Source organism: Engystomops pustulosus, unplaced genomic scaffold (assembly GCF_040894005.1).
Source record: "Engystomops pustulosus unplaced genomic scaffold, aEngPut4.maternal MAT_SCAFFOLD_460, whole genome shotgun sequence".
NCBI lineage: Eukaryota > Metazoa > Chordata > Amphibia > Anura > Leptodactylidae > Engystomops > Engystomops pustulosus.
In genome coordinates, this window is record NW_027285339.1 from 10,001 (window position 1) to 62,553 (window position 52,553).

General features: G+C 45.5%; 3 protein-coding genes across 5 annotated transcripts; 2 read left to right on the top strand and 1 right to left on the bottom strand.

The window, feature by feature from the left end:
• Nucleotides 1-8,011: 8,011 nt before the first annotated feature.
• LOC140111444 (antigen peptide transporter 1-like) lies at nucleotides 8,012-18,050 on the top strand. Of its 3 annotated transcripts, none has more exons than XM_072132380.1 (12): nucleotides 8,021-8,141; nucleotides 9,805-10,310; nucleotides 11,680-11,794; nucleotides 11,959-12,089; nucleotides 12,157-12,362; nucleotides 14,339-14,536; nucleotides 14,636-14,764; nucleotides 15,065-15,253; nucleotides 15,335-15,508; nucleotides 16,041-16,200; nucleotides 16,289-16,425; nucleotides 16,504-18,050. In XM_072132380.1, exons 2-12 carry the CDS (start codon nucleotides 9,815-9,817, stop codon nucleotides 16,726-16,728), a joined length of 2,160 nt encoding a protein of 719 aa, XP_071988481.1. In that variant the 5' UTR covers nucleotides 8,021-8,141; nucleotides 9,805-9,814; the 3' UTR covers nucleotides 16,729-18,050. The 3 variants fall into 3 exon arrangements, with proteins under 3 accessions (XP_071988483.1, XP_071988481.1, XP_071988482.1); XM_072132381.1 differs by lacking the exon at nucleotides 8,021-8,141 and adding an exon at nucleotides 8,223-8,261; XM_072132382.1 differs by lacking the exons at nucleotides 15,065-15,253; nucleotides 15,335-15,508 and having other exon boundaries at nucleotides 8,012-8,141.
• Nucleotides 18,051-19,016: 966 nt separating this feature from the next.
• LOC140111441 (proteasome subunit beta type-8-like) lies at nucleotides 19,017-26,272 on the bottom strand. The gene is made up of 6 exons (XM_072132378.1): nucleotides 25,862-26,272; nucleotides 23,917-24,061; nucleotides 21,522-21,633; nucleotides 21,229-21,358; nucleotides 20,005-20,209; nucleotides 19,017-19,214 (listed from the first exon to the last, which is right to left on the bottom strand). Exons 1-6 carry the CDS (start codon nucleotides 25,991-25,993, stop codon nucleotides 19,123-19,125), a joined length of 816 nt encoding a protein of 271 aa, XP_071988479.1. The 5' UTR covers nucleotides 25,994-26,272; the 3' UTR covers nucleotides 19,017-19,122.
• A 10,691-nt stretch (nucleotides 26,273-36,963) lies between these two features.
• On the top strand, nucleotides 36,964-44,033 carry LOC140111442 (proteasome subunit beta type-9-like). Its single transcript, XM_072132379.1, has 6 exons — nucleotides 36,964-37,125; nucleotides 38,385-38,452; nucleotides 38,531-38,662; nucleotides 40,583-40,712; nucleotides 43,256-43,397; nucleotides 43,878-44,033. Exons 1-6 carry the CDS (start codon nucleotides 37,075-37,077, stop codon nucleotides 44,003-44,005), a joined length of 651 nt encoding a protein of 216 aa, XP_071988480.1. The 5' UTR covers nucleotides 36,964-37,074; the 3' UTR covers nucleotides 44,006-44,033.
• The last annotated feature ends 8,520 nt before the right edge of the window (nucleotides 44,034-52,553 follow it).

Below are 52,553 nucleotides of genomic sequence, written 5' to 3' on the forward strand. Positions count from 1 at the left end.
GTACAGTATATATATATATAGTATATTACGGTATAGTACAGTATATATATATATATATATATATATATATATAAGTATATTACGGTATAGTACAGTATATATATAGTATATTACGGTATAGTACAGTATATATATATATATAGTATATTACGGTATAGTACAGTATATATATATATATATATATATATATATAGTATATTACGGTATAGTACAGTATATATATATATATAGTATATTACGGTATAGTACGGTATATATATATAGTATATTACGGTATAGTACAGTGTATATATATAGTATATTATGGTATAGTACAGTATATATATATATATATATATATATATATAGTATATTACGGTATAGTACAGTATATATATATATATATATAGTATATTACGGTATAGTACAGTATATATATATAGTATATTACGGTATAGTACAGTGTATATATATAGTATATTATGGTATAGTACAGTATATATATATATATATATATATATATATATATATATATAGTATATTACGGTATAGTACAGTATATATATATAGTATATTACGGTATAGTACAGTGTATATATATATAGTATATTATGGTATAGTACAGTATATATATATATATATAGTATATTACGGTATAGTACAGTATATATATATATAGTATATTACGGTATAGTACAGTATATATATATATATATATATATATATATATATATATATATAGTATATTACGGTATAGTACAGTATATATATATAGTATATTATGGTATAGTACAGTATATATATAAAGTATATTACGGTATAGTACAGTATATATATATAGTATATTACGGTATAGTACAGTATATATATATATATATATATATATATATATATATATAGTATATTACGGTATAGTACAGTGTATATATATATATATATATAGTATATTACGGTATAGTACAGTATATATATATAGTATATTACGGTATAGTACAGTGTATATATATAGTATATTATGGTATAGTACAGTATATATATATAGTATATTACGGTATAGTACAGTATATATATATAGTATATTATGTTATAGTACAGTATATATATATATAGTATATTACGGTATAGTACAGTATATATATATATATATAGTATATTACGGTATAGTACAGTATATATATATAGTATATTACGGTATAGTACAGTATATATATATATAAAGTATATTACGGTATAGTACAGTATATATATATAGTATATTACGGTATAGTACAGTATATATATATATAGTATATTACGGTATAGTACAGTGTATATATATAGTATATTACGGTATAGTACAGTATATATATATAGTATATTATGGTATAGTACAGTATATATATATATATATATATATATGGTATAGTACAGTATATATATATAGTATATTATGGTATAGTACAGTATATATATATATATATATATATATATATATATAGTATATTACGGTATAGTACAGTATATATATAGTATATTACGGTATAGTACAGTATATATATATATAGTATATTATGGTATAGTACAGTATATATATATATATATATATATATATATATATATATATATATATATAGTATATTACGGTATAGTACAGTATATATATATATAGTATATTATGGTATAGTACAGTATATATATATATATAGTATATTACGGTATAGTACAGTATATATATATATAGTATATTACGGTATAGTACAGTATATATATATATATATATATATATATATATATATATATAGTATATTACGGTATAGTACAGTATATATATATATAGTATATTACGGTATAGTACAGTATATATATAAAGTATATTACGGTATAGTACAGTATATATATATAGTATATTACGGTATAGTACAGTATATATATATATATATATATAGTATATTAGGGTATAGTACAGTGTATATATATATATATATATAGTATATTATGGTATAGTACAGTATATATATATATAGTATATTACGGTATAGTACAGTGTATATATATAGTATATTATGGTATAGTACAGTATATATATATAGTATATTACGGTATAGTACAGTATATATATATATAGTATATTATGTTATAGTACAGTATATATATATATAGTATATTACGGTATAGTACAGTATATATATATATATATAGTATATTACGGTATAGTACAGTATATATATATAGTATATTATGGTATAGTACAGTATATATATATATATATATATATATATATATATATATATATATATATATATATATATAGTATATTACGGTATAGTACAGTATATATATATATAGTATATTATGGTATAGTACAGTATATATATATATATATATAGTATATTACGGTATAGTACAGTATATATATATATATATATATATATATATATATATAGTATATTACGGTATAGTACAGTATATATATATATATATATAAAGTATATTACGGTATAGTACAGTATATATATATAGTATATTACGGTATAGTACAGTATATATATATAGTATATTATGGTATAGTACAGTATATATATATATAGTATATTACGGTATAGTACAGTATATATATATAGTATATTATGGTATAGTACAGTATATATATATATATATATATATATATAGTATATTACGGTATAGTACAGTATATATATATAGTATATTATGGTATAGTACAGTATATATATATATAGTATATTACGGTATAGTACAGTATATATATATATAGTATATTACGGAATAGTACAGTATATATATATATATAGTATATTACGGTATAGTACAGTATATATATATATAGTATATTATGGTATAGTACAGTGTATATATATATATAGTATATTACGGTATAGTACAGTATATATATATATATAGTATATTATGGTATAGTACAGTATATATATATATAGTATATTACGGTATAGTACAGTATATATATATATATATATATATAAAGTATATTACGGTATAGTACAGTATATATATAGTATATTACGGTATAGTACAGTATATATATATATATATAGTATATTACGGTATAGTACAGTATATATATATATATATATATATATATATATAGTATATTACGGTATAGTACAGTATATATATATATATATATAGTATATTACGGTATAGTACAGTATATATATATAGTATATTACGGTATAGTACAGTGTATATATATAGTATATTATGGTATAGTACAGTATATATATATATATATATATATATATATATATATATATATATAGTATATTACGGTATAGTACAGTATATATATATAGTATATTACGGTATAGTACAGTATATATATATATATAGTATATTACGGTATAGTACAGTATATATATATAGTATATTACGGTATAGTACAGTGTATATATATAGTATATTATGGTATAGTACAGTATATATATATATATATATATATATATATATATATATATAGTATATTACGGTATAGTACAGTATATATATAGTATATTACGGTATAGTACAGTGTATATATATAGTATATTATGGTATAGTACAGTATATATATATATAGTATATTATGGTATAGTACAGTATATATATATATATAGTATATTACGGTATAGTACAGTATATATATATATAGTATATTATGGTATAGTACAGTATATATATAGTATATTACGGTATAGTACAGTATATATATATATATATATATATAGGATATTACGTTATAGTTCCCGTTATATATATAGTATATTACGGTATAGTACAGTATATATATATATATATATATATATATATATATATATATATAGTATATTATGGTATAGTACAGTATATATATATATATAGTATATTACGGTATAGTACAGTATATATATATATAGTATATTATGGTATAGTACAGTATATATATATAGTATATTACGGTATAGTACAGTATATATATATATATATATATATATATATATATATATATAGTATTTTACGGTATAGTACAGTATATATATATAGTATATTACGGTATAGTACAGTATATATATATATATAGTATATTACGGTATAGTACAGTATATATATATATAGTATATTATGGTATAGTACAGTATATATATATATATATAGTATATTACGGTATAGTACAGTATATATATATAGTATATTATGGTATAGTACAGTATATATATATATATATAGTATATTACGGTATAGTACAGTATATATATATAGTATATTATGGTATAGTACAGTATATATATATATAGTATATTACGGTATAGTACAGTATATATATATATATAGTATATTACGGAATAGTACAGTATATATATATATAGTATATTACGGTATAGTACAATATATATATATAGTATATTATGGCATAGTACAGTATATATATATATATATAGTATATTACGGTATAGTACAGTATATATATATATATATATATATATATATAGTATATTATGGTATAGTACAGTATATATATATATATAGTATATTATGGTATAGTACAGTATATATATATATATATATATATATATATATATAAAGTATATTACGGTATAGTACAGTATATATATAGTATATTACGGTATAGTACAGTATATATATATATATAGTATATTACGGTATAGTACAGTATATATATATATATATATATATATATATATATATAGTATATTACGGTATAGTACAGTATATATATATATAGTATATTACGGTATAGTACAGTATATATATATAGTATATTACGGTATAGTACAGTGTATATATATAGTATATTATGGTATAGTACAGTATATATATATATATATATATATAGTATATTACGGTATAGTACAGTATATATATATAGTATATTACGGTATAGTACAGTATATATATATATATAGTATATTACGGTATAGTACAGTATATATATATAGTATATTACGGTATAGTACAGTGTATATATATAGTATATTATGGTATAGTACAGTATATATATATATATATATATATATATATATATATATATATATAGTATATTACGGTATAGTACAGTATATATATATAGTATATTACGGTATAGTACAGTGTATATATATAGTATATTATGGTATAGTACAGTATATATATATATAGTATATTATGGTATAGTACAGTATATATATATATATATATATATATATATAGTATATTACGGTATAGTACAGTATATATATATATATAGTATATTATGGTATAGTACAGTATATATATAGTATATTACGGTATAGTACAGTATATATATATATATATATAGGATATTACGTTATAGTTCCCGTTATATATATAGTATATTACGGTATAGTACAGTATATATATATATATATATATATATATATAGTATATTATGGTATAGTACAGTATATATATATATATAGTATATTACGGTATAGTACAGTATATATATATAGTATATTACGGCATAGTACAGTATATATATATATAGTATATTACGGTATAGTACAGTATATATATATATATATATATATATAGTATATTACGGTATAGTACAGTATATATATATAGTATATTACGGTATAGTACAGTGTATATATATAGTATATTACGGTATAGTACAGTATATATATATAGTATATTACGGTATAGTACAATATATATATATAGTATATTATGGCATAGTACAGTATATATATATATATAGTATATTACGGTATAGTACAGTATATATATATATATATATATATATATATATATATATATATATATATATAGTATATTATGGTATAGTACAGTATATATATATATATATATATAGTATATTATGGTATAGTACAGTATATATATATATATAGTATATTACGGTATAGTACAGTATATATATATATATATATATATATAAAGTATATTACGGTATAGTACAGTATATATATAGTATATTACGGTATAGTACAGTATATACTATACTGATAAGGTGATGGACAGATAACAAAAAACAAAAGATGAAGCCGCAGCTCCAGTGTGAACACAGACTAATGCTCTAAACCCCCTCATAAGGACATGGCCGGAGCTTCAACCTGATAAATCCCAGCAAAGAATCTGCGGCCTCAGTGAGGAGGAGACAGAGGAGCCCGAGCACTTACCTCCCAGCGCGGGCACCTACCCAGGAGAGCGGGGGTGCTGAGCTCCGGCGGTCACACTGTACCTGCGGTATTACTGCGTTATCTCCGGCCTCAGTGAGGAGGAGACAGAGGAGCCCGAGCACTTACCTCCCAGCGCGGGCACCTACCCAGGAGAGCGGCGGGTGCTGAGCTCCGGCGGTCACACTGTACCTGCGGTATTAGTGCGTTATCTGCGGCCTCAGTGAGGAGGAGACAGGAGCCCGAGCACTTACCTCACAGCGCGGGCACCTACCCAGGAGAGCGGGGGTGCTGAGCTCCGGCGGTCACACTGTACCTGCGGTATTAGTGCGTTATGCGCGGCCGGGGCGTCTATTATCAGACATCTCCTTTCACTTTCACTTTCCTATAAATCTACGGATTCCCGGAATCGCAGTGATAGGAGGTCGGGCACAGTACACACACAGGCGGCAGGAGGACCGGGCACAGTACACACACAGGCGGCAGGGGGATCGGGCACAGTACACACACAGGCGGCAGGAGGATCGGGCACAGTACACACACAGGGGGCAGGAGGATCGGGCACAGTACACACACAGGCGGCAGGAGGATCGGGCACAGTACACACACAGGCGGCAGGAGGATCGGGCACAGTACACACACAGGGGGCAGGAGGATCGGGCACAGTACACACACAGGCGGCAGGGGGATCGGGCACAGTACACACACAGGCGGCAGGGGGACCGGGCACAGTACACACACAGGCGGCAGGAGGATCGGGCACAGTACACACACAGGCGGCAGGAGGATCGGGCACAGTACACACACAGGCGGCAGGGGGATCGGGCACAGTACACACACAGGCGGCAGGAGGACCGGGCACAGTACACACACAGGCGGCAGGAGGATCGGGCACAGTACACACACAGGCGGCAGGAGGATCGGGCACAGTACACACACAGGCGGCAGGAGGATCGGGCACAGTACACACACAGGCGGCAGGGGGATCGGGCACAGTACACACACAGGCGGCAGGAGGACCGGGCACAGTACACACACAGGCGGCAGGAGGATCGGGCACAGTACACACACAGGCGGCAGGAGGATCGGGCACAGTACACACACAGGCGGCAGGGGGATCGGGCACAGTACACACACAGGCGGCAGGGGGATCGGGCACAGTACACACACAGGCGGCAGGAGGACCGGGCACAGTACACACACAGGCGGCAGGAGGATCGGGCACAGTACACACACAGGCGGCAGGGGGATCGGGCACAGTACACACACAGGCGGCAGGAGGATCGGGCACAGTACACACACAGGCGGCAGGAGGATCGGGCACAGTACACACACAGGCGGCAGGAGGATCGGGCACAGTACACACACAGGCGGCAGGAGGATCGGGCACAGTACACACACAGGGGGCAGGGGGATCGGGCACAGTACACACACAGGCGGCAGGAGGATCGGGCACAGTACACACACAGGCGGCAGGGGGATCGGGCACAGTACACACACAGGCGGCAGGAGGATCGGGCACAGTACACACACAGGCGGCAGGAGGATCGGGCACAGTACACACACAGGCGGCAGGGGGATCGGGCACAGTACACACACAGGCGGCAGGAGGACCGGGCACAGTACACACACAGGCGGCAGGGGGATCGGGCACAGTACACACACAGGCGGCAGGAGGACCGGGCACAGTACACACACAGGCGGCAGGAGGATCGGGCACAGTACACACACAGGCGGCAGGAGGATCGGGCACAGTACACACACAGGCGGCAGGGGGATCGGGCACAGTACACACACAGGCGGCAGGAGGATCGGGCACAGTACACACACAGGCGGCAGGAGGACCGGGCACAGTACACACACAGGCGGCAGGAGGATCGGGCACAGTACACACACAGGCGGCAGGAGGATCGGGCACAGTACACACACAGGCGGCAGAGCTGCGGACCGCAGGTAAGTGACTTACCTCAAGAATAACCCAGCGGAGCACGTGTGGGGCAGTCACTACTTGTTCATCTTATAAGGTGGGAGCCGGTAAGTGGGCAGTCGGGGCGGATGATGAGGCCGTTATAGCTTATGACTGGGCACCGTGACCTGGCAGCTGGTGTGAACAGAGGGCAAAGAACCGGGCTCTGCCCTCTGCTATAGGAGCTGGTGAGCCCCTAATCAGGGACCAGGGTGGTGAACCCTCCATGCCATGGGATGTGGTGACCTAATAGTCAGGGACCTGGGTGCTGTGCCCCCTTTGCCATTGTAGCTGGTAGTCAGGGACCTGGGTGCTGTGCCCCCTTTGCCATTGTAGCTGGTAGTCAGGGACCTGGGTGCTGTGCCCCCTTTGCCATTGTAGCTGGTAGTCAGGGACCTGGGTGCTGTGCCCCCTGTGCCTTGTAGCTGGTAGTCAGGGACCTGGGTGCTGTGCCATTGTAGCTGGTAGTCAGGGACCTGGGCGCTGTGCCCTCTGTGCCATTGTAGCTGGTAGTCAGGGACCTGGGTGCTGTGCCCTCTGTGCCATTGTAGCTGGTAGTCAGGGACCTGGGTGCTGTGCCCTCTGTGCCATTGTAGCTGGTAGTCAGGGACCTGGGTGCTGTGCCCTCTGTGCCATTGTAGCTGGTAGTCAGGGACCTGGGCGCTGTGCCCTCTGTGCCTTGTAGCTGGTAGTCAGGGACCTGGGCGCTGTGCCCTCTGTGCCTTGTAGCTGGTAGTCAGGGACCTGGGCGCTGTGCCCTCTGTGCCATTGTAGTTGGTAGTCAGGGATCTGGGTGCTGTGCCCTCTGTGCCATTGTAGCTGGTAGTCAGGGACCTGGGTGCTGTGCCCTCTGTGCCATTGTAGCTGGTAGTCAGGGATCTGGGTGCTGTGCCCTCTGTGCCATTGTAGCTGGTAGTCAGGGACCTGGGTGCTGTGCCCTCTGTGCCTTGTAGCTGGTAGTCAGGGACCTGGGCGCTGTGCCCTCTGTGCCATTGTAGCTGGTAGTCAGGGACCTGGGTGCTGTGCCCTCTGTGCCATTGTAGCTGATAGTCAGGGACCTGGGTGCTGTGCGCTCTGTGCCATTGTAGCTAGTAGTCAGGGCCTGGGTACTGTGCCCTCTGTGCCATTGTAGCTAGTAGTCAGGGACCTGGGTGCTGTGCCCTCTGTGCCATTGTAGCTGGTAGTCAGGGATCTGGGTGCTGTGCCCTCTGTGCCATTGTAGCTGGTAGTCAGGGACCTGGGTGCTGTGCCCTCTGTGCCATTGTAGCTGGTAGTCAGGGATCTGGGTGCTGTGCCCTCTGTGCCATTGTAGCTGGTAGTCAGGGACCTGGGTGCTGTGCCCTCTGTGCCATTGTAGCTAGTAGTCAGGGCCTGGGTACTGTGCCCTCTGTGCCATTGTAGCTAGTAGTCAGGGACCTGGGTGCTGTGCCCTCTGTGCCATTGTAGCTGGTAGTCAGGGACCTGGGTGCTGTGCCCTCTGTGCCTTGTAGCTGGTAGTCAGGGACCAGGGCGCTGTGCCCTCTGTGCCATTGTAGCTGATAGTCAGGGATCTGGGTGCTGTGCCCTCTGTGCCATTGTAGCTGGTAGGCACGTGTCATGTTGATACCTGTAGATCTCTACTGATGCATCTGTAACTTTTAGAACAAGGTGGGCATAGGCCGGACACCTGTGCCAGGATTTGGATTCCTTGTTGGACCCCTGTCCATGTCTCTTCTCTTTCTCTTCTTACAGATTTCCCACGATGGTTTCCTTCTGGTCGCTGTGTTGCCTCATTGGCATGGACTTTGCCACCTTCCACATATTGCGGCACGTTCTGTCCCGATACTTCCCTCTCAGCCTGGCCCTGGCCTGGGGCATAGCCCTGGCACAGCTGCTCATCCTGGCGCTGGTTCTCCTTGCGGGGAAATCTATTTTCAGGGGCCGATCCTTTCTAAGAGAGGACAAGTTACTGGCATCCAGCATCGTCTCCAGCCTCCTGGTACCATCTTGTGCCACCTGGGCCGTAGTGTTCATGCCACGGACCGGCGCCGACCTGCTCCACAGATGGGGGCATCTGGACCTCTTCATCTGCTCCCACCTCATCACATTGACCTCGGCCCTGGTCTGGCACCAGCTGTTCCTCAGTGGTGAGGATGAGAAGGGGTCGTCGGCCTCTGTGTGGAGGTTACTCGCCCTCCTGAGACCTTACTCATGGAGGTTCCTGCTGGTGGCTGTGTTCCTGGTCCTGTCCTCATGGGGTAAGTTATCAGAAGACCACTTACAGTAGTGGGTCAGTACACACACGTTCTATATATAGTACAGTATGCGGCGCCTCTGAGGAACCTGGAGAATAATATAACTGCTAGGAAATCCGTTGGGTTCTTTTTAAAATTCCGAAATTCCTGAAAATGACATGAAGAACCTCATTGGTTGCTATGGACAACTATGTACAGTAACATGCAAATGAGCTGAAAAGAGTCACTTTGTTGCTAGAGAGAAGCGTCTAAAGGGGGGGCATCAATTCTGACTATGTAGAGCTCCATTGCACCCAGGGCCATTGTTCTGGTGTCATTTTAAATCCCAGCCCCTGATGGACTTTTTCCATTTTGCTTTTCCATTCCCCACCTTCATAAATCCCTAACTTTTCATTTTTCCATGTACAGAGCTGTGCGGGGGCTTGTGTTCTGTGTAACACATTGTGCTTCCCACTGGGGGGATTTTTTATTCCATGCCGTGTACTGGGAAGATGGAAAGAAATTCGAAATGTGGCGAAACTGCCGAAAAAATGCATTTACTCCATATTCTCAGGGTTTTGTTTTTACAGATTTCAATGACACCTCCTGGGGTGCTGATACAATCTCAGAGATAGCAAATGTATACAAGTTTTATCAGGTTTGAGTAGATTTTAAAAAATGAAAATCTTTTGGATATAAAAAAAAATGTCTTTGTTTCACATTCTTCGGTCTACAGAACTGTGTAAGGTGTCATTATATATATACACTATTTCTAGGCCCCACTAGGGTACTTGAACCCTAGGGGGTCTGATCACTTACACAATATACAGAAATACTACAGTATCATCATGGCAACTGTGGCATCAACCTCCGATGATGTCACAGGGTCGGATCCAAGATAACAACGCTGTATCTTTAGTGCTGCCATCACATTTGAAGCAGCTAACAACCACTATATATGGAGAGGGCTCCGCCTATGAGCCCCTTCCATACATCCTTACAGACATGCATAGAAATACAAAATCTCAGCTTCAAAAACGCAAACAAAAGATTCTGCTTTTGCCAGTTAAAGACGTATTTGTAAATTGGACGTTTATCTGTATCTTTCATTTCTAACCATGTATCTAACTGCTTACAGCCGAAAACAACTCTGATCCTGATGTGTTTTTAAAGCTGAGATTCGCTTCTTTAAAATTATACCAAGCTCAAGATATGGAGTCGTCCAAAGTGACCCTTCTCCATGAGCCTCTCAGCGTGATTTATCTCCTCAGATATCGGACACTGTGTATAATATACAGGATAGGGACTTTTATGTAGGGAAAGGAGGGATTTTTTAATATAAAATAAGATGCTGTTTGTTTATTGGTAAAACCTTCTATCTACCATACGACAGGTGAGATGGCTCTCCCAGCGTATACAGGTCGTATGGCAGACTGGATCCATAACAAGGAGGACCCCTCCATATTTTGGACCACCATTATAACCTTGGCGCTGATTACCATATCCAGGTGAGAGACTGATGTATATGACTTTGGGGTAGACCATGATTACAGCCCCTGTGCTATAGAGGCTTACATTACGAGTCCATTCTCACAGAACTCGTGTAGATGTTGATGTGTAACGTGGATTATTTGGTAGTCGCTGGTAACACTGATGCTTTGCTGACTTTCAGCGCTGTTACAGAATTCGTGTGTGACTGCATCTTCAACGTCACCATGAGCCTGGTCCACACCCAGAGCCAGGGGAAGCTCCTGTTCTCCATCTTGAAGCAGGACATCACGTTCTTCGACACCGTGCCTGCAGGTAATGAGAGCGAGCTCCTGGATCTACAATATCTACAAGTCTCCTGATGATGTCACTACTATTTCAGGTGACATCACATCGCGGGTGACTAGTGACATCACAGCAATGAGTGAAGCTCTCAGTCACACGCTCAGCCTGCTCATGTGGTACGCCATGCGCCTCGCCTTCCTCTTCATCTACATGGCCGGCTTGTCCCCGAAGCTGACGCTCTTCACCGTCCTCTGCCTCCTCATCATCACCATTGTACCTCGGCTATCGGGGACCTACAGCCAGGTAGGAGAAGCCTCATACACACTGACCTTACATGACCCTCAGTCACTGCAGATCCACCACCGACCACCATGACATAAAGACTAAATACACACGGACAGTGACCACACGAGGGGACACAGGATACAAAATATATAGAAAATTATTAGTTTTTATTTTTTGGATTCTGATCAAATATGAAAAAAAAATATTATATTCTGGGGTCCTGTTATGGCTCCAATGTCTGTTATTTCCATAGATATTTTTGGTGTGGATGTGGCCACTAGTAGATAGATGACAGATTGCACCAACATTATCACAGCGTCTGATGCTGAAAGGGATTCTGGGAATATGAACGTCTTATACAAAAACCTATAATGCTACAAATTAATGAATATAACAAAACCCAGTGTCATTAGTCACAAAATGGAGCTTTAGTAGTTTGATTTTATGAATCACAAAATTTTATGGCCTCTCTTAAGTAGGTGGAGTTATCACCAAGATGGCTGCCACTGGAAACTACAAGTCCCATGATCCCTCAGTTCTCAGTAACTCCTCCCCCTTCTTAGGCTCTGATGTAACAGACTGTCCTGCTCTGTCACCATAGTAATGATTTGTAACTGCCATCAGCATACACGGGCCATACTGGATGCACAGCAACCAACCGGCTACAGCCAAACCTAGTGGTGATCACATGACCTGCCCAGGCAGCTGCAGGACATGTTATGTGGACATGTGACCAGCGGCATCTTCTGTCCTGCGTCTGCTCCGTGCAGAGGAAATCACTGGACTGATTAAATGGCCGGGAGCATTATAAGTCTCCATTACAGTCTATGTCAAGGGGAGCAACATTTTAAATAACAACTAATTACATATCAGCTTCTATTTTACTGACTCATTTGTATATGAATTATGCTGATTCCTGGAACACCCCTTGTAGTATAAGTCATCCTATTGGTTGGCTTAGTTTACTCTGGAAAAATGCACCATTTGGAGAATTTTCAGAACGTGCCCCTTTCCTTACTAAACCACGCCCCTTTTCGAGGCCACGCCCCCATTTGTCACACTGGTTGCAAAGCGTTCAAAGTGCCTACAACCCTTGATAAAAGTCGCTCAGGGCATTTCATTAGTTTTGCATAAATGACGTTACAATTCATCATAAAAAGATTGATAACTCCGCCTCATTGTCTGTAGTGTAAGATTTGCGTAGATATTATTACAGATTAGTTCTAGACCAGTAAATGAAAAGCTTTGATTAAAGGGTTAATGAAAAGTTCTACATTTATTCAATATACTTTCCGTATCAATTCCTTGTGCTTTTCTAGGTCTCTGCCTCACATAGGGAGAGTAATCAGAGCTGTGTGTTATAACGAGCAGTGCACCTGTGTGACATCACATGACCAGGGATATAACGATCTGTGCACCTGTGTGACATTTCTTGACCAGGGATATAACGAGCCGTGCACCTGTGTGACTTCACATAACCAGGGATATAACGAGCCGTGCACCTGTGTGACATCACATGACCAGGGATATATAACGAGCCGTGCACCTGTGTGACATCACATGACCAGGGATATAACGAGCCGTGCACCTGTGTGACATCACATGACCAGGGATATAACGAGCCGTGCACCTGTGTGACATCACATGACCAGGGATATAACGAGCCGTGCACCTGTGTGACATCACATGACCAGGGATATAACGAGCCGGGCACCTGTGTGACATCACATAACCAGGGATGTAATGAGCAGTGCACCTGTGTGACATCACATGACCAGGGATATAACGAGCCGTGCACCTGTGTGACATCACATGACCAGGACTTGACCAAATTCACAGATGTTGGAGGAATTATTGATGGACTATAGAAGTGACAGAAGAGATTAGGGCACAGAAGGTTCACTTCTCACATTATCTCTGCTGCTCCTCAGTTTGGGGACTATCGTGGCCATGCTGCCGCTGGGTGACTTGTAGTTATATTCGTCTCCACATAGAATCTGGCTGTGAAGATCCAGGGATCCCTTTGTGAAGTCAACCAGGTGGCCATGGAGACCTTCTCCAACATGAAAACCGTCCGCAGCTTTGCCAATGAGGAGGGTGAGTGTCAGCGCTACGAAGGAAAACTGGACGCCACCTACCAACTCAACAAGACGGAGGCTTTGGCTTATGGCTGGACCCTGGTGGCCAACAGTGTAAGTAAGACATTGAGAGGATAATGGTCCATGGTATAATGACATAGAACCTTGAGTGCATCCTCGTGATACTGAACACGAGCGGCTCCATTCTTGCAGTTTTCGGGCCTCGCGCTGAAGGTGGGAATACTGTATTTTGGTGGACGCTTAGTGACCAATGAGGAGGTCAGCGGAGGAGAACTGGTTTCATTTGTCCTGTATGAACTTCAGTTTGCATCAGCTGTAGAGGTAAGAAGCCGGACCTTGTAGTCAGCACCATATATACAGATCAGAACCGGCTCCATTGGGCTCCATCCGATGCTGGTTATGTGATTCCCACTTCTCATAGAGGTGAATGGGAAAGACTTTGGGGGCTAAGGAATTAGTGTAACTCGTTGTTCCATATCTGGAGACACCACAGTGTGGCCAAGATTTGGCTATTCTCATCTTATACGCGATTGACTCCGATGGGAATATCCCTTTAAATCATGAATGAAATCTGGAGATTGTGTTATAACGACCTCATTGAGAACTTTATAATATCTTTAGACACTTTTAAGAACCTACCCAGAGGTGAGGAAAGCCGTGGGATCTTCTCAAAAAGTCTTCGAGTACATGGACAGAACTCCACAAAAGCCACCACCAGGCCACCTGGCTCCCAGCATCCTCCAGGGGCATATTCAATTCCAAAATGTCACATTTTCATACCCAAAACGACCCGACGTTCCAGCTCTGCAGGTGCAGTGTCTCAGTAACCTGATGTGTAAGGCCAATAAATCAGTAGGGACCTCAGAAGCTAATGTCTGTCTGGATCCATAGGACGTCTCATTCGATATAAAGCCCGGGGTGGTCACCGCTCTGGTGGGACCTTGTGATGCCGGGAAGTCCACGGTTGTGAATCTGCTGCTCCGATTATATGAACCACAGTCAGGAAGGATCCTTCTGGATAATAGACCATTAGCAGATTACGAGAACCAGTACTATCGACGAAAGGTCAGTAGTAGAAAGGCCGTTTTAAAGGGGTTGTCCTAATTTTAAATTTAATACCATGTCCACATGCAACCAAAACGCCACGTGTGAACGTGGTCTGACAGCTGCCTTTCAGAATAAGTTCCCTCTGGAAAGCTGGGTGGTGTCTTCTGGACCTGAGTTAGCTGCTGAGGGCGGCGTCCAGGAACTCCTTTATATATCTGCCTGGTTCTCAGGTTGCTAGTTTTTACTTGTCTCCTGGCACTTGTTGTCCTACTGCTTTTGCTCTTTCTTACTGTGTATTCAGACCCCTGCTACGCTTCTGATTAATCTCTTGTCTCTCGGTTTTTGTACCTCGCCGCCCTCTTGGTTTGTCTGTTTGTTTTCTGTTGTTTGTCCGGCTGTGTTTGCTGTTGTCTTTTCTGAGCACCTACTTATAGTAGGGATTGCCTTGTAGTTGTAATCTGTGATTAGCACAGCTTGGGCAATCAGGTAAAGAATTTAGGGCTCTGCGCCCCTTTCTCTATCATGACGCTGGTACTTTGTCTCCTTGAAGGTTTCGGTGGTGACCCAAGTGCCCGTCCTCTCCTCACGCACCATTAAGGACAACATTTCATATGGGTTGGGAGAAACGAGCCTGGAATCTGTGCAGGAGGCGGCAAAGGCATCGGACGCTCATGATTTCATCCTACAGAGGCCCCAAGGTTATCAGACAGGTAGAATATAGAACAACTTACAGATGTAACATAATAAACATCACATGATAAACAGACAGTAAACGTGTAATACACAATCTCCTCTTAGGGGCCGGGCAGAGGGGAGAACTTCTCTCTGGAGGTCAGAAGCAGCGAGTGGCACTGGCCCGAGCGCTGCTCCGAGACCCCAAGGTCCTCATCCTAGATGATGCCACCAGTTCACTGGATACAGACACTGAGCTTAAGGTAAGTACAGGAGAACGACCTCTGGGGCCACTGTCCATAGGGGCTCATGCATTTGACTTTGTTCTTTTCTAATCTCAGATACAGGAGACTCTGTACAGCAACGCCCGGCGCCAGACGGTGCTGCTCATATCTCACAGGATGAACGTGATAGAGAAGGCCGACCACATCCTGGTGCTGGAGGGCGGCCAAATCATCGAGTCCGGAAATCATGAACAGCTATTGGCCGAAAGAGGAAGCTACTGGAGACTCCGAAACAGACAGCAAAGCAGCTTCCAAAGCGGAGAAGAGCAGCAGATGATGTGATCCCGTGGGAGGAGGGGCAGAGCTGTAGGGAGGAGGGGCAGGGCTGTAGGGAGGAGGGGCATAGCTGTAGGGAGGAGGGTTAGAGCTTTAGGAGGGGCAAACCTCTAGGGAGGAGGGGCAGAGCTGTAGGGAGGAGGGGCATAGCTGTAGGGAGGAGGGTTAGAGCTTTAGGAGGGGCAGACCTCTAGGGAGGAGGGGCAGAGCTGTAGGGAGGAGGGGCAGAGCTGTAGGGAGGAGGGGCAGAGCTGTAAGGGGGAGGGGCAGAGCTGTAGGGAGGAGGGGCAGAGCTGCAGCCTTAACCAATGATTAGATATGGGGGTGTGTCTTAGCCTACCAAAGTGTCTGTGGATGATGCAGCCAAGCTGTAGTCACAGATATAAGATTTGCCTTGTGGTGTTAAGCTTAAAAGCAGCCAAGGAGCGCGATCTATGGCTAATAAATAGCAGATAACATCCCCTGTAGGCACTGACTCAAATATTATTCTTTAGCTCTTAGCTGGAGGGTCACTTTAAAGAGATTTTATTTCTCTGTTCACCAAATAACTACACACACAAAGCAGACGCCATCAATGTATTTAAGTCACTGTTATTTTTATTCTTTTTTTGTCTGTATAGTGAATGTTCTCCGAGTTCATGTATCTGCTTTATCCGCTCTTTGGGCCATTACTATGAATAAATAGACGCGGCCTGACACCTGTATATATCTACAGATATCTCGGCTACATTCACACGAATGTATGGGGGACGTATATACGGCATATATACGTCCCCCATACACTTCAGTGGCCTTGCGGCGCGGTACGGTGCAACACATGTGCGACACTGTAACGTTCCGTAGCTAGTAGAAAGATAGGACAAGGAAGCGTTGTGCGCTGTGTATTCCTATGGAGAGGGGTGGGGATGAGCAGCGCTCTCCCCCTCCTCCTCTCCCCCGGTGCCGATGTATGCCCGCCGTGCTACGGTACAGCGGGCATACTTCGTGTACACGTAGAATACTGAAGATTTCTTAAACCATTAGAACTCTATAGAGTTGGACACATTGACACGTCAGTATTCTGTCAGTATTTGTCATCAGTGTTTCTAAAACAATTTCATAAGTTTAGCCCTGAAATTATAATGGAAAGATTTGTGCCACGTTCTCCCTACGTGGGACCTCGCTAGGGAATATTTTGGCTCAGATTTTTCGCATGTTGTCAGCCCTTGAATATAATGGAGGGTAACTCAGTATAACTAGGGAAGGGATGTGTCCGTCTAGTTGGACCTAGTACCTTGCGGTGTTGATCCAGAGGACCTTGTGGTTATTAAAGATGCTGTTTTATGAAATATCTGTATTCCTCCTGTGTCCTTTGTTACAACTTTATGTTGTTTTGTACTAATTCATAATTTCTATCTCTATCTATACATATTCATTTATATTAATCAGCAAATAAACCAGTGCCCGGAGCTTCAAGTCTTGGGTTTCCATGGCCGAGCGTCTGCGTGCCGGGGTTACACTACCAGGTGCAATGCTGAGGACTGGATGGAAGGATCCATTGATTTCTATGGGTCTGTTCACATGTCCGTTTTTTCACAGATTTGCAGAACCTGCAGCAGTTAGTATTTGTTTCTCACATGCAGATCACAGACCTTCATAGAAGTCAATGAATCCGCACAAAATAACGGACGGCACCTGGATGACATCACTATGATAACTAAAATAGATTAGAAACCCATCCGTTTTTTTTGCTGACATGCGGATGGGGAAAAAATTGATGTGGTTACAACACGGACATCACACTTACACTCATCCATCTGAATGAGCTTGTACAGAGCATAAAACAATTCTATACATTTATATATGTAGCTGTAGGACGGTGGCACAAGGACCTAATGTCACTGGTCCCTAAACATCTCCTGCCTGTGTCCATCACTGCCAAACCCTGCGAGGAAGAGGAGTGAGACTTCTTACCGCGCTGTTGCTATGTGTCACGGACCTGCCTTACAATGGAGCTAAATGCAGAATTATTTTCCTTATCCTTATCCCATCCGGGAAAACTTAGGTGCAAAACCTTAGGAAATCCACAACAAAACTGATTTCACTGAAAAGTATAAAATCTGCTCTGATAATCCATAAAATGGACATATTACAGATTTACAAACGTGTGCGGGAATATGAAGCTGCTCAGATCTGTATCCGGGTCTCGTCATCCGCACTGAAGATCTGCTGCGTTTCCCTGTATATTTATCGTATGCGCACAATCCAGTCCCATCTCTCGTATTCCAGTGACCCGGACACATTGACGACAGACGTGACCAGAAGATGTTTTATTTTCAGTTTATGAATGACAGGAGATACAGACATGAGTGAGATACGGAGACGCCTCGTACAGTCCCCGGCCGGGGGTCTCATCCTCCGTTACTTCAGCTTCTCCGTCGTGTATTGGTGCAGCAGGTCACTAACATCAAACTGACCGACCTTCATCCATCCATCTTCCCGCATGTGATACACTGCAAGGAGCAAATCATCCCCTGAGTATCTGGGAATTCACAAAGGAAAATCTTCCAAACTCTACTAAACTCTTACCCAAGAAATCTGTGGCACATATAGACATATAGGGGCATATTTATCAGGACCTGGCCCTGAAATAATCGCAAATGCTAGCTTATTGCTAGCAATTGCGATTATTTGCCCCGATCCGCCACCTTCACGCCAGTGGGGCGTGAAGGGGGGGTGCGGCCGGGCTGCGAAAGCCTCTCGATGTATCCCGCTGCGAACATGCACAAGCGCCAGCGTATGATAAATATGCCCCATACTGTGTATATAATCTACCAATCACAGTCACCTATAGCTCAGCACCAACGTGTCAGGATGATCCGTATCCGTCCTATGTGTGCACTGTACATTTCCATCACGCTAGACATCACTATTAGTTGTGACTCCCATTCATTCCCTGCGTCCCCTGGCCACAAATAATATGACTTTGCTTTCCTTTATGCCCCTGTGCACTGCGCTCGGTGGGCCTGGCCGTCGGACAACCCGACTGATTCTGAAAAACCATGGAATTTAAAAAACAAAATTGTGTCGCAAGATCAAGCACTCACATGCACCGGGAAGAAGAAGGTGAACTCCGGGGACCTGAGCGGGAAAGCGACACATGCAGGATATCGGGAGCACCACCTTAGTGAATCGCGGCAGCTCCGAATCCTTGACGGACAGCGCACCGAGGGATCGCGACTGGACCGGGTAAGTAAATCTGCCCCAATAATATGTAAAATAATCCTTCAGTGAATAACTTACTGTTCACCACTCCTCCGGAATAGGCATCTCGGTGTGTGGCGTAGCTGATTGCTCTGCGTCCCAAGTCATAGGCCTCCTCCGGACTCAGGTCATACCGATATCCGCTATCCAAAACTCCATAGGCGTAAGAATTTCCCGATCCGGTTGAAAAAATATTGCCGGATAACCTTGTCCCATTTTCATCAACATAATATAACCCGGGACCCTGAAGAGGGAACAGTATCATGGATACTGACATTAATACATGGAGAGGCATAAACTATACGAGATTATGAACATGTGAAGCAACGTACAACACAACGCAGAACAATCACTTTCCTCATTCAAAGTAATAAACAATTTTTGCCTCTAAACTGAGTTTTTCAGCCTCGTGTGTGTTGAAACCCTCCTCCCCTCTGACTACGGGGACAGTCTCCTCTCAGCACTCTCACTACTCCTGGGATGTCTAGAAATATATAATAAGTCATAGAAAGACTTTGATATATATATATCACTGCATATCAGTATCATATGTCATGAAGAAACTCTTAGGCCCCATGACCATGCGTAGAGGTCCTTGTTGGCGACTGATCAGTCTCTTTCAATTGACACCCCACCCATGACATCTGGGCCACAACCAATGGTATATGACCCGCTGTTTGCGTCCCACAAGCACACAGGTTCATGTGCATGAAGCTTTAGGCTAAGAGTGGGTGGGGGGCGGAGTAGAGGGGGGAGGCTGGGAGCGGAGGGGGGGGCTGGGGGCAGAATGGAGGGGGGGAGTGGAGGGGAGCCGAAAGCGGAGGGGGCAGTTTAGAACGGTTGGGGGGGAGCCAGGGGGAAAGCCGGGAGCGGAGGGGAAAGCCCAAAGCGGAGGTATGTGGGAGACAGGCATTCGGAGTCGGCCAGAGGGCGGGCAGGAGTTTGGTGCCGGGACGGAGGGCTGGAACGCAGTGCAGGCCGGCGTGGGGCGGAAGCACCATTCCGTCCCCTCTTCCAGCAGGAGGCGCACCGCCTGAGGCGAGTTTCTCAACTCGCCTCATGGAATGTGCGCTCCTACCTCTAGACATCTGAGAAACATTTCACAAATTGCCTGTAATAGTTATCGGCATTTCAGGAGGAGTGTGAGTGCTGAGAGGAGACTGTCCCCATGTATAGAAAAGAGGTGGAGAAGCTTCTTGTTCAGAAGAGACTGAAAAACTCATGTTGGTCGTCTACATTTTGAGAAAAGTGTTTATGTGTTACCTTTTTGTCCCAGCCGCAGATCATGCTGCCCACGCTGAGTCCAGTCCCGCGATACTGAAGCATCATGTTACACAGGAGCTTAGAGGCGGCCGACACGGAGATTCTCTCATTGTTCCGCAGATAATACAAGCTGCAAAGTGCGAGGCAGAGGGGAGCAAAGATCAGAACCAGAGATGAGGACGTAATGGGGCAGATTATCCGTCAGGTGAACCTTCATCAATCAGAGAGAACAAGACCCCCGGGGAGAGGGGATAACAATCAAACCGTGTGAATAAGCGCATTGTACATCTGACCTGCACTCCTTGGCCAGTAATCTCTCCCAGTACTGACAGTCGGCAGCGCTCCCGGACATGGTACCCAGCAGGTAAGGGTTAATCTCAATCACCTTATTGCATTTCATTGCGGCTGGTGAAATACAAAGCACAAGATTAAAACATTGACAGCACATGATTTATTATAGTAAAATATTGGGGGTCATTTACTAAGGGCCCAAATCTCATTTTTACGGCGTGTTACCCGAATTTTTCCGTTTTGCACCGATTTTCCCTGTATTGCCCCGGGTTTTTGCCGCACGGGATCGGATTCTGGTGCACTGGAGGAACTACCTTAGTGAATCCCAGCCGGACCCGAATCCACCGCAGAGAACGCGAATGGACCGGGTAAGTAAATCTGCCCCAATGTGACATAACATGATACATTGGGGCAGATTTACTTACCCGGTGCATTCGCGATCCAGCGGCGCGTTCTCTGCGGTGGATTCGGGTCTTCCAGCGATGCACTAAGGTAGTTCCTCCGCCGTCCACCAGGTGTCGCTGCTGCGCTGAAGTCCACCGAGGTCCGCCGGAGTGCACCTGGTGAAGGTAAGTGCGTGTCCAGCGACACTTTTTTTTTTTAAATGCGGCGTTTTTTTCCGAATCCGTCGGGTTTTCGTTCGGCCACGCCCCCCGATTTCCATTGCGCGCATGCCAGTGCCGATGCACCACAATCCGATCGCGTGCACCAAAATCCCGGGGCAATTCAGGGAAAATCGCCGCAAAACGGAAAAATTCGGGTAACACGTCAGGAAAACGCGATTCGGGCCCTTAGTAAATGACCCCCATTGTATCCAGAAACCACTTATCATAATTACATTATCTACATTCATCTATGGTAAATCTAAACTTCTGAAGACTTTTTAGAAAACTATTTTTAATCTAATTTTTCTAATTTTCTAAAACTTAAAACTTACCAGCAGGACATCCCCTAACAATGTGCCGGGAGGCTGATACATAAGGGGCAGATTTATTGAACATTTTGAGCCATAAATACATTTATTAAATGGACTTTGTCACCAGATTTTATCACATTAAACTACTAACCCCCTCAGGGAGGGAAATCTAAAAAGGAACCTATCAGCAGGATCTAAACTTTATAGAACTTATGTGAAATTATCGGCAGAGGCTACTGGGGCCTGGAGTCGCCTGTCCAGGCTATGGGAGCAAAGGCTGCTCCGTACCCCAGGATAGGGAGTATTATAGTTTAGGGCTTAGAGTGTTAGTAGGGACCTATCAGCAGACCTACCTTAATAGCTAGACTTCTGATGGTAGGTTTCCTTTACTCTATTCCAAAGATTTGTGTCAATGAGCAGAGAAGAGTCATATTTTACATGAAAATAGTCAAGTTTAGAGGCTGCAGGGAGAGAGTCACTTCAACATTAGTTCTATAGAACCTGGAAAATGCTGCCGGTGTCATATTAAAGATAAGAATCTCATCTTTCAGATCACATCAGGTTTCATGTTCTGTGATCTACAGAACCAGAGACAGTGAAACATATACTGTAGTTGGTAATGTAAACTGCAGATAAAGATACAGCTCCCGGATTTCTCTTTAACTGTTTGCATCTCACCTGATGTAATCTAAAATATAAGATAACACCAGCATCATGTTTCTAGGTGCTATAGAGCTGAAGATGGGAACGTAATTTCAGATGTCCCTGTCAGCCTCTAAACTTGACTCATTTGAGGTAAAGTTGACTCTTCTCAGCTATTTTTTACATGACTGCGGAGATTTTGTATAACAGGTGAGATTTCACATAAAAGAGGGAATTATAGAAGGGACATTTCATCCCTTACCTGAGGGGGTTGGTAGTTTAATGGGGTAAAATCTGGGGACCCTTCAAAGGTTTTAGGCAAGTTTTAGACACTTTTCAAACTAATACAACAAAAGGGGCATCGCCTGCACAGGGAAAGGTCAGTGTACCAAAAATTATGCAAATGCAACCAAATTTTTATGCACAGTTTTTTGGAGTAAAGTAGATGAACTGAAAGATGGTGCAAAGTAGAGAGTCTTATACTCCGCCATGTGCTCGAGGTCTTACTGTGTTTTAGGCCCCTTTCACATAACCAGATCTGGCGCCGCATGCTACCCACATGAATCACACAGCCGCCATAGAAGTGCCTTGTGCCTTGTGGCGCGGTACAGTGAGCACAAACCTACCTTTTGCTGTAGGTAAGTCCAGGCTGCACGGCTTCCTATGGAGAGGGGAGGGGTGAGGAGCGCTTCCCCCTTCCCTTCTCCAGCTGAATCTATGCTTTGCCTGGATGCTACGTTTTTGAGAAATCTCCCCCCACACAGACCTAAAACATTACTTTCACATCCTTAACATATAATCTAAATCTACAAATAATCATTATTCAGCCAGGAACTCACACACATAACTCCCGGCCGAGGCTCGTGAATCTACTGCCACTATCACCCCGTGCTGGAACCTGAAGGCCAGGGTGGTGGTCCCGTGCCACGGCTCAATCTTCACACCATCAACTCCTTCCTCCAGGCCACGGAAAAACTTTGCAGGCTGCAAAAATTTTTTAAAACATAAATTTTTTTTTTAATATTGACAGTTAGGACTATATTCAACACAACACAATGCAACACAACACAACAAAACACAACACAATACAAAACAGCACAACAAAACACAACACAATACAATACAACGCAATACAACACAATACAACACAATACAACAGGATACAACACACTATAACACAATACAATACAACACAACACAACACAATATAACACAACACAATACAATACAATACAACTCAACACAATGCAACACAACAAAACACAACGCAATACAACACAATACAATACAATACAACACAATACAACACAATACAACACAACAGGATACAACACACAATAACACAACACAATAGAACATAATACAACACAACACAATGCAACTCAACACAATACAACACAACAAAACACAACACAATACAATACAACGCAATACAACACTATACAATACAATACAACACAATACAACACTATACAACACAATACAACACAATACAACACAATACAACACAACACAATACAACACAATACAACAAAACACAACACAATACAATACAACGCAATACAACACTATACAACACAATACAACACAATACAACACAACAAAACACAACACAATACAATACAACGCAATACAACACTATACAATACAACACTATACAATACAATACAACACAATACAACACTATACAATACAACACTATACAATACAATACAACACAATACAACACTATACAACACAATACAACACAATACAACACAATACAACACAATACAACACAACACAATACAATACAACAGGATACAACACACTATAACACAATACAATACAACACAACACAATACAACACAATACAACACTATACAATACAATACTATACAATACAATACAACACAACACAATACAACACAATACAACACAACAAAACACAACACAATACAATACAACGCAATACAACACTATACAATACAACACTATACAATACAATACAACACAATACAACACTATACAATACAACACTATACAATACAATACAACACAATACAACACTATACAACACAATACAACACAATACAACACAATACAACACAATACAATACAACAGGATACAACACACTATAACACAATACAATACAACACAACACAATACAACACAATACAACACTGTACAACACAATACAACACAATACAACACAATACAACACAACACAATAGAACACAATATAATACAACAGGATACAACACACTATAACACAATACAATACAACACAACACAATAAAACACAACTGTACTGATCCCCTAGGGGGGAATTATTTTGTACATAGTGTTCTGGTGATGGTTACACAGTTCGGCTATATTCACACTAACGTGTGCTTGCTGTACTGTAGCACGTCGGCGCCGGGCAGAGGAGGAGGGGGTGAGCGCCTGCCCCTTCATAGAGATGTATGGCGCACGGCGCTGTATTCCGGGGAGAGATAGGACATGTACACGGAACGGTACAGTGCTACGCTCCCGTACGACGCCATGCGCCCATTGCCGTATGTGTGACGTATATATACGCTGTATATACGTCGGTCATATATACGTCCCTCATACGGCAGTGTGAATGTAGCCTTAGAGACAGGTTATAACGATACAAATACGTAAATACTACGAGAGGCGTCTTCTTACACGCTGCTGGTTCCTTGGAAACATTGTTGCAGGACGTTGCGACACATCACATGACATATGGGAAGCAATTACAGTACAAATATACATATATATTATATATCCATGTGTCTCACCTGCAGTCCCGGGGGCACGGCCAGCTCCGTGTTGTATGAGCTGAAGGACACGGTGGGGGAGATCTTACCACCACTGAGGGGCGACATCCAGTCCCTGCTGTCTGGGGGTCCGCAGAGCTCCAGGAGAGCCATGTTTCAGGATGTGTAGTGATCAGGGCAGGACAGATGGAGGCTTCTGGTTTGGGCTGTTCCTCTCCTCTGCCTCTCTATGTTCCTCTGCGTTTGTCTTCTTTGTCTCCCGTTTTCTCTGCCGGTGTTTTCTCCGGTAAATTACAGGTTAATCTCTAGTTTTCTGAATATTTTCCTGTTTTATGTCTTTTCTGTGTGAGAATGGAAGCTGCAGTTTTATGTCTGAGCCGATAAGAGAGAAAGTGAAAGTGCATTTGTCGTATGAAACCCGTGAGACACAAAACTGAAATAAGACGAGTCAATTTCCTTCATGGCTGATTGTGCAGAAACAATCTTTAGAGGAAATTGTCATTGGTGTCTACGAGGAAGAACACTGGGGGTCATTTACTAAGGGCCCGATTCGCGTTTTCCCGACTTGTTACCCGAATATTTCCGATTTGCGCCAATTTTCCCTGAATTGCCCTGGGTTTTTGGCGGACGCGATCAGATTGTGGCGCATCGGCGCCGGCGTGCAAGGGCCGGAAATCGGGGGGCGCGGCCGAACAAAAACCCGACGGAAACTGCCCCACAGTCTCTGTTCTCTAACCATTTGGTCATTTATGTATGAAACAGTTTTTATATTAGGGAAGACTCAGACCCACCTGTAAATCCCCCCCCAAGGGGCAACCATCATACAGCTACTTACCAATATACCTGACCCCAAGTCACAAATTCCTAAAGTGCCTCGGACATTTCTTCGCAGACTGTTCTCATCCGGGTCCCTGTCAGTAACCTGCTGACTGGATCTTGCTTTAATTTTAAATGGCATCTACCACCAGGATGAAATGAGCCTAAGGGGCTCCAGGCTCCATAAACAGCGATGGAGTCTGGAGCCCCTCGGGCTCATTTGCATACAGTCCTTCATCCTGGTGGTGGATGCCCTTTAAACCCGGCGTTTCTTCTGCTCCGGTCCTTATCGTGGGAGCAGCTCCGGATCTCTGGCTGTCAGACACGGCTGCCATTTATTACCGCTTCTGCCTTCTCCTTTCGTCACTGCATAGCGCTGTAGTATGCCGGGTATTTTGGGACACGGGGCTGCTTGACAAGTCTTCTCCAGGCTGTTCTGATGATTGCTGATTGACATCACATGGTCAGGCATCATACATGCACACAGCCATTGGGGGACATTTACTATGGTGTTTCCGCCAGTTTTGTGGCGCTCTCACCACATGTTCTGCTCTCAGACCTATTTATTAGCTGTCGGGGACAGAAAAAATGACTTTTTCCGTCTGCTCCGACTCTTCTCCGAAAAGGGGCGTGGCTTTGGCGGAGTGGAAACTCAGACAGAATTAATATGTGTCACAGCCATTTTTGGGCGCTGTAAACTGGCGGAAAGTAGACCAAAAGAAAACTGGTCTAGCAGGGACTGATGGACACATTTCTGGTGCTCGGGACAGATTTTGGTCCCAGGGACAGAAAATGGTCTCGGGGACAGAAAATGGTCTCGGCGCCAGAAATGTCTCTGCACAGCTCTACAATATTAAATGTGCATCTTCTTTCCGAGAGCAGGTCGGTAACAAAGCCAATGCACACACCGACACTTTAATTAAATGTCCCCCATTGTCTCTGGACGCGTGGCAGCCGGTTGTTGCACATATTCACATTACTTACGATGGTCTCACAGCCCGGTGTATGATACAGGGTCACACTGGCCGCACCTCTGCTGGTCTGTCATGTGTCCACAGGACTAATATATCATCATAACCTTCAACAGTTGCCACCCAAAATTTCACAGACTCTCACCAATTAATCTGTGATCCATGAAAAACGGTTCAGACTGGGACATGTTCTACATTTTAGAGAAATGGGCCAACCCTAAGGGTGCGTTCACACGTTCCACTAGCGCCGCGTTCATAACGCGACGCTAGTGCACAGGGGGCGGAGTTTGGGGCGATCGCATATGCGTTTCCAGAGAAACGCATGGGATCGGATTATTAATCGCATGCGTTTCCCGGGAAACGCATGTGCGATCGGCCCGAGCCCTGCCCACTGTGCGGAACGTGTGAACGCGCCCTAAATTAAAAAAATCTGTGTATACTGACACATTACAAAGCATTACATTTATCTAAGCCATGTGCTGTCCGTGTGCTGTCCATGTGCTGTCCGTGTGCTGTCCACGTGATGTCCACGTGCTGTCCACGAGCTGTCCACGTGCTGTCCACGAGCTGTCCATGTGCTGTCCGTGTGCTGTCCACGGGCTGTCCATGTGCTGTCCGGGTTGCTGTCCATGTGCTGTCCGTGTGCTGTCCACGTGCTGTCCACGAGCTGTCCACGAGCTGTCCGTGTGCTGTCCACGAGCTGTCCACGAGCTGTCCACGAGCTGTCCACGAGCTGTCCATGTGCTGTCCGTGTGCTGTCCACGAGCTGTCCATGTGCTGTCCGTGTGCTGTCCATGTGCTGTCCACGTGCTGTCCACGTGCTGTCCACGAGCTGTCCACGAGCTGTCCACGAGCTGTCCGTGTGCTGTCCACGAGCTGTCCACGAGCTGTCATGTTTTTGTGTCAGTAAGGCCAGACAGTACTACAGTGTCCATGTTAGGACATGGTCCCAAGACCATTTAATCATATACATACATGTAGATCATGCAATGGCATATTTGATACCTAACACTGACACCTGAGTCTGACACCTGAGCCTGACACCTGAGCCTGGCACCTGAGTCTGGCACCTGAGCCTGACACCTGAGCCTGGCACCTGAGTCTGGCACCTGAGCCTGACACCTGAGCCTGGCACCTGAGTCTGGCACCTGAGCCTGACATGTGAGCCTGACACCTGAGTCCGACATCTGATAATTTAATGCAGAACATCGGCGGCACGTTCCCGATCGCAGGCATTTCCATAGAAACGCCGATGCGATCAGGCCGCGGCCTGCCCTGGTGGGTGCGGCTTTGTCTGCGTTTTCAAACGCAGACAAAGTGATGCTTGTGGCACCAGCCTTAGGCTACAATAATCAGCTGTAACATATCACAGGCGTCTGTAATGAAGCTTTAGTGTTACTCCTGGTTCTTATGACGATCCAACATTTTTTTAAAATTTGTCTGGAGTTACAATTGTAAAATATACAGTTCCGACTTCCATACAAACAAAGCTTTAGGATTTCTGGTGCCCGTTCTCCATGAATCTGGCGCCCCCTTCACTCCCCGATAGAGGGCAGCACTTTTTTGGTGCACTCTGCATGATAAATCTGGCGCACGGTCCGGATCGCACTTTTCAGTGACAAGTTAATAGATGAAAGTTAAAGAGTTCAAAAGTTCTAAGTTACATAAAGCAACGATTGTCAGATTACCAATAAGGGGCTGAGCCTGAAGCTGTAACCGGCTGCGTCCTGAAGGGGTTAATGAGCACATCTTAGAAAACCTTTTTCTCCCTTTCTGTGTTACACCATGTGCAGAGACATGAGCTGTGACCGGCCGCCCCTCATAGGGTTAACCTCTGTAAGGGATAAGTGGGCGCGTGACGCTGCTATAACCCGGATCATCGTTATTGGCGCCTGTTCAGACGGTTGGAACAGGAAAGTCCCTGATCTTGTTTTTCTCATCGTGATTCATACAGCGGCCAATGGAAATTCAGAGACCATGATGCATCAGCTGTTACCAGGTAGAAGTCGTCAGCAAAGGTTACAGAAATGGGAATACACAGCTCTGTACTGTGAGCTGCAGTATTAGAGGGGGGGCTCTGGGGGGAGCTCTGGGGGGGGGGGGGCTCCAGGGGGAGCTCTGGGGGGGGGCTCCAGGCGGGGCTCTGGGGGGGCCCTGGAGGGGGCTCCAGAGGGGGATCTGGGGGGGGCTCTGGGGAGTGCTCCAGGGGGGGCTCTGGGGGGGGGGGCTCCAGGGGGGGCTCTGGGGGGGGCTCCAGGGGGGGCTCTTGGGGGGGGGCTCCTGGGGGGGCTCTGGAGGGGGGAGGTTCCTGGGAGGATTGGGGACTCCGGTATAAGATGCTCAGTAAATCATTACATTCCCACATAATAAAACCTGTGAAACACGCGGCTGAGCTGCACTGGAGTGACCCCACTTTTTACACGACTTGACTGAGATGCAAGAAGTTTTTGTTTTTCTGAAATCCATTACAAACAGCTGAGGAGGGGGGATTTGCCTAATTACATTACTGTTAAAATTTGCACTTACAAAACGCAGTGTAAATGCGATGTTAACGCATGTGTTAACATGGAGTTTATGTTTGCGTTTTGCTAACACTCTGTTAACGCTGTGTTTACACTGCGTTTTGTAAATGCAAATGTTAATAGGAATATAATTAGGCAAATCCCCTCATCTCAGCTGTTGTAATGCGTTTCAAAACACAACCAAAACGCCACGCGTGTCTTCGCCCTAAGGCTTCATTCATACACATGTATGGGGGACATATATACGGCCCCCATACACTTCTATGGGCTCACACATGCGGCACCGTACTGCTCCATAGCCCTGGAAGAGATAGCACATGTCCTATCTTTCCCGTATTACGGCGCCGTGGCCCATATGTTCCTATGGAGAGAGGCAGCGCTCACCTCCTCCTCCTCTCCCCGCGCTGCCGTGTGCCCGCCATGCTACGGTGCGGCAGTGTGCATGTAGCCTAAAAGTAATCAGTTCTGTCTTGGTTTGGGGCAGCAGAGGTCGCAGGCAGAAGCTACTCTACATTTTCTGACTGACAGTAATAGCTGGGGCAGAGATGAGCCCAGCTACAGAAGTCCCCATAATAAGAGGGGTCCCCCAGTCACTAACCGGAGGACCCATGGTCACAGCCCCAGTCCCTAGTAATAATTTGACAGTAAGTCCTAAACTTAGCACCCAAAATTGACAGCTGCCTATTGCCTCAGCGTGTCCTAGTGACACAAGACAACTGGAAGACAATCCCTCCCTAGGACTCTGTGCAGACACAAATCAGGACAAACAGAAAACACAACCGGGTCAGCACCTGTGAGAGCAAACAATGATAGGATCGATATTGAAAGAAAAGTCACAGGCACAAGCCAAGGGTCAAAAACCAGAAGATGAGCAAAATAATCAGAACAAATGTGAATAGAGTCAGATATAACCCTTACAAGCCAAAGGTGACTGTGGAGTGATGGGTGTGATTCAAGGTCGGCCACCTACTAGAGCCCCGTTCACACAAGTGAATAACAGCAAAAGTCAGTGGGGGTCATTTACTAAGGGCCTGATTCGCACTTTCCCGACATGTTACCCGAATATTTCCGATTTGCGCCGATTTTCCCTGAATTGCCCCGGGATTTTGGCGCATTTTGGCCCAATGGGGCACATTTACTTACCCGGTCCGTTCGCGATCCAGCGGCGCGTTCTCTGCGGTGGATTTGGGTCCGGCCGGGATTCATTAAGGCAGTTCCTCCGACGTCCACCAGGTGGCGCTGCTGCACTGAAGAGCATCGGAACGCACTCAAGTTCACCGGCCTATTCCTAGTGAAGGTAAGTGCAAGCTCCGCGACACTTTTTTTTTTTTTAAATGTGGCGGTTTTTCCGAATCCGTCGGGTTTTCGTTTGGCCACGCCCCCCCGATTTCCGTCGCGTGCATGCCAGCGCCGATGCGCCACAATCCAATCACGTGCGCCAAAATCCCGGGGCAATACAGGGAAAATCGTCGCAAAACGGAAATATTTGGGTAACACATCGGGAAAACACGAATCGGGCCCTTAGTAAATGACCCCCAATGTCTCCACAACCTTCTATTGGTAAGTAAGAAAGATGCCGACACAGACTTGGCTCCAGGTCAACTGGTCCAGAGTATCAGAAGATCCTCCACTGGGCCCAGGCTCTAACCTAGTACCGGACCCCAGAAGACAATTTGGAGGCTTTTCGAGTCTCTGTTTTGTAGAAGTTGACGGAGGACGGGCCCGAGGAGCCGAGTCTGATACTGACTGTGAGTGTAAGTGATGCCGGATGATCGATGTGTTATTAGTGTTGGTTTGTTCTCTCTCCCTGTACTCGTTGTTAGAGGTGGTACTTACCTCTCCCGGGGCAGTGGAGCTGACGATCCGATCGGATCTGATCGGGTTCTAGAAGTTTCTGTAGCAGGACAAAGGATTGTAGGCTTCTGCTTGATTGGCAGCTGTCAGTGAGGGAGGAACCTGGGTGGTCAAGCATCACCTGACGATGGAAGAAGCTGGAGGAGATCAGCACCCGACTTCCGACCCCCAACCTCCCGACCACCTGACCTACCGACCCCCAACCTCCCGACCCCCAACCTCCTGACCTCCTTACCTTCAGACCCCCAACCTCCCGACCACCTGACCTCCTGACCTACCGACCCCCAACCTCCCGACCTCCAACCTCCTGACCTCCCGACCCCCAACCTCCTGACCTACCGACCCCCAACCTCCTGACCTACTGACCCCCAACCTCCCGACCTCCTGACCTCCCGACCCCCAACCTCCCGACCACCTGACCTCCTGACCTACCGACCCCCAACCTCCTGCCCTTCCGACCCCCAACCTCCCGACCTCCTGTCCTCCCGACCTCCTGACCTACCGACCCCCAACCTCCTGAACCCCCGACCTCCTGATCTACCGACCCCCAACCTCCCGACCCCCGACCTCCTGACCTACCGACCCCCAACCTCCTGCCCTGTATAGAAGTGTTTACAGACTGTTACCATGTTTGTCACCGGGGTGGACAGTGAATTATTGATAACATCTTTATGATGTGATTATTAATTTGGTTTATAAAATAGATTTTATTAAAATTATTTATTGATTATTTTATTACTTGTGGTGTTTGGTTTCCCTGAATAAGCCTCACAGTATAATTTTAGACAAAACTATTTTATGTCTTGGTTTGTGGGATTGGGGCTGCCAAAATTGAAACACCCATCATTGTAACAGCCTGGGAAGCTACAGCACTTCCGGGCTCTGGTAACACCCCTGGAGCCCTTCTGGATCATTATCATAATTATAAGAGTTGATGTTAGAAGGCAGGAGGCGATGGATAACACAGTCCCGGGGCCCGGATCTATGAGGGATGTCCCCGGTTATCAGGATGGAGTCTGATGGGAGATTTCCTTTACATTTATCAGTGAAAATAAAAGCAAATGTAGGTTTTAGTAAGAATGTGATAGGAGACACATATAATATTACATTACACAGTACAAGCATCATAGGGGGGAGGGGCCTGATCTTACAGTCTATGAGGATGAGGGGGTGACACAAGAGCTTACAGTCTATGAGGATGAGGGGGGACACAGGAGCTTACAGTCTATGAGGATGAGGGGGTGACACAAGAGCTTACAGTCTATGAGGGGGACACAAGAGCTTACAGTCTATGAGGATGAGAGGGGGACACAAGAGCTTACAGTCTATGAGGATGAGGGGGTGACCTAAGAGCTTACAGTCTATGAGGATGAGGGGGGACACAAGAGCTTACAGTCTATGAGGATGAGGGGGTGACACAGAAGCTTACAGTCTATGAGGATGAGGGGAGACACAAGAGCTTACAGTCTATGAGGATGAGGGGGTGACACAAGAGCTTACAGTCTATGAGGATGAGGGGAGACACAAGAGCTTACAGTCTATGAGGATGAGGGGGGACACAAGAGTTTACAGTCTATAAGGATGAGGGGGGACACAAGAGCTTACAGTCTATGAGGATGAGGGGGTGACACAAGAGCTTACAGTCTATGAGGATGAGGGGGGACACAAGAGCTTACAGTCTATGAGGATGAGGGAGGGACACAAGAGCTTACAGACTATGAGGATGAGGGGGTGACACAAGAGCTTACAGTCTATGAGGATGAGGGGGGACACAAGAGCTTACAGTCTATGAGGATGAGGGGGTGACACAAGAGCTTACAGTCTATGAGGATGAGGGGGACACAAGAGCTTACAGTCTATGAGGATGAGGGGGTGACACAAGAGCTTACAGTCTATGAGGATGAGGGAGTGACACAAGAGCTTACAGTCTATGAGGATGAGGGGGTGACACAAAAGCTTACAGTCTATGAGGATGAGGGGGGACACAAGAGCTTACAGTCTATGAGGATAAGGGGGTGACACAAGAGCTTACAGTCTATGAGGATGAGGGGGTGACACAAAAGCTTACAGTCTATGAGGATGAGGGGGGACACAAGAGCTTACAGTCTATGAGGATGAGGGGGTGACACAAAAGCTTACAGTCTATGAGGATGAGGGGGACACAAGAGCTTACAGTCTATGAGGATGAGGGGGGACACAAGAGCTTACAGTCTATGAGGATGAGGGGGTCACAAGAGCTTACAGTCTATGAGGATGAGGGAGTGACACAAGAGCTTACAGTCTATGAGGATGAGGGGGTCACAAGAGCTTACAGTCTATGAGGATGAGGGAGTGACACAAGAGCTTACAGTCTATGAGGATGAGGGGGTGACACAAGAGCTTACAGTCTATGAGGATGAGGGGGTGACACAAGAGCGTACTGTCTATGAGGATGAGGGGAGTGACACAAAAGCTTATAGTCTATGAGGATGAGGGGGTGACACAAGAGCTTACAGTCTATGAGGATGAGGGGGGACACAAGAGCTTACAGTCTATGAGGATGAGGAGGTGACACAAGAGCTTACAGTCTATGAGGATGAGGGGGTGACACAAGAGCTTACAGTCTATGAGGATGAGGGGGGACACAAGAGCTTACAGTCTATGAGGATGAGGGGGTGACACAAAAGCTTACAGTCTATGAGGATGAGGGGGGACACAAGAGCTTACAGTCTATGAGGATGAGGGGGTGACACAAAAGCTTACAGTCTATGAGGATGAGGGGGACACAAGAGCTTACAGTCTATGAGGATGAGGGGGGACACAAGAGCTTACAGTCTATGAGGATGAGGGGGTCACAAGAGCTTACAGTCTATGAGGATGAGGGAGTGACACAAGAGCTTACAGTCTATGAGGATGAGGGGGTCACAAGAGCTTACAGTCTATGAGGATGAGGGAGTGACACAAGAGCTTACAGTCTATGAGGATGAGGGGGGACACAAGAGCTTACAGTCTATGAGGATGAGGGGGTGACACAAGAGCGTACTGTCTATGAGGATGAGGGGAGTGACACAAAAGCTTATAGTCTATGAGGATGAGGGGGTGACACAAGAGCTTACAGTCTATGAGGATGAGGGGGGACACAAGAGCTTACAGTCTATGAGGATGAGGAGGTGACACAAGAGCTTACAGTCTATGAGGCTGAGGGGGTGACACAAGAGCTTACAGTCTATGAGGATGAGGGGGTGACACAAGAGCTTACAGTCTATGAGGATGAGGGGGTGACACAAAAGCTTAGAGTCTATGAGGATGAGGGGGTGACACAAGAGCTTACAGTCTATGAGGATGAGGGGGTGACACAAGAGCTTACAGTCTATGAGGATGAGGGGAGTGACACAAAAGCTTATAGTCTATGAGGATGAGGGGTGACACAAGAGCTTACAGTCTATGAGGATGAGGGAGTGACACAAGAGCTTACAGTCTATGAGGATGAGGGGGTGACACAAGAGCTTACAGTCTATGAGGATGAGGGGGTGACACAAGAGCTTACAGTCTATGAGGATGAGGGGGTGACACAAGAGCTTACAGTCTATGAGGATGAGGGGGTGACACAAGAGCTTACAGTCCATGAGGATGAGGGGGTGACACAAGAGCTTACAGTCTATGAGGATGAGGGGGTGACACAAGAGCTTACAGTCTATGAGGATGAGGGGATGACACAAGAGCTTACAGTCTATGAGGATGAGGGGAGGACACAAGAGCTTACAGTCTATGAGGATGAGGGGGTGACACAAGAGCTTACAGTCTATGAGGATGAGGGGGTGACACAAGAGCTTACAGTCTATGAGGATGAGGGGAGGACACAAGAGCTTACAGTCTATGAGGATGAGGGGGTGACACAAGAGCTTACAGTCTATGAGGAAGAGGGGGTGACACAAGAGCTTACAGTCTATGAGGATGAGGGGGTGACACAAGAGCTTACAGTCTATGAGGATGAGGGGAGGACACAAGAGCTTACAGTCTATGAGGATGAGGGGGTGACACAAGAGCTTACAGTCTATGAGGAAGAGGGGGTGACACAAGAGCTTACAGTCTATGAGGATGAGGGGGTGACACAAGAGCTTACAGTCTATGAGGATGAGGAGGTGACACAAGAGCTTACAGTCTATGAGGAAGAGGGGTGACACAAGAGCTTACAGTCTATGAGGATGAGGGGGGGACACAAGAGCTTACAGTCTATGAGGATGAGGTGGGGGGGGGGTTATTGGTGTAAATGTAACTTTCCATCTCAAGCAATGTACAGGCAGATCTGAGAGATGTAAGAAAATCCATCATGACCTTCAACAAAGACCTTGAAGAGTCCAGAGCACCTGACAAAACTTCTCTGGAGGAGCCACTCAGACTTGTGAAAGTTTTGCAGCTAATGAATCATTTTGAATCAATAAATCTTTATACATTATATTCTGCAGCACATTACAGACCATGGGGGACAATACAATGGTCAGATAATAAAACAATAGGAATGAGGGATCTGCTCACGAGAGCTTAGGGTCTACGAGGAAGATAATATAATGTAGAGGCATCCAAATCCAACTCATGACAATTTTTAGGTGCAAATCTCTGGTTCTAAGAAAATGATATATTTCAGTTGTCTGTAAAACGCATCTGCATTTAAATATATAAATTTGGATTGGTGGCCACCTTTGATTATTCCATTGGTGACGCTGTATAGCACCGCAACCGATCAGCCGTTGGTTTCCTGGGGACTTACTGGGGGGACATGGAGGGGGATGGAGAGAAATGTTGTTTTTTTTAATTGTTGCATTACAGCCGTCGTGTGTCTAAGGCTGATGTCACACGTTCAGTTTTTCAGATGCAGTTTTTGAAGCCAAAAGCCGGTGTGGGTGATAATGGGGTGAGACAAATATTTAAAAGTTGCTGCTCCTCCTCCTCCTTTTACTCCATTTCAGGTTTGGGCATCTGAAAAACTGAACGTGTGACTGCACCCTGAGTGCACCCCGGTGACACAGACGCCTCGCAGCTTCTCTCCTCTCTGCACTTTCACTTTTGCTTCGATTTACAGGAAGAAAGTAAAATGCCGTCTTTTGGGGATCGGAATAATTCTGCCTGTGAGGTCTCCACTGGGGTAAGAGTCACATCGTGGACCCTGTAACCTGTAAGGGTTAAATGTCCTGTAATCTGCAGGGGAGCGGAGAGATAAGGGGGTGTATGAGGAGGGGGGAGGATGGAGGGACACGACGCAGCGACACAGAGGAAGTTCTATCATATCTGTTATACAATGTTACAGATTTATACACTAATATATATATATCACACAAAGTGGTTACAACCTGGAAACTAACGAGAGGGGAGGGAGAGAAAATGTAGTGGGGTCAAATAATAAGGTTCTCTAAGGGTTAAATCTAGTGCCTCGTGTTAGCATCATACAATGGCGTCTCCACAATGTATATCGTTATATATATAATTACATCACACAGCTCTGATTACTCTCTGTGATACTAACGAGCCGTGCACCTGTGTGATATATAACGAGCCGTGCACCTGTGTGATATAACGAGCCGTGCACCTCTGTGATATAACGAGCCGTGCACCTGTGTGATATATAACGAGCCGTGCACCTGTGTGATATAACGAGCCGTGCACCTGTGTGATGTAACGAGCCGTGCACCTGTGTGATGTAACGAGCCGTGTACCTGTGTGATATAACAAGCTGTGCACCTGTGTGATGTAACGAGCCGTGTACCTGTGTGATGTAACAAGCCGTGCACCTGTGTGATATAAGGAGCCGTGCACCTGTGTGATGTAACGAGCCGTGCACCTGTGTTTTAACGAGACGTGCACCTGTGTGATGTAACGAGCCGTGCACCTGTGTGATGTAACGAGCCGTGTACCTGTGTGATATAATGGGCCGTGCACCTGTGTGATATAATGAGCCGTGCACCTGTGTGATATATAACAAGCCGTGCACCTGTGTGATGTAACGAGCTGCGCACCCGTGTGATATAACGAGCCGTGCACCTGTGTGATATAATGGGCCGTGCACCTGTGTGATATAATGGGCCGTGCACCTGTGTGATATAATGAGCCGTGCACCTGTGTGATATATAACAAGCTGCGCACCTGTGTGATGTAACGAGCCGCGCACCCGTGTGATATAACGAGCCGTGCACCTGTGTGACCAGGGTCAGATTTCTATCCACTGGAAGTAACATAGAAGCTTCCTATAGAATGACAGCAAGCAGAGATCTAGAAAACAAAGAGGAATTGATACAGAAAGTATATTGGAAATTTGTATAACTCTTTATAATACAAACAATAACATTAATTTGTTGAAATAGGACGAACCTACACACAGTAGTTACGTCTCCTGTTGTCCATTTTTAGACGACGATCATCGCGGTGGAGTTTGATGGAGGAATAGTCATTGGGTCGGACTCCAGGGTGTCCGCTGGGTGAGTTCCCCTCTGAGGTTCCTGAGGTCTCCGGTTTCTCGGATCCTGTACGGACTTTTCTTCTTCTTCTCCTTACAGAGAAGCCGTCGTGAACCGAGTATTTAATAAACTGGCCCCAATCCATGAGAAGATATACTGTGCGCTGTCCGGCTCCGCTGCCGATGCTCAGGCCGTGGCGGATATGGTGCATTACTACATGGAGGTGCACAGGTAAGTGGTGGATATGGTGCATTACTACATGGAGGTGCACAGGTAAGTGGCGGATAAGGTGCATTACTACATGGAGGTGCTCAGGCCGTGGCGGATATGGTGCATTACTACATGGAGGTGCACAGGTAAGTGGTGGATATGGTGCATTACTACATGGAGGTGCACAGGTAAGTGGTGGATATGGTGCATTACTACATGGAGGTGCACAGGTAAGTGGCGGATATGGTGCATTAGTACATGGAGGTGCACAGGTAAGTGGTGGATATGGTGCATTACTACATGGAGGTGCACAGGTAAGTGGTGGATATGGTGCATTACTACATGGAGGTGCACAGGTAAGTGGCGGATATGGTGCATTACTACATGGAGGTGCACAGGTAAGTGGTGGATATGGTGCATTACTACATGGAGGTGCACAGGTAAGTGGCGGATATGGTGCATTACTACATGGAGGTGCACAGGTAAGTGGTGGATATGGTGCATTACTACATGGAGGTGCACAGGTAAGTGGCGGATATGGTGCATTACTACATGGAGGTGCACAGGTAAGTAGCGGATATGGTGCATTACTACATGGAGGTGCACAGGTAAGTGGTGGATATGGTGCATTACTACATGGAGGTGCACAGGTAAGTGGTGGATATGGTGCATTACTACATGGAGGTGCACAGGTAAGTGGTGGATATGGTGCATTACTACATGGAGGTGCACAGGTAAGTAGCGGATATGGTGCATTACTACATGGAGGTGCACAGGTAAGTGGCGGATATGGTGCATTACTACATGGAGGTGCACAGGTAAGTGGTGGATATGGTGCATTACTACATGGAGGTGCACAGGTAAGTGGCGGATATGGTGCATTACTACATGGAGGTGCACAGGTAAGTGGTGGATATGGTGCATTACTACATGGAGGTGCACAGGTAAGTAGCGGATATGGTGCATTACTACATGGAGGTGCTCAGGTAAGGGGTGGATATGGTGCATTACTACATGGAGGTGCACAGGTAAGTGGCGGATATGGTGCATTACTACATGGAGGTGCACAGGTAAGTGGCGGATAAGGTGCATTACTACATGGAGGTGCACAGGTAAGTGGCGGATAAGGTGCATTACTACATGGAGGTGCTCAGGCCGTGGCGGATATGGTGCATTACTACATGGAGGTGCACAGGTAAGTGGTGGATATGGTGCATTACTACATGGAGGTGCACAGGTAAGTGGCGGATATGGTGCATTACTACATGGAGGTGCACAGGTAAGTGGTGGATATGGTGCATTACTACATGGAGGTGCACAGGTAAGTGGTGGATATGGTGCATTACTACATGGAGGTGCTCAGGCCGTGGCGGATATGGTGCATTACTACATGGAGGTGCACAGGTAAGTGGCGGATATGGTGCATTAGTACATGGAGGTGCACAGGTAAGTGGCGGATATGGTGCATTACTACATGGAGGTGCACAGGTAAGTGGTGGATAAGGTGCATTACTACATGGAGGTGCACAGGTAAGTGGTGGATATGGTGCATTACTACATGGAGGTGCACAGGTAAGTGGTGGATATGGTGCATTACTACATGGAGGTGCACAGGTAAGTGGTGGATATGGTGCATTACTACATGGAGGTGCACAGGTAAGTGGCGGATATGGTGCATTACTACATGGAGGTGCACAGGTAAGTGGCGGATATGGTGCATTACTACATGGAGGTGCACAGGTAAGTGGCAGGTAAGGGGAAGATGTAGATAATATACATTTTTACGAGGTGCCACATACTTTAGAATTGGCTTTCAAACATTGTCCTAAAAGTCTTATAACCCTGTAAGTATCTACAATGATGGGGGTGATTGTAGGAAAATTAACAGTAAAATTATTTTAGAGACAAATTTGTAATTTGTTTCTGTCTTCCTTGTTACAGTGTAGAGATGGGAGCTCCTCCTCGAGTGATCGCCGCCGCAAACCTGGTGAAGGGGATCAGCTACAAGTACAAGGAGGAGATGGTGGCTCATCTCATTGTGGCCGGCTGGGACCAGAAGAATGGAGGGCAGGTAAGTGGCCGCCTCACCAAAGCTAAAGATTATAAAAGAAGAAGACAAGAAACCATAGAAACAATGGGGGGTGCAGCCGGCACTGCTCGGGGAGGCTCCGCACTGCTCCAAGGTCTGACCCCAAAAAATGTTAATAAACGTAAAGAAATTTTCCACTGGATTGGAGGTGATGGCACTTTGTACATTTTCAGGTCACTGCTGCAGTCAATCACAGGCCTCACCGTTCACCTATACACAAACCTAATGTCACTGGCCTCATCAGCGATCACACGTGTACAGGGCCCCACAAGGATCAGTGATTGGGGGCAGCGATGACCTAAAAACAAACAAGACATCAGGATTTCCCGCCTCGGACCGTCCTTTTCAAACAAGTTTTCTGTCCTTTTTTAAAATTTTTATACTGATGACCGAACCACAGAATAAGTCATCGATATCTCACGGACGCGAAACAAGAACCTCCACCAATCAGCTGCACCACAGCAATAGACGGGGCAGAACCTTAAAGGGGGTTTCCCATTTCAGAAAATAAATCTTATTGTTTGTATAATGAAAAGTGATACAATTTTCCAATATACTTTCTGTATCAATTCCTCACAGTTTTCTAGATCTCTGCTTGCTGTCATTCTATAGAAAGCTTCTATGTTACTTCCAGTGGACAGAAATCTGGTCACACAGGTGCACGGCTCGTTATAACACAAAGCTCCGGTTTCTCTCTGTGACATAACGAGCCGTGCACCTGTGTGATATAAGGAGCAGTGCACCTGTGTGATATAACGAGCCGCGCACCTGTGTGATATAACGAGCCGTGCACCTGTGTGATATAAGGAGCAGTGCACCTGTGTGATATAATGAGCCGTGCACCTGTGTGATATAACGAGCCGTGCACCTGTGTGATATAAGGAGCAGTGCACCTGTGTGATAATGAGCCGTGCACCTGTGTGATATATAACGAGCCGCGCACCTGTGTGATATAACGAGCCGTGCACCTGTGTGATATAATGAGCCGTGCACCTGTGTGATATAACGAGCCACGCACCTGTGTGATATAACGAGCCGTGCACCTGTGTGATATAATGAGCCGTGCACCTGTGTGATATAACGAGCCGCGCACCTGTATGCTATATAACGAGCTGTGCACCTGTGTGATGTAACGAGCTGTGCACCTGTGTGATATATAACAAGCTGCGCACCTGTGTGATATAATGAGCCATGCACCTGTGTGATATAACGAGCCGCGCACCTGTGGGATATATAACGAGCCGCGCACCTGTGTGCTATATAACGAGCCGTGCACCTGTGTGTTGTAACGAGCTGTGCACCTGTGTGATATATAACAAGCTGCGCACCTGTGTGATATAATGAGCCATGCACCTGTGTGATATAACGAGCTGTGCACCTGTGTGATATAACGAGCCAAGCACCTGTGTGATATAACGAGCCGTGCACCTGTGTGATATAACGAGCCGTGCACCGGTGTGATATAACAAGCCGCGCACCTGTGTGATATAACAAGCCGTGCACCTGTGTGATATAACGAGCCGCGCACCTGTGTGATATAACGAGCTGTACACCTGTGTGATATAACGAGCCGTGCACCTGTGTGATATAACGAGCCGTGCACCTGTGTGATATAATAAGCCGTGCACCTGTGTGATATATAACGAGCCAGGCACCTGCGTGATATATAACGAGCCAGGCACCTGTGTGATATATAACCGGCCAGGCACCTGTGTGATATAACGAGCCGTGCACCTGTGTGATATAACGAGCTGTGCACCTGTGTGATATAACGAGCCGTGCACCTGTGTGATATAACGAGCCGTGCACCTGTGTGATATAACGAGCCGTGCACCTGTGTGATATAACGAGCCGTGCACCTGTGTGATATATAACGAGCCAGGCACCTGTGTGATATATAACGAGCCAGGCACCTGTGTGATATATAACCGGCCAGGCACCTGTGTGATATAACGAGCCGTGCACCTGTGTGATATAACGAGCTGTGCACCTGTGTGATATAACGAGCCGTGCACCTGTGTGATATAACGAGCCGTGCACCTGTGTGATACATAACGAGCCGCGTACCTGTGTGATATAACGAGCCGCGCACCTGTGTGATATAACGAGCTGTGCACCTGTGTGATATATAACGAGCCGTGCACCTGTGTGATATAACGAGCCGTGCACCTGTGTGATATAACGGGCCGTGCACCTGTGTGATATAACGGGCCGTGCACCTGTGTGGTATAACGAGCCGTGCACCTGTGTGACCATGGTCAGATTTCTGTCCACAGGAATTAAACATAGAAGCTTTCTACAGGAAGACAGCAAGCAGAGATCTAGAAAACTGTGAAAAATAGATACACAAAGTATATTGGTAAATTGTATACATTTTTATTATACAAACAATAACATTAATTTGCCAAAATGTGAAAACCCCTTTAAACTTGTGTCCAGTGTATAGAAAACAATTGTCAGACCCAGAAATAATCTTACAATCAGCACATCACGTTTTCACTTCTTATAATGTGTCTTCTCTACAGGTCTACGGGACGCTGGGCGGGATGATAACGCGCCAGCCTTTTGCTATAGGTGGATCCGGCAGCACGTTCATATACGGTTATGTGGATTCTGCTTTTAAACCCGGAATGTCAAGGGAGCAGTGCGAGAAATTTGCTGTGAACGGTAAAGAAATCAACAACATCTTCCAAACACTATAATGTTAAAGGACACCTACCACCAGGATGAAGGACTGTAAACCCAGCACTGACCTACTGGTGTGCGACCCCTCTGCCAGGATCTGCTCTTCTTTTAGCTTCTTATTTCCTTTTTTTTTTTTTACAAACAAAGGCTTTTATTATGCAAATGAGCCTGAGGGGCTCTGGGCTTCATAGGTTTTAATGGAGCCTGGAGCCTTTCAGACTCATTTGCATAATATTAAAAACAAGGGCAAAAGAAGCTTAAAGAAAAATGGATCCTGTCAGAGGGGTAAATCCCGCGCGTAGTCAGAATCTGTCGGGTTGTCCGATGGTCGCCGATGGGGTTGGGGCTTATGATACATGAAGGTTCTTGGCTTTGGGTCACCAGTAATTGCTTCTTCTTTAGATCCATTTTTGTGTATAAATCATTGTATAGAATTAATTTCGTGTTGTTTCCTCTCTCCAGCGCTGGGCCTGGCGATGGGTAGAGACGGATCTAGCGGAGGCGTCATCTATCTGGTGACTGTCACCACGGACGGGACAAAGGCGCAGATTATCAGCGGGGACGACATCCCTCGGTTCTATGACCTGTAACAATGTAATAAACAGATTCCGGATAATGTCGGATTGTCCTGTGATTCCCTCTCATCTGATCTGTGTAGATGTTCGTGTGGAAAGTTTTCTATGGTTGATGATCTGTGACGAGAAGCCGAATGTTCTCTGACGCTACTATAGACTTACTGGGCCTCATTCACACGAATCTTTCTCATACATTTTTTATAGGTTTGTATTTGCTTACGTGCGACCTATCCGCTGCCTGAGGCCCCTATAGACAGACGCCCCCTCTCCCACAGTCCAATAACTATATATTGGGGCTCATTTACAAAGCGGGTCACTGGAGTTCACAGGAAGTGCATTGCCCATGTATAATGCGCTGTGCGGCAATTCACTAAGATCGTGCGCATGTGTCACTTCCCTGCTCCGGTCCGACAGAGTTCACCATCTTTTTTTGGTGCACTTAACCCCTTAAGGACGCAAGACAATATAAATTGTCCTCATCAGCGGGGCCGTTGCCGCATCAGGACATTTTATATCGTCTTAATGATTGAGCTGACACTGTCAGTGCGCCAGCGCGATCCGCAGCAGGAGACCGGCTGTTACATACAGCCTTGTCCCGGATCCAAAGGAGGGGAAAAGCAAGCGGCACTCACCGGTAACAGGGGCAAATTCGCTTTATTACAGGGAATGATTCATAGCAGGGAAGATGCACGCCGAGGTGACGGGCCGTTTCGCGCTTTCTCGAAACCTCAGACAACGCAAGCCTTTAGAGTGCAGCTGATAGAGCTCGCGTTGCCTTGGTAACAGTGTAAAAACAAACAATGTATCAACAGTGTATACAACAAGGGAAGCGTTCAAATCAACAGGTAACTACAATAAGATACATTGGGGCAGATTTACTTACCTGGTCCATTCGTGATCCAGCGGCGCGTTCTCTGCAGTGGATTCGGGTCCGGCCGGGATTCATTAAGGCCACCAGGTGGCGCTACTGCGCTGAAGAGCATCGGAACGCACTGGAATACACCGAGCCGGGCCAGGTGAAGGTAAGTGCAATTTTCGCAACACATTTTTTTTTTTAAATGCGGTGGTTTTTCCAAATCCGTCGGGTTTTCGTACGGCCACGCCCCCAATTTCCGTCGCGTGCATGCCAGCGCCGATGCCCCACAATCCGATCGCGTGCGCCAAAATCCCGGGGCAATTCAGGGGAAATCGGCGCAAATCGGAAATATTCGGGTAACACGTCGGGAAAACGTGAATCGGGCCCTTACTAAATGACCCCCATTGTCTATAATAGTAGTCACTACACATGTGGCTACAGTAACAGCGGAGACACAAAAAGCCGACTTACAAGAGGAGGAAGACACGGTCAAGAAGATTAAGGCAATTAGAAGTGGAATGGAAAAAGTTAATTAAAATCCAGGTAAGTAATAGAATAGAGAAAGAAAAGGGGTAAAAAGCAAAAAAAAGGACAAAACGGAGAAAAGAAAAAAAAAATGCAGCCTTGTCCCTGCTGTGTCTGCCCAACATGGAGATCGTTTTGTGCAGGAGTGTAACTCCTTAACTGCCCCAATTGAGTAGGAATGCGGCGGGTAAGGAGAGAGAAACAGAGGGAACACTCCCCCGGCCCCCCACAGCACAATTGGGCAGCACCGTGGCTCAGTGGTTAGCATTACAGCCTTGCATCGCTGGGGTCCTGGGTTCAAGTCCCAGGGTCAACATCCGCAAAGAGTTTGTATGTTCTCTTTGTTTTTGTGTGGGTTTCCTCTGTGTCCTCCGGTTTCCTCCCACACTCCAAAACATACTGGTAGGTTGAATAGATTATGAGCCCTATAGGAGACAGGGACCGATTTGGCAAGAACAGTGCAGGTCTGACAAAGACCCCCGTGTCTGCCGTGTACGGTGGCCTATGAGATCCAGTGCAAGACTGTATCTAATAGACGGCTGGAAAGTTAAGAACAAGCGGAATCTAGAGTGGAAAAAAGAGCCAATTGCACAGACTTCACACAGCACTGCAGGGGATCAGTGGGAGGTAAGTACTAGAGATGAGCGAGCACTAAAATGCTCGGGTACTCGTTATTCGAGACGAACTTTTCCCGATGCTCGAGTGCTCGTCTCGAATAACGAACCCCATTGAAGTCAATGGGAGACTCGAGCATTTTTCAAGGGGACCAAGGCTCTGCACAGGGAAGCTTGGCCAAACACCTGGGTACCTCAGAAAAGGATGGAAACACCACGGAAATGGACAGGAAACAGCAGGGGCAGCATGCATGGATGCCTCTGAGGCTGCTTAATCGCACCATTATGCCAAAATTATGGGCAACAGCATGGCCATGACAGAGTGACAGAATGAGGCTAGATAGCATCTAAAACATCCAATAATTGACCCTGACACTATAGGGGACGGCATGCAGAGGCAGCGGCAGCAGCGGAAGGCTAGAGAGTGTCATGGCGACATACCCTAAATGGACTCAGGCTTCACCAAAGGAGGTGAAATGATTTCCTATGTCAACAAAAGGTTGACGGTATATTTAGTCGATAACACAACTTTGAGAGTTGAAAGTTGCGCATGGAGACATTGGTGGACGCTGTGGAGGATCGTGGAGGCAAAATGGACAGGAAACAGCAGGGGCAGCATGCATGGATGCCTCTGAGGCTGCCTAATCTTGGGATGGAGCTGGCGGTCCACTGCCAGGCGAGATTTCGCCTGTCCAAGCCCCTGTCTCTCGGCTCCTCCCCACCCAAAATGGGCCTGGGGGCCAGAAGCGTTTACTTTGAAAAAATTATAATTTTCAAAGCAGGCGGGGTCGTTTGAATATTTCACCTAGGAATAATGGAATAGCATAGTGGTTCTATTTTTAATTTTTTTCGGAAATGATTCCATGATTAAGAGCGACAGTATGGGGCATCCATATTGCGCTGCTATGATTGCAACTTCAGGTCTCCAGCATGGCGGCGACAGATGGGCCGAGTTCCACTATGTATCTGGTGAAACACCTGAAAATTCTGCCTGACACAGCTCGTTTGATAAGGAGACAATGGGGGTCATTTACTAAGGGCCCGATTCGCGTTTTCCCGACGTGTTACCCGAATATTTCCGATTTGCGCCGCTTGTACATGAATTGCCCCGGGTTTTTGGCGCACGCGATCGGATTGTGGCGCATCGGGGCCGGCATGCGCGCGACAGAAATCGGGGGGGCGTGGCCGAACGAAAACCCGACGTATTCGGAAAAACCGCCGCATTTAAAATCCGAAAATGTGTCGCTTGGGGAGCGCTCACCTTCACCTTCTATGGGATGGTGCATTCCGGGGCGTTAAGATTATTTTCGGCGCTGCAGCGCCACCTGGTGGACGGCGGAGGAACTACCATCTTAAATCCCAGCCGGACCCGAATCCTGTGCAGAGAACGCGCCGCTGGATCGCGAATGGGCCGGGTAAGTAAATGTGCCCCAATGTATGGAGGCAGCTATATGGACGACTTTTGGCGGCAGCTATGGCGATGACGTGTGGAGGTAGCAATGGAGACAACGTGTGGAGCCAGCTAAAAAGACGACATGTGGAGGCTGCTATGGAGACAATTTAATTTGGATAGTGCCTGTATGTGGCAGTCCAAAAAAGTTTTCAAACCAAAGGAGCAGGTAGGTGGCCCTCCAGAAAAATGAAATAAATTGAGTGCCTGTATGTGGCAGTCCAAAAAAGTTTTCAAACCAGAGGAGCAGGTAGGTGGCCCTCCAGAAAAATTGAAAAGATTGAGTGCCTGTATGTGGCAGTCCCAAAAATTGCTTAAAACAGAGGACCGGGTAGGTGGCCCTCCAGAAAAATTAAATACATAGAGTACTATAGCCAGAGCCAGTTGGCCCTGGCAAAAAATAGCCAGTTTCCTCTGCTTTAGTGTACAAAGAGGAGGAGAAGGAGGACAATGAGGAGGAGGAGGAGTGCATTAATTATTCAGGTTGAGCTTCCTTCACCTGGTGGAGATTGGAAATTATGAGAAATCCAGGCTTTATTCATCTTAATAAGCGTCAGCCTGTCAGCGCTGTCAGTCGACAGGCGTGTACGCTTATCGGTGATGATGCCACCAGCTGCACTGAAAACCCGCTCGGACAAGATGCTAGCGGCAGGGCAGGCAAGAACCTCCAAGGCGTACAGCGCCAGTTCGTGCCACATGTCCAGCTTTGAAACCCAGTAGTTGTAGGGAGCTGTGTGATCATTTAGGACGATGGTATGGTCAGCTACGTACTCCCTCACCATCTTTCTGTAAAGATCAGCCCTACTCTGCCGAGACTGGGGACAGGTGACAGTGTCTTGCTGGGGTGACATAAAGCTGGCAAAAGCCTTGTAAAGCGTACCCTTGCCAGTGCTGGACAAGCTGCCTGCTCGCCTACTCTCCCTCGCTACTTGTCCCGCAGAACTACGCACTCTGCCGCTAGCGCTGTCAGAAGGGAAATACTGTTTCAGCTTGTGCACCAGGGCCTGCTGGTATTCATGCATTCTCACACTCCTTTCCTCTGCAGGGATGAGAGTGGAAAGATTTTGCTTGTACCGTGGGTCCAGGAGAGTGAATACCCAGTAATCGGTGCTGGAATAAATTCTTTGAACGCGAGGGTCACGGGATAGGCAGCCTAGCATGAAATCTGCCATATGCGCCAGAGTCCCAACGCGCAAGAATTCACTCCCCTCACTGGCCTGACTGTCCATTTCCTCCTCCTCCAACTCCTCCAACTCCTCTTCTTCTGCCCATACACGCTGAACAGTGAAGGTCTGAGCAATGCTCCCCTCTTGTGTCTCGCCAACATTCTCCTCCTCTTCCTCCTCATCCTCCTCCACCTCCACCTCCTCCGATATGCGCTGAGAAACAGACCTAAGGGTGCTTTGGCTATCAACAAGGGAATCTTCTTCCCCCGTCTCTTGTGACGAGCGCAAAGCTTCCGACTTCATGCTGATCAGAGAGTTTTTCAACAGGCCAAGCAGCGGGATGGTGAGGCTGATGATGGCGGCATCGCCACTGACCATCTGTGTTGACTCCTCAAAGTTACTCAGCACCTGACAGATATCAGACATCCACGTCCACTCCTCATTGTAGACTTGAGGAAGCTGACTGACCTGACTACCAGTTCTGGTGGAAGTTGACATCTGGCAGTCTACAATCGCTCTGCGCTGCTGGTAAACTCTGGATAACATGGTTAATGTTGAATTCCACCTCGTGGGCACGTCGCACAACAGTCGGTGAGCGGGCAGTTGGAGGCGGCGCTGCGCTGCCCTGAGAGTGGCAGCATCTGTGCTGGACTTCCTGAAATGCGCACAGATGCGGCGCACCTTTGTGAGCAAATCTGACAGATTGGGGTATGTCTTGAGGAAACGCTGAACTATCAGATTTAACACATGGGCCAGGCATGGCACATGTGTCAGTCTGCCGAGTTGCAGAGCCGCCACCAGGTTACAGCCGTTGTCACACACAACCATGCCTGGCTTCAGGTTCAGCGGTGCCAGCCACAGATCAGTCTGCGCCGTGATGCCCCGTGATGCTCTTAGGCGGTGTGCCTTTTATCGCCTAGGCTCAGCAGTTTGAGCACCGCCTGCTGTCGCTTAGCGATGGCACTGCTGCTGTGCCTAGAGCTACCGACTGATGGCGCCATGCCCACGGATGGTAATTCGGAGGAGGAGGTGGAGGAGGGGTGGGAGGAGGAGGAGGCATAGTAGGCCTTTGAGACCTGGACCGAGGTAGGCCCCGCAATCCTCGGCGTCGGCAGTATATGACCAGCCCCAGGGTCAGACTCGGTCCCAGCCTCCACCAAGTTAACCCAATGTGCCGTCAGCGATATATAGTGGCCCTGCCCGGCAGCACTCGTCCACGTGTCCGTGGTCAGGTGGACCTTGTCAGAAACGGCGTTGGTCAGGGCACGGATGATGTTCTCTGACACGTGCTTGTGCAGGGCTGGGACGACACATCGGGAAAAGTAGTGGCGGCTGGGGACCGAATACCGAGGGGCGGCCTCCACCATGAGGTTTCGAAAGGCCTCGGTCTCTACCAGCCTATAGGGCAGCATCTCCAGGCTAAGCAACTTGGAGATGTGGACGTTGAGGGCTTGGGCGTGTGGGTGGGTTGCGCTATACTTCCTTTTGCGCTCCAGCGTCTGGGGTATGGAGAGCTGAACGCTGGTGGATGCTGTGGAGGATCGTGGAGGCGAAGATGGGGTTTTCGCACGGGAGGTGTTTGGGCCGTGGTCCTGGGCAGGGGGCTGACTAGCAGATGACACAGGGGAAGGAGCAGTGGTGTGCACGGCCGGAGGTGAACGGGCTTGGTGCCACTGAGTGGGGTGTTTAGCATTCATATGCCTGCGCATACTGGTGGTAGTTAAGCTAGTAGTGGTGGAACCCCTGCTGATCCTGGTTTGGCACAGGTTGCACACCACAGTCCGTCGGTCATCCGGTGTTTCTTTAAAGAACCTCCAGACTTCTGAAAATCTAGCCCTCGCCACGGGAGCTTGACTACGGGCAACATTTGGCGCTGATGCACCAGCTCTGGCCCTGCCTCTCCGTCTGGCCCCACCACTGCCTCTTCCAACCTGTTCTGCTATAGGACTCGCCTCCGTCTCAGAAGCACTGTGTTCACCCGGCCTATCAACCCAGCTTGGGTCTGTCATCATCCTCCGATCCCTCAGTCTGCTCCCCCCTCGGACTTCCTGCCCTGACAACAACTTCACCACTGTCTGACAACCGTGTCTCCTCATCGTCGAACACCTCTTTACACACTTCTTCCACTACGTCAATAATGTCATCATCACCCACAGACTGCGACCGGTGGAAAACCTGGGCATCGGAAAATAGCTCAGCAGCAGCCGGACAAGTGGTTTGTGACTGTGGGAAGGGTCCAGAAAACAGTTCCTCAGAGTATGCCGGTTCAAATGCCAAATTTTGCTGGGAGTGGGAAGACTGGGGGGAAGGAGGCTGAGGTGGAGGAGCTGGAGGAGTGCCGATTTCGGTGACATGGGTGGACTGCGTGGAAGACTGACTGGTGGACAAATTGCTCGAAGCATTGTCGGCAATCCACGACATCACCTGTTCGCACTGTTCTGGCCTCAACAGTGCTCTACCACGAGTCCCAGTAACTTCAGACATGAACCTAGGGAGTGTAGCTCTGCGTCGTTTCCCTGCTCCCTCATAAGCAGGTGGTGTCTCACCCCGGCCAGGACCACGGCCTCTGACCCCTGCAGTAGTTGGACGCCCACGTCCACGCCCTCGTCCTCTACCCCTAGCCCTCGGGTTAAACATTTTCAAAATTAAAGTGTAAACTTGTGGGTTTTTTTTAAACAAAACGATGCTATCCTATTGCTATGGCTAGTTTTTAACCTACACTGACAGCACACAACTGGATTTTGTGCTGTGCCTGATGACTTTGAGTTATAAGATAAATAAATGTAAAAAATAAATAAATCAGCAGACTCTGCCTAATTCAATCAAACCCCTAATAAATTGTCCCACTTCGGTGTTTGAGGTGGATATGTGTGTCACTAAGAGCTAAACACAAGTCTCCCTGCAAATTCCTCACAATATGGTACTAGCTGCACTACTAGTGCCAGCAAGCCCAGCCACAAGCAAACCAAAAAAAAAGGAAAATAAAACATTATTGTAGCCCTAAGAAGGGCTGTTGGGTTCTTGGAGAATCACTCCTGCCTAACAGTAAGCTAATAGAACACCCTAACGCTTTCCCTGACCAGCAGCAGCTCTCTCCCTAGCGGCATCCAGACACAGAATGATCCGAGCAGCGCGGCCAGCGGCTAGTCTATCCCAGGGTCACCTGATCTGGCCAGCCAACCACTGCTATCCACGTGTAAGGGTACCACGTCATGCTGGGTGGAGTGCAGAGTCTCCTGGCTTGTGATTGGCTCTGTTTCTGGCCGCCAAAAAGCAAAACGGCGGGAGCTGCCATTTTCTCAAGCGGGCGAAGTATTCGTCCGAGCAACGAGCAGTTTCGAGTACGCTAATGCTCCAACCAGCATCAAGCTCGGACGAGTATGTTCGCTCATCTCTAGTAAGTACATTTTTAAAAAAATGTTATTATTGCCTCCATTACATGGTCCAGTATAGAAGTGTGGAGGGGTTCACCAGGGAACCTGTCAGCAGGGACCTCATTTTCCCTACAGACAGAAGCCCATGACACCTGCAGTGCACACCTACCTCTCTGCTCTCTCACACTTCACGTCTCGGTTGATAAATACTGATCACCACATCCACTTTCTCACCCACTTTTTAAAACTGTTGAAAAATTTGTGTAAAGAGAAAAATGTTGCAAATATTTGCATTGATGTTATGTTTCTGTTTATAGAAGCCTTTAGTTACACAATAAAGTAACATCTTTAAAAAGAGGAACATCCCTGAGGCCTCGCTCTGCAGGAAGGAGAACTTGGAACGAAAACCAATAAATACATGAAGCAACTTCACTTCTGGCGCCCACTGAGGTAAAACTCGGAAACCACATGACGCAAGCGATCTAAAAAATAGAGAAATACCGCCATCTACTGCCAACTGATATAAGATGCTATAGGATGCTATAGGATGCTATAAGATACTATAAGATTCTATAAGA

Excerpts from the sequence above, each read along its gene's own strand:
- LOC140111442 (XM_072132379.1), top strand. The coding sequence starts at position 37,075 with ATGCCGTCTTTTGGGGATCGGAATAATTCTGCCTGTGAGGTCTCCACT. Across the intron at positions 40,713-43,255 it reads ACCAGAAGAATGGAGGGCAG|GTCTACGGGACGCTGGGCGG; the intron begins GTAAGTGGCCGC and ends TCTTCTCTACAG. Across the intron at positions 43,398-43,877 it reads CGAGAAATTTGCTGTGAACG|CGCTGGGCCTGGCGATGGGT; the intron begins GTAAAGAAATCA and ends TCCTCTCTCCAG.
- LOC140111444 (XM_072132380.1), top strand. The coding sequence starts at position 9,815 with ATGGTTTCCTTCTGGTCGCTGTGTTGCCTCATTGGCATGGACTTTGCC. Across the intron at positions 11,795-11,958 it reads GCGCTGATTACCATATCCAG|CGCTGTTACAGAATTCGTGT; the intron begins GTGAGAGACTGA and ends GCTGACTTTCAG. Across the intron at positions 16,426-16,503 it reads ATACAGACACTGAGCTTAAG|ATACAGGAGACTCTGTACAG; the intron begins GTAAGTACAGGA and ends TTCTAATCTCAG.
- LOC140111441 (XM_072132378.1), bottom strand. The coding sequence starts at position 25,993 with ATGGCTCTCCTGGAGCTCTGCGGACCCCCAGACAGCAGGGACTGGATG. Across the intron at positions 20,210-21,228 it reads TCTGCGGCTGGGACAAAAAG|GGTCCCGGGTTATATTATGT; the intron begins GTAACACATAAA and ends TTCCCTCTTCAG. Across the intron at positions 19,215-20,004 it reads TTCCGGAGGAGTGGTGAACA|TGTATCACATGCGGGAAGAT; the intron begins GTAAGTTATTCA and ends TGCTCCTTGCAG.